Source organism: Andrographis paniculata, unplaced genomic scaffold, assembly GCF_009805555.1.
Source record: "Andrographis paniculata isolate CXL003 unplaced genomic scaffold, ASM980555v1 Contig26END, whole genome shotgun sequence".
NCBI classification, from domain to species: Eukaryota; Viridiplantae; Streptophyta; class Magnoliopsida; order Lamiales; family Acanthaceae; genus Andrographis; species Andrographis paniculata.
In genome coordinates this window covers 882,986-941,881 of record NW_026137557.1, presented here as the reverse complement: position 1 = coordinate 941,881, position 58,896 = coordinate 882,986, and the positions used below count along the sequence as shown (strand labels likewise).

At 35.8% G+C, this 58,896-nt stretch overlaps 9 protein-coding genes and 1 pseudogene across 26 annotated transcripts; 3 read left to right on the top strand and 7 right to left on the bottom strand.

Annotated features, from left to right (window-relative positions):
* The first annotated feature begins 6,158 nt into the window (after positions 1 to 6,158).
* Positions 6,159 to 10,013, top strand: LOC127246020 (protein EDS1L). Its single transcript, XM_051267190.1, has 3 exons — positions 6,159 to 6,711; positions 7,333 to 8,097; positions 8,859 to 10,013. Exons 1-3 carry the CDS (start codon positions 6,391 to 6,393, stop codon positions 9,561 to 9,563), a joined length of 1,791 nt encoding a protein of 596 aa, XP_051123147.1. The 5' UTR covers positions 6,159 to 6,390; the 3' UTR covers positions 9,564 to 10,013.
* A 277-nt stretch (positions 10,014 to 10,290) lies between these two features.
* On the bottom strand, positions 10,291 to 15,236 carry LOC127246021 (uncharacterized). Of its 3 annotated transcripts, XM_051267194.1 has the most exons (6): positions 14,775 to 15,236; positions 14,650 to 14,687; positions 14,473 to 14,544; positions 12,344 to 12,455; positions 11,982 to 12,048; positions 10,291 to 11,640 (listed from the first exon to the last, which is right to left on the bottom strand). In XM_051267194.1, the coding sequence occupies exons 4-6, from the start codon at positions 12,419 to 12,421 to the stop codon at positions 10,727 to 10,729; spliced, it is 1,059 nt and encodes a 352-aa protein (XP_051123151.1). In that variant the 5' UTR covers positions 12,422 to 12,455; positions 14,473 to 14,544; positions 14,650 to 14,687; positions 14,775 to 15,236; the 3' UTR covers positions 10,291 to 10,726. The 3 variants fall into 3 exon arrangements, with proteins under 3 accessions (XP_051123151.1, XP_051123148.1, XP_051123150.1); XM_051267191.1 differs by lacking the exon at positions 14,473 to 14,544; XM_051267193.1 differs by lacking the exon at positions 14,473 to 14,544 and having other exon boundaries at positions 14,650 to 14,684.
* Positions 14,787 to 18,465, bottom strand: LOC127246176 (putative late blight resistance protein homolog R1B-14). Its single transcript, XM_051267426.1, has 4 exons — positions 18,043 to 18,465; positions 15,309 to 17,961; positions 14,850 to 15,215; positions 14,787 to 14,799 (listed from the first exon to the last, which is right to left on the bottom strand). Exons 1-4 carry the CDS (start codon positions 18,266 to 18,268, stop codon positions 14,787 to 14,789), a joined length of 3,258 nt encoding a protein of 1,085 aa, XP_051123383.1. The 5' UTR covers positions 18,269 to 18,465.
* Positions 18,466 to 19,378: 913 nt separating this feature from the next.
* LOC127246175 (putative late blight resistance protein homolog R1B-23) lies at positions 19,379 to 22,496 on the bottom strand. The gene is made up of 4 exons (XM_051267425.1): positions 22,375 to 22,496; positions 21,549 to 22,333; positions 21,330 to 21,488; positions 19,379 to 21,054 (listed from the first exon to the last, which is right to left on the bottom strand). Exons 1-4 carry the CDS (start codon positions 22,494 to 22,496, stop codon positions 19,379 to 19,381), a joined length of 2,742 nt encoding a protein of 913 aa, XP_051123382.1.
* A 1,163-nt stretch (positions 22,497 to 23,659) lies between these two features.
* LOC127246016 (putative late blight resistance protein homolog R1B-17) lies at positions 23,660 to 41,765 on the bottom strand. Of its 11 annotated transcripts, XR_007837583.1 has the most exons (6): positions 38,124 to 41,765; positions 37,964 to 38,001; positions 36,842 to 37,007; positions 31,042 to 34,495; positions 30,728 to 30,919; positions 30,203 to 30,344 (listed from the first exon to the last, which is right to left on the bottom strand). XR_007837583.1 is itself a non-coding variant. In XM_051267184.1 (4 exons), exons 1-3 carry the CDS (start codon positions 41,617 to 41,619, stop codon positions 37,976 to 37,978), a joined length of 2,256 nt encoding a protein of 751 aa, XP_051123141.1. In that variant the 5' UTR covers positions 41,620 to 41,764; the 3' UTR covers positions 35,995 to 37,007; positions 37,964 to 37,975. The 11 variants fall into 11 exon arrangements, 4 of the variants coding, with proteins under 4 accessions (XP_051123141.1, XP_051123137.1, XP_051123139.1 ...); XR_007837585.1 differs by lacking the exons at positions 30,203 to 30,344; positions 30,728 to 30,919; positions 31,042 to 34,495 and adding exons at positions 23,660 to 24,423; positions 24,684 to 24,750; XR_007837584.1 differs by lacking the exon at positions 30,203 to 30,344 and having other exon boundaries at positions 30,671 to 30,922.
* Positions 26,243 to 29,725, bottom strand: LOC127246174 (putative late blight resistance protein homolog R1B-23). Its single transcript, XM_051267424.1, has one exon. It carries the CDS (start codon positions 29,723 to 29,725, stop codon positions 26,243 to 26,245), a length of 3,483 nt encoding a protein of 1,160 aa, XP_051123381.1.
* LOC127246173 (late blight resistance protein R1-A-like) lies at positions 31,840 to 33,955 on the bottom strand. Its single transcript, XM_051267423.1, has 3 exons — positions 32,884 to 33,955; positions 32,486 to 32,691; positions 31,840 to 32,247 (listed from the first exon to the last, which is right to left on the bottom strand). Exons 1-3 carry the CDS (start codon positions 33,953 to 33,955, stop codon positions 31,840 to 31,842), a joined length of 1,686 nt encoding a protein of 561 aa, XP_051123380.1.
* Positions 41,766 to 42,941: 1,176 nt separating the features above from the next.
* LOC127246018 (uncharacterized) lies at positions 42,942 to 50,503 on the top strand. Of its 4 annotated transcripts, none has more exons than XM_051267188.1 (16): positions 42,942 to 43,067; positions 43,860 to 44,116; positions 44,218 to 44,303; positions 45,118 to 45,272; positions 45,541 to 45,608; positions 45,774 to 45,953; positions 46,232 to 46,289; positions 46,739 to 46,870; positions 46,957 to 47,087; positions 47,290 to 47,476; positions 47,576 to 47,635; positions 47,714 to 47,962; positions 48,509 to 48,767; positions 48,843 to 49,048; positions 49,820 to 49,870; positions 49,959 to 50,503. In XM_051267188.1, exons 2-16 carry the CDS (start codon positions 44,046 to 44,048, stop codon positions 50,247 to 50,249), a joined length of 2,184 nt encoding a protein of 727 aa, XP_051123145.1. In that variant the 5' UTR covers positions 42,942 to 43,067; positions 43,860 to 44,045; the 3' UTR covers positions 50,250 to 50,503. The 4 variants fall into 4 exon arrangements, with proteins under 4 accessions (XP_051123145.1, XP_051123143.1, XP_051123144.1 ...); XM_051267186.1 differs by having other exon boundaries at positions 46,736 to 46,870; XM_051267187.1 differs by having other exon boundaries at positions 42,948 to 43,067; positions 43,979 to 44,116; positions 46,736 to 46,870.
* Positions 50,504 to 50,519: 16 nt separating this feature from the next.
* LOC127246172 (tubulin-folding cofactor C-like) lies at positions 50,520 to 52,740 on the bottom strand (annotated as a pseudogene).
* Positions 52,310 to 58,256, top strand: LOC127246017 (pentatricopeptide repeat-containing protein At1g74850, chloroplastic). 3 transcript variants are annotated; one of them, XR_007837589.1, is made up of 6 exons: positions 52,310 to 54,705; positions 55,200 to 55,514; positions 55,609 to 55,716; positions 55,793 to 56,372; positions 57,904 to 57,972; positions 58,173 to 58,256. XR_007837589.1 is itself a non-coding variant. In XM_051267185.1 (4 exons), the coding sequence occupies exons 1-4, from the start codon at positions 52,880 to 52,882 to the stop codon at positions 56,127 to 56,129; spliced, it is 2,586 nt and encodes an 861-aa protein (XP_051123142.1). In that variant the 5' UTR covers positions 52,310 to 52,879; the 3' UTR covers positions 56,130 to 56,485. The 3 variants fall into 3 exon arrangements, 1 of the variants encoding a protein (XP_051123142.1); XR_007837588.1 differs by having other exon boundaries at positions 57,904 to 58,256; XM_051267185.1 differs by lacking the exons at positions 57,904 to 57,972; positions 58,173 to 58,256 and having other exon boundaries at positions 55,793 to 56,485.
* Positions 58,257 to 58,896: the final 640 nt, after the last annotated feature.

Genomic DNA, 58,896 nt, shown 5'->3' with positions numbered 1-58,896 from the left:
AATTTTACTAATACACTTTTTAATTACTTACTAATCATATTTTACCTAAATTATCGTATCTACGGTAATAGACCCATAATACATGGGACAGAGGGAGTATATAATTGACAAATTCTATGTAGTAGTATAATCTAACTTATAAAAATGCGGAGTTACAAATATACCCCTAACTGCGGTAAAAACACTAATGGCAATATGGTCATTTAATATTTTTAATAAAAATATTTATACTGCTATTAATACAAGCCAACAACTACCAGCCATTAACCTCTATTGAAACTGTCAACGGCCAGCAACTCTAATTACAAGCTCTCAGGACCAGAGAACCGGATGTATCTCCACCATTCATTAGTAGTATCCACGATAAAATCCTATCCAGTCTTCAAGTCCCCGGACCTCTCAGGGTCAGTCCCTTGATCCAAGTTTACAACATATGCCATCGAATTCTCCATTCTCTCTCAAGAAAAAACCCTAACAAAGATTTGGGGCACTTTATTATTTTTTTTTTTTCAGATTTAAATAATTATTCAATTTGCACGGTTTAATAATTTTTTTTTTTAATTTATTCATAAAATATTAATTTAAACAAAAACTAAAATTAATATTTTATTTTAAGGGTGTGTTTGTTTGAGAGTTTGGATTTTGAATTGGGATTTGAATAATAAAAATTTTGAATTTGAATTGTCGTATGATGTAATGTTTTGAATATAAAATTGATTTTTAGTATAATATAAAAAATAAAAAATAGGTGTTTGATTTGATATTTTTAGGGAAAAAAAAGAGATGAATAGTGTCCAATCCCCCAAACAAACACACCCTAAATAAATTTTAAACTACATCCAAATAAATCTAATCTCACTCAAAATTAATACTTCATAATTTTTTGAATGTGTGTTTTAGTTGGTGATTTTTTGCAATTTAATTTTAGTGTTTGGTTCGAATAATAGTTTGGTATAGACAAAATGGTTTGAAAAATTTGTACAATTTTCTATCATGAATTTAAATTTATATTTTTGTGTTTAAGAAAATATTGTACGTAATTGCCTAAATATTGCACACGATTTCTTAAAAAATTATGTACAATATTTCTAAAACACAAAAAAGTTTCACGTAATTTTAAAATGCTACACAAAAACTTCGTATCTAATATAAAAAAATGCATTCATTAAAAAATATAAAGTGAACAACACTATTTAGCCTACGTTCCCATAAAAATACAATATGTTTTCCCTAACATAAATCACCGTACTATTTAAATCAAAATTCGAATAAAATATTAACTTAATTTCAAATCCAAATCAATCAAACAAATTAAAGGATAAATGTATGTTTGAGTATTGTATGCAGCACATTTGATTATTTTGGTCATTTGATGAAGTTTGTACAAAAATACACATATCTAATTTGCAATAGTTAAAAATGTCATTCCAACAAAAATATTACCATGTGGTAATTTTAGCACAAAATGTTGATGTATTTTTTTTAGTTACAATTTTTCAAAGTTTACTATTTTGATTTTATGTGTGTGTATGTTTTTTTTTTTTTTTAAAAAAAATTATTTTATAAAATATCATATCATATCAAACATTGTTAAACACAAATTTTTTTATTTAAAAAAAACCCCAAATCCAAACCGACAAAAACAAATATTTTGTTGAAACCTTACTTCGAGCTTACTATAGTATCAACAATCTTGTATTGCATAAGTAAGATTCTTTTAATGTGAAGTTATTTGAAGAATGTCCCTACACCGTCCAAATTTCGTATTTGTTCGTGTGTAAATAGATTCCTAAATTCTATTCTGAAATACAAATCCAAACATATACTCCACTATAAATAACTCAAAATACATGTAATTTAAATTTTTATTCTACTTATCCAACAATCAAATAAAAAATTCACAGAAAACTCAGTATCATTATCAATCTTGTGACTATGATTGTTCGGAATTAACCTTCGAAAAGCACTAAATTTAATGCCGCAACATCAACTTTCATTCACCTTTGATAGGATTTTGAATATATTCTAGAGCATATACCAAAGGCTTTTGATCACTACTTTCACTTAAGAACTTAATTGAACTTCACTTTCTAATTTTAGTGTCACTGAAGGACTTTCTCATTTGATGTAGATATTCGGTAAATTTTGATCTAACTCTAAAATCGATTCGTCATTCTTGTCTAACATATAGATCTAATATCGATATAAAGTTTCAGTTAAAAACAATCTTTTTGAATAATTTAAATAATACACTACAACACGTTCAATTGATCGCAACATCACAACATACACATTTTTTAAATAACTTGATCGCAACATACACATCCGATTCTAACATCACAAGCTAACGAGATTAAGCTGATTTTAACACGTTGCGACGACATATATACATTGAATGGGCTTGTAAGGAAGATGGAAGGGTTTGGGAAGAGTAGGAAGAAGAACTTAATGTAACAAGGGTCGAAGAAACTACAACGAATTTTCAAATAGGAGATTGTTAGGACAAAGACGGGACATGTTCAATTGTTTGCAATAGTTAAGAATTTCTTATTTATGTTAAGTTGATCGAATATGTATAGAAGTTTAAGCGAGGGTGATGAAGATGAGAGTGATGGTGGCGATAACTTGTGGTTCTTCGTCGTTGTTGTCTCCGTTGTTACCTATAGAAAAAATCATTGATTATACTTCGCCCACGGCTATGTTGCTAAATTTTACTCTTTTCGTCCCAAAACTATAATCTGGGTTATGTTTGACACGAGATTTAAGAAATATTGATATTATATTGATAGTGGATAAAAAGTACGAGTAAAAGACTTTTTTGTTTTAGTATAATAAGTAGTAACAATTGTGTAATAGTAATGAAAAAGTAAAGGTAGTTTTATAGCGATATGATATTTTATAGAAACGAGACTATTGTTTTGGGTCAGACAAAAATGGTAAACAAAACTATTGTATTGGGACGGAGGAAGTATAATTTAACATTGTGCTAATAACACGTAATGTAATTGATAAACTATATACTTTCTTTGTTCAAATTTAATATATATATATATTTTTATTTCTCACACTAAAAAATATATTTCATCAGTCCTATATAATTTGTTTTTAATTTATATTTTTGTTCGTCCCACATAATTTGTCAGTTTTTTTTTTCTAAAAATATGATTATACACTTTAATCACACTTTAAATTTTAAATTTTATAATTTTTTTAATTTTAATTAAACTATTTACTTATCTTAATCTTAATTTATAATTAATTCTATGAAATAATAATTATTTTTACTAATATATTTTTTAATTATTTACTAATTATATTTTACCTAAATTTTTATTTATAGTAATAACTAAAAATTATATGAGATGGAGGAAGTAGTATTTTATACTTTAAAAATATATTCAATTTTTTTGGATAAAAAATTATGAAAATTAAAATCACAGATAATAACCACTCACAAATCCTTTTGTATCGATTTAAAAAAAAAAATGATAATTATAATTGGTACGGCCTAACTTATAGTATTCCACAATGACATGACGTGATGGGACCCATTAAGAGGCGATTATTTTGACCGTTTCTCGGAAGATCACTACCGTCCATTCCATTCATTATTGAACGGTAAAGATCAACTCACAACTCCAACTCACCGTCGGAGCCAATTGGATATTGTTTCGATAATATCTCCGTCATAATTCGTTTTAGACTTCCAAAATTTTTTCTCAAATATTTTCTCAAGATATTACTGCCACTGTCCAAGATGCTATGTCCACATTGTCGTTTTTGTCGGTCCTATGTACCATATTACTTTCATTTTAAATTTTTAAATTATATATATTTTTTAAATTTTAATTAAACTAATTAATTATTTTAATTTTAATTTATAATTATTTATATTATAGGATAATTATTTTCACTAATACATTCTTAATTATCTACTAATTACACATCTCCTAAAATACCGTATCTACAGTGTAGCAGACACGTTATCCGGGACGGAGGGAATAATATTTTACTATCTTTTTATTATTTTTTTCAATCAAAATTTTTTATATATATGAACTGTTTTATAAATTATCTTATACTAATATAAATATTATTACTAATTTAAAGTGGTTTTTTTCGAAAAAAATATATTTTTTTCTCTCACAAAACAACCCATCAAACATTATTTTCATACTAAATCTAAATCAATTTTTTTCCAAACTCATCAAAAGAAACACACATTGTACCGACTAATTACTATCTTCTATGTATATTTAAATTTTTTATTTTATGAATTCTTTTGTTTTAAACATACCCATAACATGACGAATCGTGATTAATCAATATAAGAGAAGTACAACAATACATTGGGTAGAGTAACTGAACCCACTCGTCCAAAATAAGGGAATTTTCAATAAAAAATTTAAAATAATATTGTATAACGAAGTTCTTTAATAAATAATATTCTCACTTTCAAATCTATTACTATCTCTTATAATTTATAATATATTAATTTTTTGTAATATTTTTATCTATATTATGTGAACTATTATCGTGTACTATTACACAAAAATATCATTTTTGTAATGAGATTTTTTCGTCTTTAAATTCACTTTTTCCGTTACTAATGATATTAGAGACGGAATTAATGATGGAATTACGTTAGCTACGTGATCTTTAGTGACGGAATTCCGTTACAAATATACTATTTTTTTTTCTGTAGCAATCATATGATATTACTATAGTTTGTATACTATATGTCTATTTGTTACGTATTATCTGTATATGTCACATAGTGAAGTATAATAGAGAAATTTATTTACATTAAATTAGATAAATAATTAGATAAATTTATTTACATTAAATCAAATATTTTTCTTAATTTAAGTCTTCATTATTCCCAATTGCAAACTCAACTTTTATCCTATATGGGACACACCCTTTATTCTCCTTTATTCTTCTATCTTGTAAAGAATACTTTGGATGGATAGAATTGTCATTGTCCCCACTTATATATAATAATATATGGTTCGTTTAATATAATTGATATCGTCGGACTTAGTTTGTAAGTTGTTAGGTTCGATTAAAAATTTATCTAAAATGTATTTAAAAAATAACGACCGTAAATTACCACGTCATAAATAAATAAAATATGTAATAATATATGTCTCTGTAAGAAATGATCGGTATAAAAATAAATTATTTGCATATTTATAATATGTTGACTAAAAAAAGAACTATACTCACTTCTTTTTTATTATTTTAAATCCACACAAATGCTATATATAATATTCCCATATACTAAATAAGTTCCCAAAGAATGATCCAATAATATGGGATAAATTTGTGATAATAAGATCAACCCCCTATGCCTCTAAATTTTGCATTTTTAGGCTTATAGATTCAATCGAGAATTTACTCAAAATTGATTTTCAAGTCATAAAAAATATACTTATAATAATAATAATAATAATAAGTTTAATTAACATCAAAACATTGGACATGCTTTCTCTTTTTCAATTCAAAATCTTTTCTTTTTTTATTGTAATATGTCAACTTAAATCTTCTTATTTTTTATTTTTATTTATTATACTCCCTCCGTTTTATAATAAAATATCCATTTTTTTATTTTAATCCGTCCCATAACAAAGTATCTATTCATTTTTTTAGTAACGGTACTATCTACCTAACATTATATATACCCTTACAACTTACAATATATTACACAAATGCCATTACCTTTGTATCACACATCCTAGTAAGGTTAGTCATTTCTATTTTATTCGTACTATATCCCAATATAATACTAATATTTCTAAAATTACGTGCAAAAAACAAATAAATATTTAGTTTCGGGACGGAGAGAGTATCATTATTACTTGCAAAATTATTTTTTAAATATATTATTTGTACTGTATTTCAATAAAATACTAATATACCAAAATTTAAGTGTCAAAAGTAAATAAAAAAATTATTAATGGACGTAAAGAATATATTAGCACCCCGTCCCATAAAGTTTGTCTATTTTTCTTCTGCAGATACAAAAATTTTAGAGAAATATAATTAGTAAATAATTATAAAATATATTAATAAAATAATTATAAATTATGATTACAAGTATTTTATTTTTTTGAAAAAAGAATAATAAGAGACATTCGAAAATAAAAAATATGAAGATTTTAGGGGGACGAGTAAATAATTTTTGGGGATTAATTTAGGAAGAGGTTTCCAAGAACCTTCCCAATACTAAAAATTTTTCCACAGTCGATGGCTTGGCAAGTCCCCAATTCAATCACCACTTTAATCATTGAATCAAAAAAACTCAAATTCAAATTCAAGTCTCTTACACCTCCAAATTCCACACTTTCTTGAATCATCGTCATCATCATCTTCTTCTTCGTCTTCATCATGAACAGTTGCAGGCTTGGGGATAACCTCGGAATCAACGAAGACCTCATCCACAGAGCCTGCAAACTATCCCTCAAGGCCCACCTAGCCGGAAAACCGTACCTCCGACGCGCCACCGCCGCCGACGCCATCTTCGCCTTTCCGGGCTCCTGGGCCGCCGACGATTGGCGCGCGCAGCCGCCGCCGTTCGGAGAAATTAAGGTTGACTTATCGAAATTCGGATCCATCAAGAGCCTCGGGAACAACGAGGTCGGATTGGTCAACGAAGCTTTTAGCAAGAGATTCGATCAAATTTTGGCCAAAACATCTCTTGCTAATGAGGTGATCATCGTACTGACCAATCTTGAAATAATTTATTTGAATTATATGACAAAATTATTACTCTCTCCGTCTCAAAAACCATGTCCAGCCTTCCCACATACCATGCTATGTCACTTTCTTTTTTTTCTAGAAAATAATTACACACTTTAATCTTTATTTTAAATTTTATTTTTTTTTACTAATTAATTATCTTAATCTACAATGCAGCAGAGAGGGAGTATTATTATTTTTAGAAGTATTTTGCGCAAAATTCTCTAAAATTAGAGAGAATAATACAAACATTTCAAATCATAAATCGGTTACGAGTAATTTTGTCGAATTATTGTATTTTGAATTATTTCATCCGTTCCACATCATTTGTAACTTTTTCATATTTTAAAATTTATAATTTATATTACCTCCTCCTATAGTGGTTGCGTGTTGATTTTGAGTATTATTTTTCTTTTGACTAAAATATTTAATCATCTTAATTTTAATTTATAATTATTTTTATTATATCGTAATTATATTTACTAATATACTTTTAATTATTTACTAATTATATAATATCTAAAAGTCCTAAAAGTGGATAAATTAGCTGAGACAAAAGGAGTATTAATTATGGATGTTTTCTTCTTTCAGATCGAAAAAGCCATGTCGGACCGAAAACGAATCGTCTTCACCGGACACTCATTGGGAGGATCAACGGCGATCCTCACAACGATTTGGTTCTTCGAAAAATTCATTCGACACGGCTTATACCATATTCGTCCAGACTGCATAACATTCGGGGCGCCGCTCGTCGGCAACTACATATTCTCGCACGCCCTCCGGCGCGAGAATTGGTCCCGAAACTTCACCCACTTCATTACAAAGTACGACATCGTCCCTCGCATCGCCCTCGCACCGTTCCCCGCAATTGAGCCATGGCTGCAGCATGTGCTCGATTCGATCAACCCCCGATCGCCCCACCCGCCCGATCCGACGGCAGCGTCGAACTTCTTCGTATCGGTTTTGCGCAACGCCCTCGCCGTGGCGAGCCACACCGCGTGTTACCTCAAGGGGTCCACGAGTTTGCTGCTGGAGAACGTCGCCGGGATTGTCGAGATCAGCCCGTACCGCCCGTTTGGGACCGTCGTAATCTGCGCCGGGAACGGGAAGCTGGTCGTCATCGATAATCCCGACGCGGCGCTGCAGCTACTGTTCTATTGCCTGCAGCTCAGCCCTGAGGAGATGAATGAAGAGTTTGTTAAGGGAATGTACGGAGAGCATTTAGTGTACGAAAGGGAATTGCAAGAGAGCCTTAGTATGCAGGATGTTACCTTTTTATCAAACCTCGCCGACGTCCCGTTGTCTCCCGATGATCCGAGCGGCGGCGACGCCACAGCCCTGAATTATCTCGGATTGGTAATTTTTTCAAACTTCAGTCTAAAAACTACTAAGTTCTAAGTGATAGCTACAATTTGAGCTGTTAAATCAGCCGAGTGAGCTCACGTATCTATTGGTTGAGCTCAACTCGAACATGTTATAGATACAGACTCAAGACTTATTTAGAATTTGAGCTAAAATAATGACTTGAGTTCAGCTCGTTAGGCTTGAATTCAAACTCGAGCTAAGTTTCTAAAGCTCAAGCTTGAGTTCGAGTTCAGCTCGAATTCTATGCATATTATATATTTTAATATATAAATTAAATATATCTAATTTTATTAACAATTTATTATAATAAGATATTCAAAATTCATTAATAAATACAAATTTGATATATATATTATATTAGTATATAAAATAATACAAATATATCATAACTAATAAGCTCAATCGAGCTATCCACGAGCCAAGTTCGAGCTCTGTTCGATTATAAAAATAATAATTTTAGCTCAACTTGTTTATCTCAATAAACAAGTCGAGTTAAACTGTTAACGAGTCGGGTCGAGCTTGGTTTGCGAGCTACTCAATTCGTTTAACAGCTCTACTTATGATTGCGATAGTTCTATACGAGCGAAAATCACGTTAGATAAATGCATTGTGATCATTTTCTTAGACTCGATTCCTAAGAAACTCGATCGGGAAAAAATTGGGTTAGATATATAATGCAGATTACTCTTACCATCTTACCGTGTTTCGCCGTCGAGAATGATTCAACGCTAACGCTTTCCTGAAACTTTCAGACGACAAGGGCGAGGCTGTGTCTCCGAGCCGCAGGCGAGTTCGAGAAGCAGAAGCTGGAAAACCAGAAAAGAATAGATTCAAACAAGGAGACAATAAGAGAAGCAATAAAGAAAATTCAAGAATACAAAACCAGTTGCGAAATCCGCAAGGTCGGCTACTATGACGCCTTCAAGCTAACGAAAAGTCCAACCGACTTCAACGCCAACGTCAAGAGGCTGGAGCTGGCTGGGATATGGGACGAGATCATGGAGATGATCAAACGGCATGAGCTTCCCGATGGATTCGAGGGCAGGAAAGAGTGGATAGAGTTAGGGACTCTGTTCCGGAGGCTTCTGGAGCCGTTGGACATCGCAAACTATTACAGGCACGTAAAGAACGAGGATACCGGTCCGTACATGGTTAAGGGTAGGCCTAAGAGGTACAAATTCACGCAGAGGTGGCTCGAGCATGCGCAGAGGATGGCGGATGGTTTTAGCTCCGAGGCTACATTCTGGGCCGAGGTCGAAGAGCTAAGACTTAAGGACTACAAACATGTTAGGGACAAGGTTTTAAGGTTCGAGCAACAAGTTTCGACATGGGTTGGTTTCGGATGGCTCGGACAAGATGTTTTCTTGGATGAAACTACTTTTACTAGGTGGTGGAAAACGCTCCCTTTCGAACACAAGTCGGGTTCTTGTCTAGCCAGGTTTATGAACACTACCTAAGTTTTCGAACATTGTCGATTCTGACTACAAGCCTCTATGTATTTAGCACTGAATCATAATGATCGAGGCACAAGTCGGGTTCTTGCCTAGCTAGGTAAGAACACTACTTAGGTTTCGAACATTCTCGATTCTGACCACAAGCCTATGTATTTAACACTAAATCATAAAGATCGAGCACAAACCGGGTTCTTGCCTAGCCAAGTAAGAACACTACTCAGATTTCGAACATCGTCAATTCTGACCCAAAGCCTCTATGTATTTAGAACTAAATCATAAAGATCGAACACGAGTCTGGTTCTTGTCTAGCTAGGTAAGAACACTTCGTTCTCGATATTGTCGATTTTGACCCCAAACCTATGTATTTAGTACTAAATTATAAAGATCGAGCACAAGTTGGGCTCTTGGCTAGCCAGGAAAGAACACTACTTAGGTTTCGAACATTGTCGATTTTGACCACAAGCCTATGTATTTAGCACTAAATCATAAAGATCGAACATAAGTTGAGTTCTTGGCTAGCCAGGTAAGAACACTAATTAGGTTTCGAACATTCTCGATTTTGACCACAAGCCTATGTATTTAGCACTAAATCATAAAGATCGAATATAAGTCGGGTTCTTGTGTAGGCGTAGCCAGGTAAGAACACTACTTAGGTTTCGAACATTATCGATTCTGACCACAAGCCTATGTATGTTAGCACTAAATCATAAAGATCGAACATCAAACACAAAGCCAGGTAAGAACACCACTTAGGTATCGAACAAAGCTGATTCTGACCACAAACCTATGATTTCATACTGAATCATACATAACACAAGTAGGGTTCTTACCTAACCAGGCTTATCAACACTACTTAGGTTTTAGTTTCGAAACATCGCCAGTTCCGACCACAAGCCTATATATTGAATACTAAATCATAAAGAAAGCAAGGAGTCGAAGAAAGAGCATGTAATCTGCTTTTCTGTAAATTCTTGCTATTTATGTAAAAAGCATGCCTTGTACATATAGAACATATCAAGTAAATCGAAAGATACCGGGATCAATTCCTGTACGATTAAATGAGTTCGCATTTCTACCACTGCTAGAATCAGTTTGTCAAGAAATCACAAATGCATGCTAGTAAAAGGGAAAGCCAACGTACAAGATCAAGAATCGCAGTCTCTGTTCTAGGCATTGTCATTCATGCTGCGAGATCGAGCCAAATGGTACGTCAGTTTCCTTCCATCCAATTTTGCCTCGCCCTCAACAGGATAACTGACATACGGCTTCCTGCACGAGGGACAGCGCTCGTCTCTGTCGAGGATTTCTTTGTGACAGAAGAGGCAGAGCTTGAACCCACACGAGCACGGATGAAAGCTTGAATCTGTACAATCGAATTCCTCGTAGCATATTGGACATGATGTGGGATTCTCTGTCTTAATTCCCCAAGATGACTCTCCTTCACTTAAATGTTGCCGAGAAAAATTTGGTAAGCTATGCGGCCTGAAAGCATCGTTTTCCGTCCAGGCGAGGGACTGTACTGAAGAATTCCTTATGTTTATTCCTCCATGTTGTTGCGTTTCATTTGAAGTAACATTCCGGGAGAAAGGGTGAGCAGAAGTGCTCGATTCAGGGTCTCGCTGGACAGCCTTTCTACGATTCTCCGAAGAAGGTAGACTGAGTTCGGAGATATGGTCTTCAGGTGTCAATAAGGCATCAGCCATAGCTTCCCAATCATCGAAGCAACCATCTTGATTATCATCCCCTTCATCGCCGATCATGTTACACGGGAAGAACTCGCTGCTGCTGCTGCTACTACTCCACCCGCTGATGCTGCCACAACTCGGAGTGAAATTGGCGACAAATTCATTACTGCCTGAGAGGCTGCTTCTTTGGTTGGTCGGGCTGTTCGACAGCGAGGAATCAGAATCACTGTATCTCTGCGTGGTTAATACGCCTCTGTAATTCTGCCCTTGGACGCTTGATTTCATCTCTTGCTCCCGGATGGATGTGCCTCTCTCATTCGAGAAACTTGCACGATCTCTATGCATCTCCCCAACACCATGCATTTCTTCATAACCACACTCTCCTTCACTTATTGCTGGAACCATATAACATTTCTAATCAATGTTACCATGGAATTGAAAGGAAGATTTAATCAGATTATGCGATCATGTTCCGATTTGAAGCTATTCTATACACGAAATGATTAGCCAATTGTTCTACCTATAAAACCATAGCATCAAACAACTAATAAGTTTTCATAGACTATCAAAAGACAATATATCACAGAACATTCATTTCTTACTTGAACATGATAATCCACATAAACATCACAGTGTTCTTCAAAATTGCAAATATATATATATATATATATACAGAGGCAAGCAGAAGGAATAGGATAAATGCATTGAAGCAGGTACAGAGGAATCTTTAACAGACCTTGAGAAAGCCATTGTTCCCGACACGCATCAAGCTTGCACTGCCTCAACTTCGCCCAGCGATTACCCTAAGTAATTCCAAATACAACAATAGAAACTAATTCACAAACAAAAGGAATATGAGAAGAATTCCAATAAATTTGGAACAATAACAACGGAAAAACAGAACACTTTTTTTTTTGTTTTTCATTAGATCAAACGCGAAACAAATTTTCTCGTAATAAAAACCGCCAATTAAGATCCATCCTTTGAGCGATGATCCAAAAATAAACGAAAAAGTCGGAATTGAATAAAGAATTGCATGCAGCGTACAATGCATGGAGAAATAAATCAATTAAGAAACACAATGGCAAAAAAGCGTACCCGTTTCTTCTTGGCAAAATCTTTAGGGTTGGATGAGGCGGAGGCGATTGAGGTGGCAGGGATTGAATTCGAAACCATTGCTGTGACGAGTCGACGACGAACAGCAGAAATCCTAAATTGACGAAACACGGCGGAGAGAGAGAGAACAGTAAGGGTAGAGAGAGAGAGAGGGTGAGATGTGAAATTGCAGAACAACAGAAATTCCTTTTCGCCTTTCCATTTTATTTCCCTTTCCCGGGTAAATATTCGGATTATCGGTTTGAATTTGACAAAATTTAAACCGAACCAAAAATTTAAAAATTTTTATAAAAAATCAATCGAACTAAACTGAAATAACCAAAATTCGAAAATCCAAAATTTTAAATATTTTTAATTTGTAAATTTCTTTTATATTTTATTATTATTTTATAATATTAAATATATATAATATATAAAAGTAAATATATTAAAATATAATTAATAATTTTGAGTTTTTTTATATTAAAATATAATATTTTCTAATAAAATATTAAATATATATAATAAATAAATATATTAAAATATATTTCGGATTTTAAGTATACCGATCCGATCCGATCCGAAAATTTGAAATTTATCAAAAATTCAATCCGAACTAATCCGAAAACTCAAACCAAATTTTAAATTTCGATTTGGTTTAGATCAAATTTTCAAATTTCAGATATTTTGCTCGCTCTTATTTTTCACTATGCAAACAAAATGTGTGACCACAACTTTAGCAATTTTTTTAATTTTAATTTTTAAATTTAAATTTTAAAATAATACTGACACAAGTATTATAATAATAATGTTATGTAATAATAATAATATAATGGTAAGTATAATATATATATATATAAGTGTATGTAATTATTAGTATGCAATTATTAAGATGCAATGAATGGGCAAAGGAAAGGATTTTTGTGTGTTTTTGTTGCACATCTTGAATGAATACAATGGCCTATTTATAGGCAAAAGGAGGGAATGAATGTGTCGTTAGTAATCATAGTAATCATGCCAACAAAGCAATACATAAAGCATAGACAATAATTGCATGTAGGCAAAATTGTCCGTAACTCATTTGTTGTTTCGAAACTTGGTGTAAATTTTCTCTCTACGCATGATGTCCCTTTATACTTTAAAAAATATTGCATGAAATCATTTCGTGGTTTTGAAACCCAGCATAAATCCCCATTTTACTTTAAAAAATTGCATGACGCTCATTAATACTTTCAAAAATATTGCATAAAACCCCCCAGTCATACAAAATATATAAATAGGAAATCATCTTCTTATCACACGAGGAAAGTTTTATGGTGGTGGGGTTTCATGCAACGTTTTTTAAAGTATAAGGGGGTACTATGCAATTTTTAAAGTACACGGAAATTTTACACTGAATTTCGAAACCACATGATAGAGTTATAAGCAATTTTACCTTTGTTATATAACAAATAAACTTTTTTTAAAAAATTATCAAATTATTCAAATCAACATTTAATTTCTTAAAACCATATGCATCAATAGTTTTTTGTGGTACTTCTGAATATACTCTACAACCACTCAATAGTAGGACAGAAAATTTATTAAAGGATTAATAAAAAATAATAAAACAAATAGTATTATTTTTTAAAAGTAGAAATAGTAAAATTATGAGTAAATAAAATTAACTTTTTTAGAAATAATATTATCATACATAGAAAGTTGGATAGAAAAGTGTTGGGTATGACATAAACACTGGTTTGATACGATGATTTAAATATAAATTATATTATCTCCCTTCCCTAACTAAGTATTCATTTATTTACTTTTAAATATTAATTATTATATTGAAACTTATTATAAATTAAGAAAAATTGACAAAAATTATTTCTTTATCTTATAATAGTAATATAATAATATTTGTAAAAAAAAATAAAATTATACAAATATAAGATATTTTTAATATTAATACAATAAGTAATGAATATAAATTTTCATGTTATTTATAAAAAAACTTACCAGGCCTAATTTGTAGGTTTTTAGGTTTGATTGAATGTTTACTCATAGCGCACTTGAGCAGTTGCATATCCTCACTCTTAACAAAAAAAATAAAAAATAAAAAAAAAGAGGAATGAGATAAAAAAGAATATTACCTTTTTAAAGCATCAATGAGATCAAAGTGTTTCTTTGCATATTACCATGGCTTGTTATGATTTTTTTTTTCTCTAAATAAAATAAATATATATAAGTAGATAAAAAAAATTGTAATCCACATATCATATATTCCAATGCAAAATATTGGTAACAAACAAAAGATATAACACACTCACCATCTTGGTAGATCATATTTCTTCATCCGTTGATTCTTCTGACAAAAAAGATTGTGTCAATAATATGATGAGAAATTAAATATGAATAATTGGAAAAGAAAATTAAGATTGTGAAAAATAAATACCTTGTGAGTGAGTTAGTCTGGGGGTCTTTAATTTCGGGGCTTGCTAACCATGTTTTCTCGAATGATAATTTATACAAAACGTTTTCCACATCCTCAGAGAAGGATAAGATTTCTTCATCAGTTGCATCTTCCAGAGATTGTCGCCCAAGATGCTTCGAATTCAGATGCTCTGCTGCGTTGCCAAGATAATACATGTTCCCATAACGAATAGCTTTGGTGTGCTGGAGTATGATTTGAGGATGAACTTCAACAACATCTTGCAGGAAACTGATGGATTTGTCGACATTTTCCATTAGCTTTGTGTTTAGATGATGACGGCCGAGCTCAGAAGCCTTCCGGAGGACCTCCAATGCGCATGCTAAATCAGACCAGATTAAACTAGCAGCCTCCGTCATTGTTGCCGTGACAGAACCAATTTGATATTCTCTCAGATCTTCATCCCTGTAAGGAAGTATTTTTTGCGTCAGAATTTACAGTGAGTTGATATCATAGGATGTGGCATCATTATCACCATTAATTTGTTCGTTTTCTTGCCCTTCCTCTTCAGCAACCGGCAACGCCTTTCTTATGAAGTCTATCTTTTCCAACAGCCTTTCCACATCTTCACGGGCGCTCTTACCAAGTTTAGGCATCGAAGTTTCCATGCGTAGCAGGCGGACCACAACCTCTGCTTTACGGGTAGCCTGGGTCATTTCCCTTAGCAAACTTTCCATTTCTTGGCTTTTTCTTGGGTGAAAAACTTCAAAGAAGTCCTTGAAAAAATGGATGGCTTCCTCCACAACTTTAATTTGTTTTCCGTTTAAAGAGTGGCGGCCATGTTGAGCAACCATGGCGAGTTTTTCCGGAAGACGTTTTGAATAAGCCAAGGATTCACAAGCAGCCATTGACATTCTTGCAGTGAAAGTATCAATCTTATATCTGACCCTTTGTTCTTTATCATAAACATTAATTCCAATCTCATTTTCGAACTCATGTTGCTCCAACCATAATTCCTTTGCCGAATCAACGACAGACTCACTGCAACTGTCCACATCAATTGATTTCAATGTTAGTATATCTCCAATGCCCGAAGGAATCTCCTCCAACAAACATAATCGATTAAGTTGAAGCCTCTCAAGAATAGGGAAGTGCATCGATTCTGCTCTCCAGCACACTAAATTATAACAGCCAATCACCAATACTTTCAGTCGACGAAATCCCCTTTGAACAGGCTCCCACTCTGACCCCTGCATGCCACCAGATATCTCAAGTGTTTCAAGACTCGGCAGCAAACCAACAACTGACATATCTTTCCATGCTATTCCCATGCAATCGATCAAACGCAATTCCTTGAGGGAATCAGGGAAGGTCATCTTCTCCAAGCAACCTGATATAGATAGAGATTCAAGTTTTTGTAGGTGCTCAAGATTACATAGAGAATAATAGTTCAGCTGTTTCACATCCCCCTCAGATCCATCTTCATAATTAACGCTCAATTTCTTCAAATATGGAATCCGATCAATGACTTGATTGGAACAATTGAAATTATGGATTCCATCTAAGGTGTGAAGGTCCTTGAGGATAATAAAATTTTTCTCCTCAATATCACTGGCTATAGGATCTGGTAGATGAACGTATTCACATCGAATCTCTCTTAGTTGTGGCATCTCCCATATCTCTGGAGGTAACTCTTTAACTGATGAGTATGAAATCATTAAACTTTGAAGATTCCAAAGTAACTTTACTGTTGAATGAGAAAATGATCGCGCCAGCCCTATATAAATACGACGCAATTCTATTGGCAGAAAATGTTTCAAGTCAAAACCACCATCGTAATTCACAATCTCCACCAAATTATGTCTCTTAATATGGGAATACACCATAGTACAAGCATCGCATACAAGAGGATTAACTTGTGACGATAATCCAAATATATGACATGGTTGCACTATATGCATTCCTTCTTTTTCCTCGAGACTTTCTAGACAAAGATTACACTGCACAGTGTCTCTGAACCTTCCAATAACCTCTTGCCTTCTAGGAAATTGGAGAAAACATTCATCCGCAGACTCTTTCAAACAAAGATCCCGTAAAAGATCATGAATGCCGCATGTATATTCATCCCGATCAAATATTAGATTCCTATCAATGAGGCTTTTTACATACTCCTTTGCAATATCTTCTAAAGTTCTATCACGCGTTGACTTAATGAATCCTTCGGATATCCAAGACTCAATTAGCTCTGAGACTACAATTATACTATCTTCAGGAAAAACTCTCAAATACAAAAAACATGGTTTGAGATGAATGGATAAACTCTCGTAACTTAAAGATAGTACTTTCTTACAATGCTCATCATCTTCCAAATTAGCGAGTGAGCTAATATTATTAACAATATTCTCCCAATATTTTACGGTCATATCAGAATTCGCAAGAAATCGACCAACAACAACAATTTCCAAAGGAAGCCCTCTACAACTTTTTGCAATGTCCTTTGCAAAATTATCTAAATGACCGTATGGACAACCATTTTGAGAAAAAGCATTTTGACAAAATAAACTCCAACTTTCATTCTCATCTAAAAATGCTAATCGATAGAGATCATGACAACCCAAAGAAACCACCATATTTGAGAGTCTAGTCGTCAACAAAATACGGCTTCCGTCCTTATTGTCTGGAAAATACCTCCGTAACTCATCCCAAGCTCCAGTTGACCACATGTCGTCCATAACAATCAAATACCTTCTACCGAATAATTTTTGGTAGAATCTAGTTCCCACCTCATCTAAACTTTCGTATTCTCTTGCCTTTCCTTCAAGACCAACTTTAAGGATTTGTTCAGCGCTATATTCTTGAGATATAGTAAGCCAGATGCGCAAATCAAAGTGGTCGACAACAAATGAATCATCATAGAGACTTTTAGCGAGAGTGGTCTTACCAATTCCTCCCATGCCGACAATTGGGAGGATTTCGAGCTTAGATCTACCTCTGACGAGCTTGTCCCTGATCGTGTTCACATGCTCATCCAGTCCAACCACAACATTGCTGACATATGAAGTAGCTGCAGGCGAACCACCAGCAGCAACAGAAGCATAATTGGATTGCTTTTGAGCTGGAGCATCCTCCCCGCCGTCTTCTTCAATCACCGGAAACTCTTCTTCAATGGAACAAAAGTTTTGGATCAGTGTCTCCATTTCTTCGCAGAAATCTGAGAAGCTTGAAGTATCACTCGTTTCTCCTTGAGAATATTTGGCATAGAGTAGATTGGATACATGGAAGTTGATCGCACCTTCTGCTTCGGTTGCAGCCTCGGCCATTTTCCTCCACAAACCTCGAAGCTCAGGGATCTTCCTTTGGGAATGAAGCTCAACAAATTCCAGCAAGGAATTGACATTTTTCTGGAGAGCTTCAACTTGGTTGATGTCAGCACGAGGGATATTAAATCGGGCGCGGTAGTGGAGATTGTCGAGGACATGAGTGAGAGAAACCAAGGATGCATAAGCAGCAACAGCCATGTCTGATTAAAAGCTCTGGAAATTTTTTCTGCAACAGAAATTGTTCAGATCTGATCTGAGTCAAGGTGAAGGTGAAGGTGAAGGTAGTAGTGTGGGGAGATTATATTAATCATCGATCGGGAGTGATATAATCATATAATACAGTGATCATTGACTTCATCCACTTGTCAATTGTTAATTAAAATTCGTGAATCATATCCATACAAGTTGATGAATATTTTCTTTGGTTAGGTACAGATTATTTCTTTATTTATTGCTTAGCCTCAATCATGTGAATAAAAGACTTTTTGTGTTGTAGGAAACGAATGGATTCCTCAACATTTTCCTTCATTAGTACTAACAATAAACCTCTGAAAGTTAAAAAAAAATAAAAAATAAAAAACTCCATAGGTAAGTCAATCAATTGAATTGAGAAGCTTTTCCTTGGACTGTCCTAACTGATTTGGTTTTGAGCACCAGAAAACAGTTTGTGAAAACTAATAATATCTATTGCTTGATTGATGTCTTCTTCAATGAGTATGAATTGTCTCAAAACGAATAATCCCAGAATATATGTTGTCTTAAGAAATATTCATTTCCAAAGAGTAGAAATTATCTCAAAATAAATTTCAAAGAAAATTCGGAGAGATCAAATTGTCTCGATAAATGAGAACTAGATTATCATCGGGGATTGTGGGGCAGATAATTATATCTCTTCACCGGTTGATTCTGCTAACACATAGAGGCAAAAAAGATTGTATCAATGTAGAGAATTAAATAGGAATAAATGGAAAAGGAAAACAAAACTGTGTGTTATTGGGGATGAGTGTTGTTGAGAAAAATAAATTAACACCTTGTGAGTGAGTGAGTCCAGTTGAGTCGTCTTCGATTAATACCTTTCAAACATTCTTTGGTGTCTTTTTAAGTTTTTCGAAAACTCTTTCGTGTTCACTACATAAATAGCTTTGGTGTGCTGGAATATAACTTGAGGATGAACTTCAACAACATCTTGCAGGGCACTGATGGATTTGTCTGACATTTTCCATTAGGTTTGTGTTTAGATGATGACGGCCGAGCTCAGAAACCTTCCTGAGGACCTCCAGGCCGCATGCTAAATCAGACCAGACTAAACTAGCACCCTCCGTCATCGTTGTCGTGACAGAACCCAATTTGATATTCTCTCAGATCTTCATCCCCGTAAGATACAGGAAGTCTTCCTTCCGACAGAATTTGCAGTGAGTTGATGTCATAGGATGTGGCATCATTATCATCATTAATTTGTTCGTTTTCTTGCCCTTCCTCTTCAGCAACTGATGACGCCTTTCTTATGAAGTCTATCTTTTCCAACAGCCTTTCCACATCTTCACGGACGCACTTACCAAGTATAGGCATCAAAGTTTCCGAGCGTAGCCTGCGGATCACAGTATTCGCTTTACAGGTAGCCTGGACCATTTCCCTTAGCAAACTTTCCATTTCTTGGCTTTTTCTTGGGTGAAAAACTTTAAGGAAGTCCTTGGAAAAATGGATGGCTTCCTCCACAACTTCCATTTGTTTTCCGTTTAAAGAGTGGCGGCCATGTTGAGCAACCTTGGCGAGTTTTTCCGGAAGACGTTTTGAATAAGCCAAGGAATGACAATCAGCCCTTGTCATTCTTGCCGTGAAAGTACCAATTTGATATTCGACCTCATGTTCTCTATCAGTAACATGAATTCTAATCTCATTTCCGAACTCGTGTTGCTCCTCCCATATTTCCTTTGCCGAATCAACGACAGACTCACTGCAATCCACCACACCAATTGATTTCAATGTTAGTATATCTCCAATTCCCGAAGGGATCTCCTCCAACAAACTTAATCTATTAAGTTGAAGCCTCTCAAGAATAGGGAAGTGCATTGATTCAGTTCTCCAACACACTAAATCATTACTGCGAATCTCCAATACTTTGAGGCGACGGAATCCCCCTTGAACAGGCTCCCACTCTGACCCATGCACGCCACCATCAGATATCTCAAGTGTTTCAAGACTCGGTAGCAAACCAACAATTGACATATCTTCCCATGCCATTCTGCAATTCTTCAAAGACAAATGTTTGAGGGAATAAGGGAAGGTCATCATCTCCAAGCAACCTGATATAGATAGAGATTCAAGTTTATGTAGCTGCTCAAGATTACATAGAGAATAGTTTAGCTGTAGCTCAGATCCATCATAGTATTCAACGCTCAATTTCTTCAAATATGGAATCCGATCAATGACTTGTTTGGAACAATTGAAATTACGGATTCCATCTAAGGTGTGAAGGTCCTTGAGGATAATAAAATCTTCCCCCTCAATATCACTGGCTATAGGATCTGGGAGATGAAGGTCGTATTCGTATTTACATCGAATCTCTCTTAGTTGTGGCATCTCCCATATCTCTGGAGGCAAATCCTTAATTGATGACAACGAAATGATGAAAGTTTGAAGATTCCAAAGTAACTTTAATGTTGAAAAAGACAATGATCCCGCCAGCCCTATATAAATACGACGCAATTCTATTGGCGGAAAATGTTTCAAGTCAAAACCACCATCGTAATTCACAATCTCCACCAAATTATGTTTTTTAATATGGGAATACACCATAGTACAAGCATCGCATACAAGAGGATTAACTTGTGACGATAATCCAAATATATGACATGGTTGCACTATATGCACTGCTTCTTTTTCCTCGAGACTTTCTAGACAAAGATCACACTGCAGAGTGTCTTTGAACCTTCGAATAACCTCTTGCCTTCTAGGAAATTGGAGAAAACATTCATTGGCAGACGCTTTTAAACAAAGATCCCGTAAAAGATCATGAATGCCGCATCTATTTTCATCCTGTCAAATATTAGATTCCTATCAATGAGGCTTTTTACATACTCTTTTGCAATATCTTCTAAAGTTCTATCACTCGTTCATTTAATGAATCCTTCAGATATCCAAGACTCAATTAGCTTTGAGACTACAATTTTACTATTTTCAGGAAAAACTCTCAAATACAAAAAATATAGTTTGAGATGAATGGATAAACTCTCATAACTTAAAGATAGTATTTTCTTACAGTGCTCTTTATCTTCCAAATTAGCGAGTGAGCTAATATGATTTGCAACATTCTCCAAACATTTCACCGTTATGTGAGAATTGGTAAGCAACCGGCCCACGACAACAATTTCTAAAGGAAGCCCTCTGCAACATTTTGCAATTTTCTTTGCAAGCTTCTCTAAATGACCGTATGGACAACCATTTTGAGAAAAGGCATTTTGACATAATAAACTCTAACTTTCATTCTCATCTAAAAATGTTAATCGATAAGGATCATGAGAACCCAAAGAAGCAGCCATGTTTGAGAGTCTAGTCGTCAACAAAATACGGCTTCCGTCCTCATTGTCTGGAAAATACCTCCGTAACTCATCCCAAGCTCCAGTTGACCACATGTCGTCCATAACAATCAAATACCTTCTACCGAATAATTTTTGGTAGAATCTAGTTCCCACCTCATCTAAACTTTCGTTTTCTCTTGCCTTTCTTTCAAGACCAACTTTAAGGATTTGTTCAGCGCTATATTCTTGAGATATAGTAAGCCAGATGCGCATATCAAAGTGGTCGACAACAAATGAATCATCATAGAGACTTTTAGCGAGAGTGGTCTTACCAATTCCTCCCATGCCGACAATTGGGAGGATTTCGAGCTTAGATCTACCTCTGATGAGCTTGTCCCTGATCGTGTTCACATGCTCATCCAGTCCAACCACAACATTGCTGACATATGAAGTAGCTGCAGACGAACCACCAGCAGCAACAGAAGCATAATTGGATTGCTTTTGAGCTGGAGCATCCTCCCTGCCGTCTTCTTCAATCACCGGAAACTCTTCTTCAATGGAACAAAACTTTTGGATCAGTGTCTCCATTTCATCACAGAAAGCTGAGAAGCTTGAAGTATCACTTGTTTCTCCTTGAGAATATTTGGCATAGAGTAGATTGGATACATGGAAGTTGATCGCACCTTCTGCTTCAGTTGCAGCCTCGGCCATTTTCCTCCACAAACCTCGAAGCTCAGGGATCTTCCTTTCAGAATGAAGCTCGACAAATTCCAGCAAGGAATTAACATTTTTCTGGAGAGCTTCAACTTGGTTGATGTCAGCACGAGGGATATTAAATGGGAACGATAGTGGAGATTGTCGAGGACGTGAGTGAGAGAAACCAAGGATGCATAAGCAGCAACAGCCATGTCTGATTAAAAGCTCTGGAAATTTTTTCTGCAACAGAAATTGTTCAGATCTGATCTGAGTCAAGGTGAAGGTGAAGGTGAAGGTGAAGGTAGTAGTGTGGGGAGTATGATACAATTTTAAAATCTGATGTTTGTATTAATCATCGATAGGGAGTGATATAATCATATAATACAGTGATCATTGACTTCATCCACTTGTCAATTGTTAATTAAAATTCGTGAATCATATCCATACAAGTTGATGAATATTTTCTTTGGTTAGGTACAGATTATTTCTTTATTTATTGCTTAGCCTCACCGGCTGACGTTAATAAAAAGACTTTTTGTGTTGTAGGAAACAAATGGATTCCTCAACATTTTCCTTAATTAGTACTAACAATAAACCTGTGAAGTCCCGTAAGGGAAGGCTTGGTGGCGTCCTCAGGTCACTTGCCACACATGGCTCGTCCAGTGCGCAATTTTAGTTCATGTTTTACGAGCTCGTAATGCACGCCGCAGCTGCTCTGTTTGGCATCTCACTTTTTGACGAGTACAGGATCAAGATCGGCAGGCAAAGCAGTGGTAGATCATAGGATCGGGCACTGTCCGAGGAAAGAACGACGCTGCGACTGCATTGTTCAAATTATCGGCATTTCATGATAATAAGTTCCGGATAGCTCAAGCTCGAGCTGTAAAGCATTTGGCCATTTTTTTGGACCCGGCAGCTGAGATGGTCTATAAAGTGGTGGCGCTTCAATACTATTACAGCTTTGCCTGCATAGTTCGACTTATCATTCAACATTTGTAATCAATATTTTATGCAATCATGTTCCGGTTTGAAGCTATTCTATGCACAAGATTATGAGTCAGTTCTTTTATCTACACAACAACAACATCAAACAATTAATATGTTCTCACGGACTATCAAAAGGCAAAAGAAAATCACAGGACATTACCCGGACGCCTACATGTCCACTTGCCACGCATGGTTCGCCTAGTGTGACTTTCTTTGTTGGACTTAGTTTGCAGGGTATTAGGTTCGACTGAAGGTTTACCCAAGACATTCATCTGATTTCTTAGTGAAATATATACAACAAACATTGTTGGTGTAATAATTCTAGTTTTCAATTAGTATTAATAGTGTGTGTTAATTTTGAACTCGCATTAATGGTAGTTAATGGTTTAAGGAGATAAATTGATTTGTTGTGTGGTTGATTGTAACTGAGATTTGTCTACTAGCATATTGGACATGATGTGGGATTCTCTGTCTTAATGCCCCAAGATGACACTCCTTCACTTAAATGCTGTCGAGACAAGTTTGGTAAGCTACGCGGCCTGAAAGCATCATTTGCCGTCCCGGCGAGGGACTGAACTGAAGAATTCCTTATGTTTATTCCTCCATGTTGTTGCGTTTCATTTGAAGTAACATTCCAGGAGAAAGGGTGAGCAGAAGTGCTCGATTCAGGGTCTCGCTGGGCAGCCTTTCCACGATTCTCCAAAGAAGGTAGACTGAGTTCGGAGCTATGGTCTCCATGTTTGTCTTCAGGGGTCAATAAGGCGTCAGCATAGCTTCCCAATCATCGAAGCAACCATCTTTATTATCATCCCCTTTATCGCCGCTCATGTTACACGGGAAGAACTTGCTGTTGCTGCTGCTGCTGCTACTCCACCCGCTGATGCTGCCACAACTCGGAGTGAAATTGGCGACAAATTCATTACTGCCTGGGAGGCTGCTTCTTTGGTTGCTCGGGCTGTTTGACAGCGAGGAATCAGAATCACTGTATCTCTGTGTGGTTAATACGCATCTGTAATTCTGCCCTTCGACGCTTGATTTCATCTCTTGCTCCCGGATGGACATGCCTCTCTCGTTCCGAGAAACTTGCAGGATCTTTATGCATCTCCCCAACACCATTCATTTCTTCATAACCACACTGTCCTTCACTTTTTGCTGGAACCATTTAACATTTCTAATCAATGTTACCATGGAATTGAAAGGAAGATTTAATCAGATTATGCGATCGAGTTCCGATTTGAAGCTATTCTATACACGAAATGATTAGCCAATTGTTCTACGTATAAAACCATAGCATCAAACAACTAATAAGTTGTCATAGACTATCATAAGACAATATATCACAGAACATTCATTTCTTACTTGAACATGATAATCCACATAAACATCACAGTGTTCTTCAAAACATAACAGACCTTGAGAAAGCCATTGTTCCCGACGCGCATCAAGCTTGCACTGCCTCAACTTCGTCCAGCGGTTACCCTAAGTAATTCCAAATACAATAACAGAAACTAATTCACAAACAAAAGGAATATGAGAAGAATTCCAATAAATTTGGAACAATAACAACGGAAAAACAGAACACTTTTTTTTTTTTTTTCATTAGATCAAATGCGAAACAAATTTTCTAGTAATAAAAACCGCCGATTAACATCCATCCTTTGAGCGACGATCCAAAAATAAACGAACAAGATGGAATTGAATAAAGAATCCCATGCAGCGTAGAATGCATGGAGAAATAAATTAATTAAGAAACACAATGGCAAAAAAGCATACCCGTTTCTTCTTGGCGAAATCTTTAGGGTTGGATGAGGCGGAGGCGATTGAGGTGGCAGGGATTGAATTCGAAACCATTGCTGCGACGAGTCGACGACGAACAGCGGAAATCCTAAATTGACGAAACACAAATTCCTTTTCGCTTTTTCATTTTATTTCCTTTTCACTATGCAAACAAAATGTGTGACCACAACTTTATCAATTTTTTTTTTTTAAATTTTAAAATAATATTAACACAAATATAATAATACTTTTTTTTAAAAAAATTATCAAATTATTCAAATCAACATTTAATTTCTTAAAACCATATGCATTAATAGTTTTTTATGTGCTTCTAAATTTAGATATTCTACTGCCACTCAATAATAGGACATAAAATTTATTAAAAGATTAATAAAAAATAATAAAACAAATAGTCACAAATTGATTATTATTATTTTAAAGTAGAAATAGTAAAATTATGAGTAAATAAAATTAAGTTTTTTAGAAATAATATTACCATACATAGAAAGTTGGATAGAAAAGTGTTGGGTGTGACATAAACACTGGTTTGATACGATGATTTAAATATAAATTATATTATCTCCCTTCCCTAACTAAGTATTCATTTATTTACTTTTGAACATTAATTATTATATTAAACTTATTATAGAAAAATGACAAAAATACTTCTGTACCTTGTAATAGTAATATAATAATATTTGTAAAAAAATATATATATTTTTAATGTTAATACATTAAGTAACTAATGTAAATTTTCATGTTATTTATAAAAAAGACTTACCAGGCCTAATTTTTAGGTTCTTGGATTCGATTGAATGTTTATTCAGAGCACTTGAGCGGCTGCGGATCCTTACATCTTAACAAATAAAAAAAGAAAGAGGAATGAGATAAAAAAGAATATTACTTTTTTAAAGCATCACAATATTTATAATGAGACGGAAAGTGTTCCTTTGATATGTTAACATGACTTGTTATGAATTCTTTTTTTTTTTTTTTTTTTCTCTAAATAAAATAAATATATATAAGTAGATGAAAAAAAATCAATATTGTAATCCACATATCATATGTTCCAATGCAAAATATTGGTAACAAACAAAAGATATATAACAATCACCATCTTAATTGGTAGATCATATTTCTTCATCCCTTGACTCTTCTGACAAATAGAGACAAAAAAGATTGTGAAATAAATACCTTATGAGTGAGTCTTTAATTTCGAGGCTGGTAACCATATTACGTGGTATTTTAATATATTCAAAACGTTTTGCACATCCTCAGAGAAGAATAAGATTTCTTCATCAGTTGCATCTTCCAGAGATTGTCGCCCAAGATACTTTGAATCCAGATGCTCTGCTACTTTGATAAGAATCATCGCGTTCGCTAAATATCTAGCTTTGGCGTGGAGTATAATTTGAGGATGAACTTCAACAACATCTTGCAGGAAACTGATGGATTTGTCGACATTTTCCATTAGCTTTTTGTTTAGATGATGACGGCCGAGCTCAGAAGCTTTTCGGAGGACCTCCAGGATGCATGCTAAGTCCGACCAGATTAAACTAGCAGCCTCCGTCATTGTTGCCGTGACAGAACCAATTTGATATTCTCTCAGATCTTCATCCCTGTAAGGAAGTGTTCCTTTCCACAGAAGTTGCAGTGAGTTGATATCATAGGATGTGGCATCATTATCACCATTAATTTTTTCGTTTTCTTGCCCTTCCTCTTCAGCAACCGACAATGCCTTTCTTATGAAGTCTATCTTTTCCAACAGCCTTTCCACATCATCACGGACGCACTTACCAAGTATGGGCATCACAGTTTCGGAGTGCAGCCTGCGGATCACAGTATTCGCTTTATGGGTAGCCTGGGCAATTTCTCTTGCCAAACTTTCCATTTCTTGGCCTTTTCTTGGAAGAAAAACTTCAAAGAAGTCCTTGAAAAAATGGATGGCTTCCTCCATAGCTTCCATTTGTCTTCCGTTTAAAGAGTGGCAGCCTCGTCGAGCAACCTCTTGGAGTCTTTCACAAAGATGTTTCAAATAAGCCAAGGATTGACAAGCTGCCCCGGTCATTCTTGCAGTGAAAGTACCAATTTGGTATTCGACCCCATGTTCTTCATCAGTAATATCAATTCTAATCTCATTTCCAAGCTCGTGTTGCTCCACCCATATTTCCTTTGCCGAATCAACGACAGACTCACTGCAATTCTCCACATCAATTGATTTCAATGTTAGTATATCTCCAATTCCCCAAGGGATCTCCTCCAATAAATCTAATTCAGTAAGTCGAAGACTCTCAAGAATAGGGAAGTGCATCGATTCAGCTCTCCAACACACTAAATTATTATTGCCAATGTCCAACACTTTGAGGCGACGAAATCCCCCTTGAACAGGCTCCCACTCTGACCCATGCACGCCACCATCAGATATCTCAAGTGTTTCAAGACTCGGCAGCAAACCAACAATTGACATATCTTCCCATGCTATTCCCATGCAATTGATCAAACGCAATTCCTTGAGGGAATTAGGGAAGGTCATCTTCTCCAAGCAACCTGATATAGATAGAGATTCAAGTTTCTGTAGCTGCTCAAGATTACATAGAGAATAATAGTTCAGCTGTATCACGCCCCTCTCAGATCCATTTCCATAACTTATCCTCAATTTCTTCAAATTTGGGATCCGATCAATGACTTCCTTTGTACAATTGAAATTACCGATTCCATTTAAGGTGTGAAGGTCCTTGAGGATAATAAAATCTTCCCCCTCAATATCAGTGGCTATAGGATCTGGGAAATGAGCATCGTATGAACATCGAATCTCTCTTAGTTGTGGCATCTCCCATATCTCTAGAGGTAAATCCTTAATTGATGAGTACGAAATGATGAAAGTTTGAAGATTCCAAAGTAACTTTAATGTTGAAGAAGACAATGATTTCACCTTATTTACATCAACACAACGCAATTCTATTGGCTGAAAACTTTCTATATCAAAACCATCATCGTAGTTTGCCATCTTCACCAAATTATTATGTCTTTTAATTTGAGAGTACATTCTATTACAAGCATCGCATACAAGCGGATTAACTTGTGATGATAATCCAACTACAGAATATGGTTTCACAATATTCATTCCTTCTTTGTCCTCAACTCCTCCTTGACAAATATGACAATACCTAATTACTTTTGTCGACAACATTCTCCCAACAGTTTGCCTTCTAGGAAATTGGAGAAAACATTCATCGGCAGACTCTCTTAAACAAAGATCCCGTAAAAGATCGTGAATGCCGCATCCATTTTCATCCCGATCAAATATTAGATTCCTATCAATGAGGCTTTTTACATACTCCTTTGCAATAGCTTCTAAACTTCTATTACTCGTTGATTTAATGAATCCTTCAGATATCCAAGACTCAATTAGCTCTGAGACTTCAATTTTACTATCTTCAGGAAAAACTCTCAAATACAAAAAACATGGTTTGAGATGAATGGATAAACTCTCGTAACTTAAAGATAGTATTTTTTTACAATGCTCTTTATCTTCCAAATTAGCGAGTGAGCTAATATGATTTGCAACATTCTCCAAATGTTTCACCGTCATGTCAGAATTGGCAAGCAACCGGCCCACAACAACAATTTCTAAAGGAAGCCCTCTGCAACATTTTGCAATTTTCTGTGCAAGCTTCTCTAAATGACCCGGACAACCATTTGGAGAAAATGCATTTTGACATAATAAACTCCAACTTTCATTCTCATCTAAAAATGTTAATCGATAAGGATCATGAGAACACAAAGAAGCAGCCATGTTTGAGAGTCTAGTCGTCAACAAAATACGGCTTCCGTCCTCATTATCTGGAAAATACCTCCGTAACTCATCCCAAGGTCCAGTTGACCACATGTCATCCATAACAATCAAGTACCTTCTACCGAATAATTTTTGGTAAAATCTAGTTCCCAACTCATTTAAATGTTCGTTTTCTCCTGCATTTCCTTCAAGACCAACTTTAAGGATTTGTTCAGCGCTATATTCTTGAGATATAGTAAGCCAGATGCGCAAATCAAAGTGGTCGACAACAAATGAATCATCATAGAGACTTTTAGCGAGAGTGGTCTTACCAATACCTCCCATGCCGACAATTGGGAGGATTTCGAGCTTAGATCTACCTCTGACGAGCTTGTCCCTGATCGTGTTCACATGCTCATCCAGTCCAACCACAACACTGCTGACATATGATGTAGCTGCAGGCGAACCACCAGCAGCAACAGAAGCATAATTGGATTGCTTTTGAGCTGGAGCATCTTCCCCGTCTTCTTCAATCACCGGAAACTCTTTTTCAATGGAACAAAACTTTTGGATCAGTGTCTCCATTTCATCACAGAAAGCTGAGAAGCTTGAAGTATCACTCGTTTCTCCTTGAGATTTGGCATAGAGTAGATTGGCTACATGGAAGTTGATGTCACTTTCTGCTTCAGCGGCAGCCTCAGCCATTTTCCTCCACAAACCTCGAAGCTCAGGGATCTTCCTTTGGGAATGAAGCTCAACAAATTCCAGCAAGGAATTGACATTTTTCTGGAGAGCTTCGACTTGGTTGATGTCAGCACGAGGGATATTAAATCGGGCACGGTAGTGGAGATTGTCGAGGACATGAGTGAGAGAAACCAAGGATGCATAAGCAGCAACAGCCATGTCTGATTAAAACTCTCGATATTACTGTTTCTGCAACAAAAATTGTTCAGATCTGATCTGAGTCCAAGGTGAAGGTGAAGGTGAAGGTAAAGTTAGTAGTGTGGGGAGATGATATAATTATAAAATCTGATGTTTATATTAATGATCGATCGGGAGTGATATAATCATATAATACTGTGATCATTGACTTCATCCACTTGTCATATAATACGAGTTGATGAATATTTTATTTGGTTATTGATTGATTGATTTATTTATTGCTTAGCCTCAATCATTCATGTAACAGACTTTTTTGTTTAGGTATCTTCCATGGATTGTGCTTCGAATTCAAATGCTTTGCTTTTTTTGTTTTTCTTCTTTGAAAAAAGAAGGTTTTGTGTTGTAGGAAACGAATGGATTCCTTAACAATTTTCTTATTTAGATTGCCTAGCGTAAGTAGCTCTTCTTCAATGAGTATAAATTGTCTCAAAATGAATAATCCCACAATATGTGTTGAAAAATATTTTATTAGCAAAATATGTGGTATGATGAAATTAAAAAACACAAAATCAATTATAGATGCGAAATCAAATCCTAGCCTGGCGTGGCAACCGAAGCGAATTCGCCCTCCATCCATCGCCTGAACAAATTATCAACGGAATAAGCAAACACATAAAGTTGAAAGAGGTTGAGAATTGGTTTTCCTTATTCCAAAAAAAAAGGAAAAATAGAATATAGTATATACATATAATTTTCCAGATTATTTTGTATTTAATCGGAGAAAAAAACTGCCTACTTCCGGTGCAACAAACTACTTTATCTCATTACTTAATTTTTCAAAGTCAAAATAAATTAATCAGATAAGATAAAATGTGGGACACATTATTTATTTCTCTTTCACCTTTTTTTAATTAAATACCCAACAATCTCCGCAACAAAGAGGAAAATGATGACGGGACGAAAGAATGATGAATTTTGTATAGGATAAGTAGGATTTCTTTTCCTTTGAACAGTAATCTTTACCAATTGTTTCTTCTTGGAAGCTGCCTCACTTCTCTCACATAAGTGATCTTTTTAAGTTTTCGAAACAATTTTTGCACATAAAATTTTAGCTTTTTCCGGCTTTCAGAATTTTTGCTTTTTGTTTTTTTAGGTCCTTCCGGCACAACAATTGCAGGCTTCCTCAGCCAATTTGCCAGATTCATATATATTTATCTGCTGACACATAGAGGCAAAAAAGATTGTATCAATGTCGAGAAATTAAATAGGAAGAAATGGAAAAGGAAACACAACTGTGTTATTGGGGATGAGTGTTGTTGAGAAAAATAAATTAATACCTTGTGAGTGAGTGAGTCTAGTTGAGTCGTCTTCGATTGCTACCTTTCAAACATGTCTTTTAAGATTTTCAAAAACTCTTGTACATCCTCAGAGAAGGATAAGATTTTTTCATCAGTTGCGTCTTCCAGAGATTGTCGAAAAAGATGCTCCGAATTCAGATGCTGTGCTGCTTAGATAAGAAAATTTGTGTACGCTACATCAATATCATCCGAGTGCTGGAGTATAATTTGAGGATGAACTTCAACATCTTGTAGGAAACTGATGGATTCGTCGACATTTTCCATTAGCTTTGTGGTTAGATGATGACGGCCGAGCTCAGAAGCCTTTCGGAGGACCTCCAGGCCGCATGCTAAATCAGACCAGATTAAACTAGCCGCCTCCGTCATTGTTGCTGTGACAGAACCAATTTGATATTCTCTCAGATCATCATCCCTGTTAGGATGTCCCCCCCAAAATATCATTGAGTTGATATCATAGGATGTGGAATTATTATCAGTTTGTTCGTTTTCTTGCCATTCCTCTTCAGCAACCGACAACGCCTTTCTTATGAAGTCTATCTTTTCCAACAGCCTTTTCACATCTTCACGGACGCACTTACCAAGTATAGGCATCAAAGTTTCCGATCGTAGCCTGCGGACCACAACCTCTGCTTTATGGGTAGCCTGGGCCATTTCTCGTGGCAAACTTTCCATTTCTTGGCTTTTTCTTGGATGAAAAACTTTAAAGAAGTCCTTGAAAAAATGGATGGCTTCCTCCACAGCTTCCATTTGTTTTGAGCTTAGAGAGTGGCGGCCACGTCAAGCAACCTCTTGGAGTCTTTCCCTAAGAGGTTTCGAATAAGCCAAGGATTGACAAGCTGCCCCTGTCATTCTTGCAGTGAAAGTACCAATTTGATATTCGACCCCATGTTCTCCATCAGTAATATCAATTCTAATCTCATTTCCAAGCTCGTGTTGCTCCACCCATATTTCCTTTGCCGAATCAATGATAGACTCACTGCAATACCACACACCAATTGATTTCAATGTTAGTATATCTCCAATGCCCGAAGGGATCTCCTCCAACAAACGTAATTCAGTAAGTTGAAGCCTCTCAAGAATAGGGAAGTGCATCGATTCAGCTCTCCAACACACTAAATCAGTATTGTTAATGTCCAATTCTTTCAGGCGACGAAATCCCCCTTGAACAGGCTCCCACTCTGACCCCTGCACACCACCAGATATCTTGAAGTGTTTCAAGACTCGGCAGCAAACCAATAATTGACATATCTTCCCATGCTATTCTGCAATAGATGAAATGCAATTTCTTGAGGGAATAGGGAAGCTCATCTTCTCCAAGCAATTTATTATAGATAGAGATTCAAGTTTCTGTAGTTGCTCAAAATTACATAGAGAATAGTTCAGCTGTTTTGCACCCCCTCTTAGATCCATCACCATATTTAACGTTCAATCTCTTCAAATTTGGGATCCGATCAATGACTTGTTTGGAACAATTGAAATTACAGATTCCATCTATGGTGTGAAGGTCCTTGAGGATAATAAAATCTTCCCCCTCAATATCAGTGGCTATAGGATCTGCTAGATGAAGGTATTCACATCGAATCTCTCTTAGTTGTGGCATCTCCCATATCTCTGGAGGTAACTCTTCAACTGATGAGTATGAAATCATTAAACTTTGAAGATTCCAAAGTAACTTTAATGTTGAATGGAAAAATGATTTTATCCACCCTATATCAACACAAAGCAATTCTATTGGCTGCAAAGTTTCTGTGTCCAAACCATCATCTTAAGTTGCAATCTTCACCAAATCATGTCTTTTAATATGGGAATTCACCATAGTACAAGCATCGCATGCAAGAGGATTAACTTGTGACGATAATCCAAATATATAAAATGGTTGCACTATATGCATTCCTTCTTTCCCCTTGAGAAATTCTTGACAAAGATTACAGTGCACAACTCTTAACCTTCCTGAAACAATTCGCCTTCTGGGAAATTTGAGAAAACATTCATCGTCAGACTCTCTCAAACAGAAATCCCGTAAAAGATCATGAATGACACATCCATTTTCATTCTGTTCAAACATTAGATTTCTGTCAATGAGACTTTTTGCATACTCCCGTGCAATATCTTCCAAACTTCTATATTTCTTTGATTTAATGAATCCTTCAGCAATCCAAAAGCCTATTAGCTTTGAGAGATTAATCAAGCCATCTTCAGGAAAAACTCTCAAATATAAAAAATATGGTTTGAGATGAATAGGTAAACTCTCATAACTTAAAGATAGTATTTTCCTACAATGCTTGTCATATTCCAAATTAGCAAGTGAGCTAATATGATTTACAACATTCTCCCAATATTTCACCGTCATGTCAGAATTGGCAAGCATTCGACCAACAACAACAATTTCCAAAGGAAGCTCTCTACAACCTTTTGCAATGTCCTTTGCAAACTTCTCTAAATGACCGTATGGACAACCATTTTGAGAAAATGTATTTTGACATAATAACCTCCAACTTTCATTCTCATTTAAAAATGTTAAATGATAGGGATCATGAGAACCCAGAGAAGTAGCCATGCCTGAGAGTCTAGTCATCAACAAAATACGACTTCCATCGTCATTGTCGGGAAAATACCTCCGTAAATCATCCAAAGCTTCAGTTGACCACATGTCATCCATAACAATCAAGTACCTTCTACCGAATAATTTTTGGTAGAATCTAGTTCCCAACTCATCTAAACTTTCGCATATTTCGTTTTCTCCTGCTGTCTTTCCTTCAAGACCAACTTTAAGGATTTGTTCAGCACTATATTGTTCAGATATAGTAAGCCAGATGCGTAAATCAAAGTGGTCGACAACAAATGAATCTTCAAAGAGACTTTTAGCGAGAGTGGTCTTACCAATACCTCCCATGCCGACTATTGGGAGGATTTCGAGCTTCGACCTACCTCTGACTGATCGTCTTCGCACGCTTATCCAGTCCAACAACAACATTACTGGCATACGAAGTAGCTGCAGTCGAACCACCAGCATAATTGGATTGCTTTTGGGCTTGATTATCCTCCCTTTCTTCAATCACCGGCAAGTCTTTTTCGATGGAACAGAACTTTTGGATCAGTGTCTCCATTTCTTCGCAGAAATCTGAGAAGCTTGAAGTATCACTCATTTCTCCTTGAGCTTTGGCATAGAGTAGATTGGATACATGGAAGTTTATGGCGCCTTTTGCTTCAGCTGCAGCCTCATCCATTTTCCTCCACAAACGTCGAAGCTCAGGGATCTTCCTTTCGGAATGAAGCTCGACAAATTCCAGCAAGGAATTGACATTTTCCTGGAGAGCTTCAACTTGGTTGATGTCAGCACGAGGGATACTAAATCGGGCGCGGTAGTGGAGATTGTCGAGGACATGATTGAGAGAGACCAAGGATGCATAAGCAGCAACAGCAACAGCCATGTCTGTAAGGTAAGGTAATGAAGATCGAAATTATAGCAGAGATGAAGATGAGGAATTGAAGATGAAGATGGAGTAGAGAGAGAGGTTCAAGTTGAGAGGGAATCAAAAACGTTATCTTTATTGTGTGGTGCTGAGAATTCCATATGATCTTGTGTAATAAGTTTTAATTGAATTAGCTTTAGGCTCTATTTGTTTGTTTTTTGGGTTTTTATTTTACATTCAATTTTTACATCATTTTAAAGTTACTTATATTATATTAAATAATTATTTTAATTTAAAATTTTTCTATTCAAACTCATACATTCAACTCTAAAACCACAAAAAAACACATGCCTTGAGGAATTGGCCATATGTTTGTTTGACTGGGTTACAAATATTATACTATTAATATAATTTATTTTTGCTAGGATAATATTTGAATAAAAGTTAAAAATAATGTAATATTCAAATTTTTAAATAGACATTGATTTAATAATTGTGCGGAAAGAATAAATAACATAATATTATTTTTTTTATAACGTGGGAACACAATATTCATTTTATAAATGCAAACAAATAGTCTAAGAAAATCCGACACCTCCAAGTCCACTGGCACACATAGTTCGTCACTTGTCTGTCGGATCTAGTTCGCAGGATATTAGATTCGGTCGGGGATTTATCCCGTGCGCTCTTTCGGGTAGTAGCGGCGGATTTCCACGTTATAAAAAAAAAAAACAAATAGTCTAAGAAAATCAATATTTTAACAAGCATTAAAGTATTTTAGAAAATTTATTAGAGTGTGTTTAATTCATAGTTGATGCATGTTGTTAGGATAATGTCGATGTTGTAGTTTTCTATTTAAAGAAAAGGTAAATTCTAAAATATATACAAAGAATACTTGTTATTTATGATATGAATACAATTTTTACGGACAAATTTGCGTAAAATGTGTAAGCATAAATTTGACGAATTGCGGAAGTACAATTTTAATTAATGAGAAAGAGAGAATTGTGTTTGCCACTGTATTTTTATCTTGATTTAATGAACTTGAGCTTGTTGGTGAAAATTGGCTATGAACATTGATAAACATTTGAAAAATATATTAGTATATGATATACTAAAGTAAAATTATGTGCAATATAGTCAAGATCTTCGTTAGTTTGACAAAACTTGTCCAAACGATCACAAAGAATTAAAGAATGGCTCCTCGAATGTACTTATCAATCAACGATCTTCATCTTTGCATTCATTTTTCGACTAATCATCTGCCTTAGTCGAGAAATGAAGTAATTGATCGAGCACTCGCGACAAAAATCTTAAGGGTATCACTCCCTATGCTATGTTGTTTATGCCAAATTGATAGCAGTTTTATTACATCATCGCAATTCAATTATACTTAATGTTGAAATATCTCCAATTTCCGAACGGATTTCTCCCAATGTTGTTAGAAAGGACAGTTAAAGCAATTCAAGAGTAAGAAAATGTTCCTTTTCAGCTCCCCATTACACTATATTCTTACATAAAATTTCAATTTTTTTTTTTTTTTTTTTTTCAATCGAAGAAACCCACCCCTCCCCGAACTAGATTCCATCCAAAGGGACATTCATATTCCTGAGTTGACACTTCCCAGATTTCTTTAAAGAAAAATAATGGACTTTCCGATGAAAATAGGTATAAATTTACAGCACCTAAGTATGATGCACGAATTCTAATTGATCATCACCAATATTAAAACGAAAAATAATGAAAATAAAAATGAATTACACACAAAAAAATACCAATTCGATGATGAACATACGTCTAAGGACAATCAAACCAAGAATTTTCACTAATATGTATTAATAGAATACAATAAGGATTCATAGGCATTAATGCAAAACCTTAACAACTACTTTCCAATATTTTCTAGGTCCGTTACAACTTTCCGAAATCTTCCTTGCAAATTTATCTAATTCTGGATAGAAGGGCACGGTTCGATTATTTGCAAATATACAAGTATTTGATATTCGAACCGAATCGAATCGAACAAATACCCGAAATAACGAACAGTATAGCTTCGCCCAGCGATTACCCTAAGTAATTCCAAATACAACAATAGAAACTAATTCAAAAACAAAAGGAATATGAGAAGAATTTCAATAAATTTGGAACAATAACAGCGGAACAACAGAACACTTTCTTTTTTTGGTTTTCATTAGATCAAACGCAAAACAAATTTTCTCGTAATAAAAAACCGCCGATTAACATCCATCCTTTTAGCGACGATCCAAAAATAAACGAACAAGACGGAATTGAATGAAGAATCCCGTGCAGCGTAGAATGCATGGAGAAATAAATTAATTAAGAAACACAATGGCAAAAAAGCATACCCGTTTCTTCTTGGCGAAATCTTTAGGGTTGGATGAGGCGGAGGCGATTGAGGTGGCAGGGATTGAATTCGAAACCATTGCTCTGACGAGTCGACGACGAACAGCAGAAATCCTAAATTGACGAAACACAAATTCCTTTTCGCCTTTTCATTTTATTTCCTTTTCACTATGCAAACAAAATGTGTGACCACAACTTTATCAAATTTTTTTATTATTTTTTTTTAAATTTAAATTTAAATTTTAAAATAATATTGACACAAATATAACAATAATTTTTTTAAAAAAAGTTATCAAATTATTTAAATCAACATCTAATTTCTTAAAACCATATGCATCAATAATATTTTGTAGCACTTCTGAATTTAGATACTCAATAGTAGCACAGAAAATTTATTAAAGGATTAACAAAAAAATAATAAAACAAATAATCACAAATTGATTATTATTTTTTTAAAAATAGAAATAGTAAAATTATGAGTAAATAAAATTAATTTTTTTAGAAATAATATTGCCAAATTTGCCATACATAGAAAATTGGATAGAAAAGTGTTGGGTGTGACATAAACACTGGTTTGATACGATGATTTAAATATAAATTATATTCTCTCCCTTCCCTAACTAAGTATTTATTTATTTTTTTTTAATATTAATTATTATATTGAAACGTATTATAAATTAAAAAAAATGACAAAAATACTTTTGTATTTTATAATAGTAATATAATAATATTTGTAAAAAAAAAATTATACAAATATAAGATATTTTTAATGTTAATACAATAAGTAACTAATGTAAATTTTCATGTTATATATAAAAAAAACTAACTAAGCCTAATTTGTAGTTTCTTGCACTTGAGTAGCTGTGGATCCTCATGTCTTAAAAAAAAAAAAGAAAAAAAGAGAAATGAGATAAAAAAGAATATTACCTTTTCAAAGCATCACAATATTTATAATGAGACGGAAAGTATTCACTTAGTATGTTAACATAACTTGTTATGAATTTTTTTTTCTCTAAATAAAATAAATATATATATAAGTAGATAAAAAAGCCAATCATGTAATCCTCATATCATATGTTCCAACTGCAAAATATGATAACAAACAAAAGATGTAACACACTCACCATCTTGGTAGATCATATTTCTTCATCGGTCGATTCTTCTGACAAATAGAGACAAAAAAAATTGTGTCAATAATATGATGAGAAATTAAATATGAATAATTGGAAAAGAAAATTAAGACTGTGTGTTAGTGTGAAAGTGTTGTTTGAGAAAAATAAATACCTTGTGAGTGGGTCTTTAATTTCGAGGCCTTAGTGAACCATATTCTGTGGTTTATTAATTTATTCAAAACGTTTTCCACATGTTCAGAAAAGGATAAGATTTCTTCATCAGTTGCATCTTCCAGAGATTGTCGCCCAAGATGCTTGGAATTCAGATCCTCTACTGCCATGACAAGATAATAATACATGTACCCATAACCAATAGCTTTGGTGTACTGGAGTATGATTTGAGGATGAACTTTAACAACATCTTGCAGGAAACTGATGGATTTGTCGACATTTTCCATTAGCTTTGTGTTTAGATGATGACGGCCGAGCTCAGAAGCCTTCCGGAGGACCTCCAATGCGCATGCTAAATCAGACCAGATTAAACTAGCATCCTCCGTCAGTGCTGCCGTGACGGAACCAATTTGATATTCTCTCAGATCTTCATCCCTGTAACGAAGTAAATCTGCACGCATAATTTTCAGTGAGTTGATATCATAGGATGTGGCATCATTATCACCATTAATTTGTTCGTTTTCTTGCCCTTCCTCTTCAGCAACTGACAATGCCTTTCTTATGAAGTCTATCTTTTCCAACAGCCTTTCCACATCTTCACGGACGCACTTACCAAGTATAGGCATCAAAGTTTCCGAGCGTAGCCTGCGGACCACAATCTCTGCTTTATGGGTAGCCTGGGCCATTTCCCTTAGCAAACTTTCCATTTCTTGGCTTTTTCTTGGGTGAAAAACTTTAAAGAAGTCCTTGAAAAAATGGATGGCTTCCTCCACAGCTTCCATTTGTTTTCCATTTAAAGAGTCGCGGCCATGTTGAGCAACCTTGGAGAGTTTTTCCGGAAGATGTTTCAAATAAGCCAAGGATTCACAAGCTGCCCCGGTCATTCTTGCAGTGAAAGTACCAATTTGATATTCGATCCCTTGTTCTTCATCAGTAATATCAATTCTAATCTCATTTCCAAGCTCGTGTTGCTCCACCCATATTTCCTTTGCCGAATCAACGACAGACTCACTGCATCTTATCACATCAATTGATTTCAGTGTTAGTATATCTCCAATTCCCCAAGGGATCTCCTCCAATGAACGTAATCCAATAAGTTTGAGCTTCTCCAGAATAGGGAAGTGCACCGATTCAGCTCTCCAACACACTAAATCAGTATTGTTAATGTCCAATTCTTTCAGGCGACGAAATTCCCCTTGAACAGGCTCCCACTCTGACCCATGCACGCCACCATCAGATATCTCAAGTGTTTCAAGACTCGGCAGCAAACCAACAATTGACATATCTTCCCATGCTATTCCCATACAATTGATCAAACGCAATTCCTTGAGGGAATTAGGGAAGGTCATCTCCTCCAAGCAACCTGATATAGATAGAGATTCAAGTTTCTGTAGCTGCTCAAGATTACATAGAGAATAATCGTACAGCTGTATCACGCCCGTCTCAGATCCATTTCCATAACTTATCCTCAATTTCTTCAAATTTGGGATCCGATCAATGACTTCCTTTGTACAATTGAAATTACCGATTCCATTTAAGGTGTGAAGGTCCTTGAGGATAATAAAATCTTCCCCCTCAATATCAGTGGCTATAGGATCTGGGAAATGAGCATCGTATGAACATCGAATCTCTCTTAGTTGTGGCATCTCCCATATCTCTGGAGGCAAATCCTTAATTGATGAGAACGAAATGATGAAAGTTTGAAGATTCCAAAGTAACTTTAATGTTGAAGAAGACAATGATTTCACCATACTTACAGCAACACAACGCAATTCTATTGGCTGAAAACTTTCTATATCAAAACCATCATCGTAGTTTGCCATCTTCACCAAATTATTATGTCTTTTAATTTGCGAATACACCATAGTACAACCATCGCATACAAGAGGATTAACTTGTGACGATAATCCAAATATATAACATGGTTGCACTATATGCATTCCTTCTTTTTCCTCGAGACTTTCTAGACAAAGATGACACTGCACAGTGTCTCTTAACCTTCTTCTATTAACCTCTTGCCTTCTAGGAAATTGGAGAAAACATTCATTGGCAGACTCTTTTAAACAAAGATCCCGTAAAAGATCATGAATGCCGCATGTATATTCATCCCGATCAAATATTAGATTCCTATCAATGAGGCTTTTTACATACTCCTTTGCAATATCTTCTAAAGTTCTATCACTCGTTGACTTAATGAATCCTTCAGATATCCAAGACTCAATTAGCTCTGAGACTACAATTTTACTGTCTTCAGGAAAAACTCTCAAATACAAAAAACATGGTTTGAGATGAATGGATAAACTCTCGTAACTTAAAGATAGTACTTTCTTACAATGCTCATCATCTTCCAAATTAGCGAGTGAGCTAATATTATTTACAATATTCTCCCAATATTTTACGGTCATGTCAGAATTCGCAAGAAATCGACCAACAACAACAATTTCCAAAGGAAGCCCTCTACAACTTTTTGTAATGTCCTTTGCAAACTTATCTAAATGACCGTATGGACAACCATTTTGAGAAAAAGCATTTTGACAAAATAAACTCCAACTTTCATTCTGATCTAAAAATGCCAATCGATAGAGATCATGACAACCCAAAGAAACCACCATATTTGAGAGTCTAGTTGTCAGCAAAATACGACTTCCATTCTCATCGTCACGAAAATAGTTCTTTAACTCATCCCAAGCTCCAGTTGACCACATGTCGTCCATAACAATCAAGTACCTTCTACCGAATAATTTTTGGTAGAATTTAGTTCCCAACTCATCTAAATTTTCGTCTTCTCCTGCCTTTCCTTCAAGACCAACTTTAAGGATTTGTTCATAACTATATTCTTGAGATATAGTAAGCCAGATGAGCAAATCAAAGTGGTCGACAACAAATGAATCTTCAAAGAGTCTTTTAGCAAGAGTGGTCTTACCAATTCCTCCCATGCCGACAATTGGGAGGATTTCGAGCTTAGATCTACCTCTGACGAGCTTGTCCCTTATCGTGTTCACATGCTCATCCAGTCCAACCACAACATTGCTGACATATGAAGTAGCTGCAGGCGAACCACCAGCAGCAACAGAAGCATAATTGGATTGCTTTTGAGCTGGAGCATCCTCCCCGCCGTCTTCTTCAATCACCGGAAACTCTTTTTCAATGGAACAAAACTTTTGGATCAGTGTCTCCATTTCATCACAGAAAGCTGAGAAGCTTGAAGTATCACTCGTTTCTCCTTGAGATTTGGCATAGAGTAGATTGGCTACATGGAAGTTGATATCACTTTCTGCTTCAGCGGCAGCCTCAGCCATTTTCCTCCACAAACCTCGAAGCTCAGGGATCTTCCTTTCGGAATGAAGCTCAACAAATTCCAGCAAGGAATTGACATTTTTCTGGAGAGCTTCGACTTGGTTGATGTCAGCACGAGGGATATTAAATCGGGCACGATAGTGGAGATTGTCGAGGACATGAGTGAGAGAAACCAAGGATGCATAAGCAGCAACCGCCATGTCTGTAAGGTGATGAAGATCGAAATTACAACAGAGATGAAGATGAAGAATTGAAGATGAAGATGGAGCAGAGAGAGAGAGAGAGAGGTTGAAGTTGAGAGGGAATCGAAAACGTTATCTTTATTGTGTGGTGCTGAGAATTTCATATGATCAGTGCAATGAGTAATAAGTTTTAATTGAATTAATTTCAGGCTCTATTGTTTGTTTTTGGATTTTTATCTTACATTCAATTATTACATCATTTAAAAATGTGGGGTAAACGATTTACCTCACAAAAGAACAAATCTTAACAAATCATGAATATCATAAGTTTCCAATTTACCACTTATTACTAGTGAGTGAGAACAGAAGTTGGATTTTTTAAAAAAATGAAATTTTTTATGTTAACCATAGCAATTAGAGTTGGTAAATAAATCGAGTCGTTCGTGAACTCGACTCGATTCGGTTCGATTAAAGCTCGTTCGCAAACGTTAACAAGCTGAGCTGAACAATATAAACATGCTTGTTTGATTAACGAAGGAGTCTGAACTTTGTTAAGTTCGTTTAAATAATATATTTATTATAAATATTATATATAAAATTATAATTTATAAATAAATAAAATATTAATTTTAAATATATAAATAAAATAATTTTCTTTTTTTTTTAAATTTATATATAAATTAAAAAAAAAAAGACAAACGAGCTCGAACAAGCTTAATCAAGTCGAAACGAGACGAACACGAACACGAGCTCAAACAACAAAAATTCTTAACGAGCCGAGCTCGAACACTACGAACGAGCTCAAAAGCTTAACAAACGAACACGAGCCTTGTTTGCAAATATTAACGAACACTTAAAATTTGACTCGACTCGACTCGTTAACAGTATAGCAATAATCTCCAAACTTTTCTTACCCACAACTCTTATTAATCCATAAGCATCCTCCTATCTTTATGATAAAAGCTCATAAAGAAGAATCGGCTTGAGGTGGATTCGCAAATTATCGTAAGTCAAATTGGGATAAATTATATATCACCATTCTGTGTATTTAGTGAAAATGTGTTTTATATATTGAGTTAAATATCTTTGTATTAATGTAAAATTTGTATACAATATTTTTAAAAAAATTAATATTTAGTTATAAATATGAATTTAATTATATAAATTTTATATAAATAAAAGAGGTAAATATATAATAAAGGGATATAAATTGTTATGCTACGTAAAAAGAAATAATCGATCAATTATTTATTTATTTATTTTATTAAAAAAAACCTACGAAAATTATAAATGGTCCGCGTGTATACAGTTCTATATATATTTTTTATTTATTATTTTTTAAAATTCCTTTCTCCTCAATCTCTGCTTTTCCGGCCGATAATCGGCGTTTCATTCTCCCGGCGCCGCCGCGATCGGGCCGTGCCTCACAACACCGTGAACGTTGCGCGGCCGATTTTGCCGCAAAAGTAAGCGCCTTTTCGAGCTTTTTTTTTTTTTTTTCCTTAACTGATTCATTGATTGTTGGAAACCTCTGGATTGGGTAAGTGGATTTCAATGTAACGCTTTGCGGTATGCGTCTTCATCATCTACGACTCTCCAATCATCTGATTTAATCGACTGTTGAGTTTATTTACGCAAATGCAATTAGGAACCTTTTTGTGTGAATCCAGAATTGTTTAATCAGGTTTAGAGAATTTCTTTTTTAAAATATTGGAATTTTGGTAGCGTTTCTTCTCTGTTAATTGCTCAGAACTATTGAATGCATACGAGATGTCAATGTGATGTTAAGAAGTTACAGTGTTTAAGGAAGCTGGAACAGAGATTATCATTTGGAGTTGCTTCACAATTTTAGAACTTGTCTAATTAGTTTCCCGAACTACTCCCAAACTATGAGTAAGAGTATCAAGAATGTAGATTGTTGTTATCTGACTCATTTCAAACTTGAGTTACTTTTTTTTTTTTTTCAATTTAAGATCATCAAGATTCTTCTGATTCCTGAGGCTAAATTGGATTATCAGCAGGAAAAATCTCCTTTATGTCATAAATAATCTCTATAGGTAAAGATAAAACCTTTTCATTAATGTGCTTCCAAAATAACAAAAAGAATATGATCAGTAGTCGTTCAGGAGTTCCTATGGTTGCTTTGATGAAATGTTTCTCTCTCGGGAAAGATAATAACCTTTTTCTTAATTGCAAATTAGATTCATGACAGTATAGTTGGGAGTTAGTTTGATAAATCTGTGATTTGGATGATGCAGAAACTCTTTGGTGGAAGAATATTTCCTTGCGCTTACTTCTCTGAATCAGTAGCACCTTCCTTCATGGAAGCTCTTAGATCTTTCCCTTCATTCTGAGCCTGGCTTTATTCATAATGAAGTTAGGTTCTAAGGAATAGGAAGAGTTCAAATTTTCAGATTCTCTGATTGGTGAAAATTTAACAGCAAATGTTGGAAGCTACACATGAGATTGCTATTTACATTCATCGCTTCCACAACCTCGACTTGTTTCAGCAAGGGTAAGTTAATATTGTTTAATTTAGTTTTTCCTTATATTTACTTTGATAAAATGAAGCATTCTCATCATATTTTTTATTTTGCACATATTGTTTTCATTTAGATGGTATCAAATTAAAATCACAATGAGGTGGGAGGATGGAGATTGTGATTCTTGGGGTGCTCCCGCAAGAGTTGCACAGTATGAAGGTAACTATTCTAATACATGTTTTGTTGTTTGGCGTTGTTTATGTTGAAGTATCTCCGGAAGCTTTAATCTCTTTCCTGCAAACCTTCCTCATGTTATTTCTTTCAAAATGTGTACAAGCATATATGAGAAGAATAAAACCTAGATATTGCATTTCCGTAAAAGGTTTTATTTTTTTGGTACAAACGTTACTCATGATACAATAAGAAAGAAGAAACTAACCATGTTATATGCAGATGCTTGACTAGTTTATGGTTATCCCTTTTTTGGAAGTGCTGCAGCAAGAAGTGACCTTGTTGATGCATGAATGCAGGTTTTATGTAAACAATCAAAATAAATATCAATAGTAAATTTTCAATAAAATTATTGACACAGTTATATAAATATTTTGTCCCAAGATTACTTGCTACAATGATTTTCTAGTTCTAATTATTAAGAGCATTATTAAAGAAATTAGCCCGCTAATATAAGAAGAAGCAACTTAAAGAATGTCGAAGACAAGCAATTACCTTGCCAAAATGACGTGGTAGAACAAAAATGGTTGAAATAATAATTAAACACGAAATGTGGAGATAAAAAGGCTCTAGGAAGAAAGATATTACAGTATGAAAATGAAAGAGGGAAAGGAAAAGAAGCTAAAAGAAAAACTAAAAATAGTAATTATCTTGGATGTGTGGATGATCAGCATTGGAATTGGATAGAAGGAAACAATAATACAGCCTGTTGGAAAGAATATCAATCTCCCTTACGGCCTTATCCCTACCCTATTTAAGACCTATGACAATACCAATAACAGTAATTATTTTATTTGAGCAGCTCCAGATCTGGGTTCTGATGACGTGTATGGAGTTTGGAAAATTGATGACATAGACCACAGCTTTTCAACTCAACCTTTTCGTATCAGATATGCGAAGCAGGATATTCTTTTGTCTATGATGGTCTCATTCAACTTTCCTTATCGTAAATTTGAGGTATTATTTTCCTGCTTTCCTTAGGTATATAGATAATGCATGTATCATATATAAAACTTTTATGGTATAACCATTGAGAGGCTGAAAATTATTGTAGATAGGAATGTCCAAATAAGATTCCCATGGCAGACGTGTCTGACAAATTGAAGAATACTTGCGAAAGCATTATTTAATGTATTTATCATTTCAACATATTTGAGTTCACATAGATACCATAAATTTTATGTCGGTTATGCTGTTAAGATTATTCATTTGGCCGTTCAATTAGCGAGGCGTACCTGCATCTGCTATCATTCTGAAGTGTGAGTTGCTGCACACTCCTGTGTTGGGGAACAGGTTAGCCTACTTAAATTTTTTTTTCTTATGCTTTCCTTTTATTGCATGTTTGCTAATATTCACTTCATTTGTGCTTTACTAAATTTAATTAAAGAATATGTTCATTGAATTCAATGGATGCTTCTTAGGTATTTGAATTAAATGTTTGCTTTGGTTTTTTTTTAGGTCTGCTGTTATGGACTCTTTGGTGAGTGCCGCTGTCCATGAATTCCGGCTTCCCTCAAAGGCTCTTCTTGGATTGCATGCCTATTGCCCTGTTCTTTTCGACATGTTTCACTCAGTGTTGGTTGATGTAACTGTGCACGTGTGCCTGCTTAAAAGTGTTCACACAAAGAAGGTACCCAGGTTTGTTACAGCATCCATTTTCTTCGATATAGGCAGGTTGCTACATTTAATAGTTCCATTACTTTTTCTCCAGAAATGTTGGTCTGAATTCATATCATACATCTTGGAAAGGTCATGGATATGGCCTTCGATAACTGGCTTCGAGCCTATATGCTTGATTTGTTATTCATAAATATGCGAATGGAAAAGCATTATGTTATGTGCTTGCAGTGTCAGGCTAACCCTTAATTCTTACTCGACATTATTGTGTACTAAAAGTGTTCATTGTCTTATTTCAGTAATCATAAAGCTGTGAATGAGGATTGTGCTATGAAGGGCTATGATAAATCACAGCAAGTGCGTGTTGCCCTTACTAGCTATATTATTTTGTCATTTATTCAACAATTAATTTTCTTAATCCTCATACTTTCATATGGAGGCTGAATATTCTTATGTGGCACCTCGTGCATGCTCAAGATGGCAATCATGATGGTTTTATTATTTGTTAGATTATCGTACCAATAAATTTCTGAAAGAAAAAAGTAACTGGATCAAACACAGTTAATAAAAATCTAACATTAATAATTTTCAGTCCTTTGTATACACTTTCAGATTATTCTCTTAATTTGGTGTATGAAAGTAACATTTTTATAAGAACTTGTTTCAACACTAAACAGAACTTATCATCTCTTCTAACTATGCAAGCCATTGAAAATCAGCAGGAGGCATAAAATATCCTGGTAATCTTTCCTGTGGTGGCGTTTCATTTACATTGAGTTATGACATTCACTTTTGTCTTTTAGCAGGATATACTCATCCAACCATTAACAACTTCCAGAGACATACTCATTGAAGAGCTACGCAAACTCAGCGAAGCCATCAATCAACAAATAGATATTAGTTCACACAAACTGTTTTCTGGTGATCAAACTAAATCAGTTACGACACTCTTCCTTCTGTCTGTTCTGACTATTTCATGCGGTTTCCTCTTATCCTTATAACACTTATTTGGTTTATGGAACAGAAAATGAATGGAGAAGCTGATTTTCTTAATGATGTTCCTCGATCACAGTCCGAGGATAAGCTGCTCAATTCAATTGATTTGATTGACAACCAATTGACTTACCTATGGAGTTTATTTTTCAACTTTCACAGGTTTGTATTTACCCTTACAATTATTATGTTTGACAATATTGCTCGAGGGACATATTTGCTGAACAAAATTTTGGTCAAGTAATTTATAAATGTAATATAGATTTTACAGACGTAAATGTTTGTTTATGGCATCAAGCAACAGCTTATTATTCAATAAGTCGTTTGTTGCAGTTCGGAACTGATATGCCCTTTACCTGTTCAGGGTTAATGCGAAGAAAGTTCTTAGGTATCTCTACCACCAGTGGCGTGTGGAGCGGAAAGCCGAATGGTCAATCTGGATGGTGTATACGAAGGTTGAGATGCCTCACCAATACATAAGTAGTTCGGTGCACACATCTTACCAGGGATTGCATGGTAAGCTGCCCATTCCACAGAAGATAGATGGCGACGTAAGTTGCTAACATTTGTTTTGTTTATCCAACTGAGAATTTCTACAATTTTAGCTAAGGTAATTGGTTTTAGTTTTATTTTGATTCTGCGGTCTACAGCCCGCACAAGCAGCTGCCATGAGAGCTGAGCGTCACAGGCAAAGCATAGCACAAATGATGGTGAGTCATTGTAAAGAATGGTAAATTTGTATCCTCGCATTATTGTTTGGAGATTGAGCTGGTACTTATTCAGTGCAGATCAACACTCGTTCGATTCAAGACATGCTTATATTTGGAGATCCATCGCGCATACCCATTGTAATTGTGGAAAGGGTTGTCACTGCTCCTTTGCGCTCGACCAGCAGTCAATCTTTCTTCAGCCAAGTGGACCAGAATGACACAAATAGTTCGATTTCAAAATTTGGCCCTACCCCCACAAATGAAGTATATACCTCCCATTCACATGATCGTGATCTGCAGATTGTTGTTTTTGTCCATGGATTTCAGGTATGCTACCTATATGAAAAACCTGGCTTAATTTCTTACAATTGCTGAGGTTTCGCTTTATCCTATGAAGATAACAATAATGTCTGATTGGCCCCTTTTTTGTGATATTTGAGGATATGTTGCTGTCGAATAAAACGAATCTAATGTTAGAGTTAGTTTCAATCATTCAAGCCTACATAACAATTAAATCTCCCTCAGAAATTAGTAGATATTAGTTATCTTGTGATCAATATGATATTAAGATAATGATTGGAATTTTATGTTGCTACATGTTGATAAATATTTAACAAGCGAAGTTTAGAAAAAGGAACAATAATTTACAAAGTGAAAAATTGCATGTCTTGCATTATTATTTTCTTAGTTATTTTCTAGCACGATCGAAGAATGAGGTTTGTTTGGTTTTGGATCGAAATTGGGGTTTTGATTTGGATTTTGTTTGAATAATATTTTGATGTAATATTTTGTGAAAATGAAATAGTGTACTTTTATTGGAAATGTGCAGTCTAAGTGATTTAAGTTTAAAACCCAAACCAAACAAACCTGCAGGGACATCACCTAGACCTACGGCTCATCCGTAATCAATGGCTTTTAATAGACCCGAAGATTGAATTCCTCATGTCCGAGATCAATGAAGAGAAAACATCAGGCGATTTTAGAGAAATGGGACAGAGACTAGCGCAAGAAGTAGTATCATTCGTGAAAAAGAAAATGGATAAGGTGTCTAGATCCGGTGCCTTGACAACAATTCGACTTAGCTTTGTTGGCCATTCGATTGGAAATATAATTTTGAGAACTGCTCTGACAGGTTTTCAACTTTAATTATCGCAAACATTTGCTCCTATTTATCTCGCACATCTCTAATCGTAATTTCCTCTCGCAGATAGCATCATGACGCCATACCTCGGGTACCTCCATACATATCTTTCGGTCTCTGGTCCTCATCTCGGCTACCTTTACAGCTCGAATTCGTTATTCAACGGAGGTATGTGGCTCTTGAAAAAGCTCAAAGGCACTCAGTGCATTCATCAGCTAACTTTCACCGATGATCCTGATCTTCGAAACACATTCTTGTACAAACTGTCCAAGGTACACTACTGATCAAATTTTTCGCTTTTACGATCAGGTTTGGTTTAAATATTTTTGGGGTGATTTTGGTGTGTTTGTTTTGTCTTTTCTGTTTGAATTATTTTTTTATTTGAGATATAAAAAAAAATATATCGATAATATAAAAAATAGTATATTGTGTTGAATTGTTAATTCTTTTAGTAGATAAAGTCTATATATTACTTCGCCGTCCACGAAGTCTATGCTCACACGAGATTTAATAAATATAGTATTATATTGGTTTATTGTATTATAAAATAAGAGTATTTTGATAAATACATGCGCGAGTTAACGAGGTGAGAAAATTTTTGATATTTAAGTGTTAAATAGTTGTGGTATATTTGTAAATAAGTGTAATATTGATGGGTATAAAATGAAATTTGTGTATAAGTTATTTGTTATGAAAAAGATAAGAGTATATATTTTGTGTGAATATATGTATATCCTCTCCGTTCCAAAATAATAGAGACATTTGAGATGGCGTAAAAGTGTTTATAAAAGATCAAAATATTTTTACTTAATGTAATTATTGTTAAAAATTTGGAATAATTTTGTAAAAAGATGGAGAGATAGTTATCAAAATAAAAATGGGACGAACGAAAATGACAAAAGGGGACTATTGTTTTAGGACGAAGGAAGTACTATATAATTATAAAATATTAATCGGAAATTGTGTCGAACAATTTTTGGCGGGTGAACAAACCCGTCTCGTTGTCTCGATTTCTCAAGTTTTTGTCGGTTTTTTCGTTTCAGCACAGGACATTGGAGCACTTCAAGAATGTTATTCTTCTATCATCTCCCCAGGTAATTTATAATCTCTTATTTCACTATCCGTAATTCGATTTTGTCACAATATTTGTTGGAAACTGTTCGATTCATGTTTCGTCGTCAGGATGGCTACGTTCCGTACCATTCTGCTAGAATTGAGATGTGCCCGGCAGCTACCGGAGACCACTCGAAACGGGGTCAGGTCTTCCTCGAGATGCTGAACTATTGCCTCGACCAGCTGCGCGCACGTCCCTCAGAGCAGCGCGTGCTCATGCGCTGCGACGTCAATTTCGACGTCACCCTCCAAGGGAAAAACCTGAACACCATGATCGGGCGCGCCGCGCACATCGAGTTCCTGGAATCCGACATCTACATCAAATTCATCATGTGGTCCTTCACGGAACTATTCCAGTGATCATCGCCCCCTGGATCAACTTTCCATCGCTGATCGAGCGAGGTTCATTCTCCCGGAATTTTTATATCGATCAGCCGGTCGATGCTGTTCTTCCGATTCAACTCGTTCATCCGCTGGCCAGGTATCGGTTTTTCGACTTTTTTGTGTCTGTTGTAGACGACAACAGGTTCTAGCGATTGTTGTAGAGCTCCATTGAAGAGTTGCTGAAGTTTTTTTAAGTAATGAGTTGTGCAAAAAGTGAAATGGTTTTAAAAGTTGTGTTTTGTCGACAAAAATTGATTAGATTTTACTATTTGAAATTTGCATTTTGGAAAAAATATACTATGTTCGTCCGATTCTAAAGGACGAAGGTAATATACATGCAAAAAGTAAATAAATAAATTGGCGGTAGACGAATGTAAATAATAGAATCTTGTCAACTCAAGATATAGCATGCCACCACTTGATCATCCTGAAGGTGGTATAGGGATATATTTATGACCGTAAAATCATGGATTTAAACTTGATGCCTCCAGATCTATCTGCAAACCTTTGCAGAATATTAGATTTGGTTGCGGATTGCTACGTCATAAAGATCCACGAACTTTTTTGAACCACATCATAAGAACTTATAAATTCGACCGAAACGAAACAAACCAATACTGAATTACCATCTTCCTTCATCACAGGAGACAATCCAAAATTCTCAGTCAGAACCTCCCTCATATATCCACCATCCCTATTCGACAATCCTCTGGAAAGACCGACCAATTCGGGGACTGCACGCTCCTTAACCATCTAAAATCATCAACATTGCGCCAATCCCCGGTCTCCTCCACAAGACATGCTTCGCCAAGATCCTTTTCAATCCGTTCATACCTCAGACAAATGGAGCAAAGCTAATGCCGTTACTATCCTCAATTATCGGCCTACATCTAACCTGAAGACAGAAATCGCAATCCTTCGCATTATGGATCCTGATTTGATGCGAAGCTCCATCAAAACTGACCCCGTCACTGCCCCATCATAAACTCTAGAAGTTTTCAAATTGTCGATAAACAGTGCCCTTAAGCATCCCTTCAATTTTACCTCACAATCTTTCAGTTCTGACAGCATGAACTCACCGCCGCTGAATTCCTTCGCCAACGCCTCATTCTCTCTGTTTCGGAATCCAGTGATGCAGGCTCCCCCAATTCCAGATTGGTTTCGACACGACGCTGTTTTGTTGATCTAGAGCTGCATGTCACAGATTGACATTCCTGTCCAGGTTCTCGACCATAGTTCGTCCCATATATGCGAGCCCCTATTCTGTACAGCTAATTGTGGGCATATGTCTCGGTGCAGGTACGTGTTCAGCATGATGCTCCCATATTGTATGGTATATCCTGGGCGTATTGCGCACAGGGGACGGCTGGTCTGAGCCTCAGCGCGGGCGTAGCCTAGGCGCCAAGCATGTCAGCTTCCGGACACGTTACATGTGGCTTTGGTTGTGGCCTTTTTTGGAGGTTTTGTTTTTTAAGGAGAATTTCTTCTTAGGCACAATCTAGGGAGTGTTTAAGGTGCGCGACTGTGTTGAGACAGGTTCAGACTTCGTAGGGCGGCAGAATGTAGGAATTCTCGGCGACGAGCTTCTCCAGAGCTGATATTTCGAGAGAAATGGATTCCAATTGAGGCTTAGCACTCGGGGCGATGATAGAGCGGATACCTGAGATCTGAGATTCGATTGACTGCTTGGATTCGGCGAATCGAGCTAGAAATTGTCAGATATCAACACAAGCTTACTATCGAAGGAAGACGAAGACAGCCGATGCAATGTAAAAGTTGTAAACTGCAACATAGAAAAGGAGGGTAAGGATGAAGAAAATTATGAATTAGCTACTCATCAAATTGGAAGTAGGATCAAACAAATCAAATGCTTGCCTAGCAACAACAATCAGAATATAATCAAAGAGCAGAAAAGGCCTAATGTTCAACACATTGAATTCAATTTCAATCCAAACTATCAATTGCATTAATCCATCCAGCAATATATCCCAAAGGTGAATCGAAGAAATCAGAACTAACATGCCAACAGCACTATCACTGCGAGGAAAAATCGACACCAAATTCACAGCAATTTCTAGTAATTGGAGTTCACAAATTGGCAATTCCAAATCAGCAATCGCAGTATCTCAACATATTATCCCAAAAATCGAAAGTATTAAAAATAGACGGACGAAGGATACTACCGAACACCGGAGAGGGGTGAAAATCTAGTTGCTCGCGGCGGCTTTGGAAGAAGACGCCGGTGAAGATCGGCTGGGCGGCGGATCGAAATCGGCGGTGGTTGATTGCTATGGAAGACGGCGGTTGCGGCGGCGATTCGGTCGAAGAGGGAAAGGAGAGCGGCGGAGAGGCGCGGCTGTCGTCGGCGAGGTGGGAGATGGGGACGCCGGCGGTTCCTGGGTGGTAGTCGGAGTCGGAGCGGCGGTGGTGAAGTCGCCGGAGAGGAGAGGGCCGGCGGGTAATTCATTTTTACGAAATTAAAAACTATTTTCTAAAAATTGAATTACGTTCAATTTATTGTCCAATAGTAACACTCCACCTGGCATTTAGTCTTTTTTTATTTCCGTTACTTAAACCCTAGGCTCAGCTTCTCCTACCTCTGCAAAATGACGAAACTAGCCCTGCCCTATCACCATTCTCTCTCCCCTATCCTCCCGCCGGCGACCGCCCACCGCCGCTGCGTTCCCGTCTTCCACCGCCGCGGCGGCGGCGGCCCCTCCATCACCCGGCGCAGCCTATCCATAGTCTGTAAAGTAAAATCGAAGGAACTCATCCTCGGCAACCCCAGCGTCACCGTCGAGAAGGGAAAGTACAGCTACGACGTCGAAACCCTAATCAACAAGCTCTCGAGCCTACCTCCGCGCGGCAGCATCGCGCGGTGCCTCGACGCCTTCAAGAACAAGCTCTCCCTCTCCGATTTCGCTCAAATATTCAAGGAATTCGCGCACCGCGGCGATTGGCAGCGGTCGCTCCGCCTCTTCAAGTATATGCAGCGCCAGATATGGTGCAAGCCGAACGAGCACATATATGCCCTCGTAATTGGAATTCTGAGCCGGGAAGGCCTTCTGGATAAGTCCGCCGAGATTTTCGACGAAATGGTAACGCATTCGATTCCTAGAACTGTTCTCTCCTACACCGCCATTATCAATGCTTATGGTAGGAACGGCCATTACGAAATGGCGTTGGAATTGCTTGAAAGAATGAAGGAGGAGAGAGTTTTGCCTAACATATTGACTTACAATACTGTGATCAATTCCTGTGCTAGAGGAGGGTATCCATGGGAGGGATTGTTGAGCTTGTTTGGGGAGATGAGGCATGAAGGTGTGCAGCCTGATTTGGTGACCTACAACACATTGTTGAGTGCTTGTTCAAGTCGAGGTTTAGGGGATGAAGCAGAGAAGCTGTTTAGAACTATGAATGAGAGTGGGATTTTACCCGACATTAAGACGTATAGTTATTTGGTCGATACGTTTGGGAAGTTAGGGAAGCTGGAGAAGGTGTCGGAGTTGCTTGGGGAGATGGAGATTGAAGGGAATTTGCCGGAGACTATGAGTTACAATGTGTTGTTGGAGGCTTACGCGCGGTCGGGGAAGATCAAGGAGGCTATGGGGGTTTTCCGGCAGATGCAGAGCGCGGGGTGCGTGCCAAACGCCGCCACGTATAGTGTTTTGTTGAATTTGTTTGGGAAGCACGGGAGGTACGATGAGGTGAGGGATCTTTTTATAGAGATGAAGGTGAGTAACACGGAGCCAAATGCGGATACGTATAATATACTCATAGAGGTTTTTGGCGAAGGAGGTTATTTTAAGGAAGTAGTGTCATTGTTCGATGATATGGTGGAGGAGAATGTGGAGCCGAATATGGAGACATATGAGGGATTGATTTACGCTTGTGGGAAAGGGGGGCTTCACGAGGATGCGAAAAGGGTGTTGCTTCGTATGAGTGAGAAAGGATTGGTGCCGAGTTCGAAGGTGTATACTGGTGTAATCGAGGCGTATGGTCAGGCGGGGTTGTATGAGGAGACTCTTGTTGCTTTTAATACGATGAATGAGGTAGGGAGCGCGCCAACGATCGAGACATTTAATTCTCTGATTCACACGTTTGCGAAAGGGGGGCTTTATAAAGAGAATGAAGCTATTTTATCAAGAATGGCTGAGCTAGGCGTTCCGAGAAATAGGGATTTGTTGAATGGGGTTATTGAAGGGTATAGGCAAGGCGGGCAACTTGAGGATGCGTTAAAGGCGTATGTGGATATGGAGAAGGTGAGGTGTGATCCCGATGAACACACTCTTGAGGCTGTCTTGAGTGTGTATTGTTTTGCAGGCCTTGTTGAGGAGAGTGAACAGCAGTTTAGGGAAATTAAAGAGTTGGGTATACAACCGAGTGTTATGTGCTATTGTATGATGCTGGCCGTGTATGCGAAAACCGACAGGTAAGGCGCTGTCACATTCTCTAGTGATCGTTCATTTATCTGTTCCAAGAAGCATCCTTGCAATTATGCTGTCTTTATTACCTATGTTGATGTGCTCGATTGTTCTGGTAACAAGTATGTAGTTTTCTTGAAGAAGATAGTTTGTTCTATTGTTCGATAAGGAAATTAGATTTGATATTTATGATTAATGTAGATAGCCGTGTAAAATTCTCTAAACGAGTTAGTTCATATAATGTTTTTGTGCAAATTCACCACTTTGATATGTGCTTCGGGTTTAAGGATCACTTCTAATTACATTGTAATTTAAAATCTAAGTAAATTAATTTTTGTATCATCGACTTATGTAATTCCATTTGCATATGAAAGCTAGCCATGCTTTATGTAGTCTATCTACTTACTATGGTTTTCGCATTTTTTCTACGGAAAAATGTCTTAAAAGCTGTACTTTTTCTCTGTTATAAACTTGTTTAAATCGGTGAATTCATTATTTTCAGATGGGACAAGGCGAATGAATTGCTAGATGAGATGCACACGAACAGGGTGTCCAATATTCACCAAGTTATGGGGCAAATGATCAAAGGAGACTTTGATGATTCCAGTAATTGGCAAATGGTAGAGTATGTGTTCGATAAACTGAGTTCTGAGGGATGCGGTTTGGGAATCAGGTTCTACAATACTATTATAGAAGCACTTTGGCGTTTGGGCCAGAAGGAAAGGGCTGCAAGAGTTCTAGAAGAAGCAACAAAGAGGGGACTCTTTCCGGAACTGTATCGGAACAATAAACTCATATGGTCCGTGGACGTACACAGGTACCACAAGCATTCCTTGTCATTTTAATTTCTTGACACAGTGAGTCAGCGTGACGTTTATACCGATTTATTGTACGCCATTGTTATTTTTCAGGATGTGGCCCGGCTGTGCTTGTACTGCAATATCCGTCTGGCTGAACAATTTGCAAGAATCGATGACGAAGGGGAAAGAACTTCCTCAGCTGGGGACGGTTGTGGTCGTGTAAGTGTTTCCCCCTTTATTTGAGATGAGATCATTTTCACCATACTTCAAAGCTGTTTTCGCACTTTAAATGCAGCCGAGGACAGATGGAAAAGAGCTCAATAACACGAGATTTTCCAGTTGCAAAGGCTGCCTATTCTTTGCTAAAAGATGTATCATCAGCCTTCGTCTTTCCTGGTTGGAATAAGGGTCGAATCATCTGCCAAAAATCTCAGCTCAAGCGTATCATTTCTAAGAATGAATCTTCTTCAGGAGACTCCGAAGTTAACCGCTTAATCAGTTTACATAACACTCCCTTCCCACTCACGGGATCGAAGACCTCCACAAGCAACACGAAGCAAAGCAGCATTTCTGATCCCGACCAGATTGGCTTTAGGAGATCCACGGAACTTATGACAAGTGGACATAAATGATGAACAGTAACAACTCTCCGAATTTGGGTTCATTGGATCACTTCTTCCTCACTGAGTCGAGAAATCTAACTGGGAAAAACAGTACCCTGTATATTAATTGTTCGACTATCCCAGATTGTTGGAGACTGACCTCATCGACTAAAAACTGAACTAACCAAAGTTTCCAGTGCCGGGGAACTTTTCTAGCGCGAGGGTCGACATTACTGTTTGGATCCTCCAGTTGTATTTTCTAGCTGGTGACAGGTAATACTTAACTTTAAAATGTCGATATCTGACTGTCAATACCGTAGGTTTCGACCACTGTTTGGTATAAATATGTGAATTAGATTTGCTCAATGGAATGACTATTTCTTGCATTTGATACTTGTTTCTTCCCTTTATTCTCTTTGGTGCATATGATATTAATCCTTGAATACTTTGATAGTTAAATATTTTCTTTGATGAAGAACATGATAAAAATTATGGCTTGTTTACTACTTAGGGTGTGTTTATTTGCTTGCCTCTTTTAGTTATTTTGAATGTTTTGAAATAATTTATATTTCATTGAATCAAACATGGCCATAGGTGATGGATACCTTTATTATCCGTAGAAAGATCGATCCATCTATCAATAACTGTCTTTGTGAAATAAGAAGTTTTAATATAGTGTAGGTTTTGGGCGTAATGTTTTTAGTAGAAAATAGAAGTTGGGTATGATTTTATAGTGAGAAAATGATTTTACTGTAGAATGAATAGTACATAGGAGATGGATATCTTTACTATCCGTAGAAAGATCGATCCATCTATCAATGACCGTGTCCATATCTGAAATAAGAAGTTTTAGTATAGCATAGGATTTTTTATGTAATGTTCTTAGTAGAAAATAGATGTCGGATATGATGTTTTTGTAGGAAAAGAATTACACCGTAGAATAAATAGTACAAAAATGAAAACTCAAACCAACACACCCTTAATATTCATCGTGTTATAATATACATAATCACAAATGATTATTAGCTCTAGAGATATGTTTTCACAACAAGATTAGCTAGACTATACAATAGATCATTCTTCCAATTTACTGATTAAGGGTAATCTATTTTGACAAATTGTTAGGGTGTGTTTACTTTGTAATTGTCTTTGAGTTTCGATTTCGATTTTTGTTTGAATAGTAGGTTGAATGGGATATTTTGCAAAAAAAACTGAATAATATCTTAGAATAAATAGAACCTCTATAGGTATAGCAATATTCAACTTGAAGCCATTAATCTACATTTATAATAATGCAATCAATTTAGAAAAGGCTAATGGAGCCTAACAAACAATCATGTGATAATGACAGCTAATCTTTAGGATCTGATTTCAGAAAAAATAAATAAATTTAATTTAATTCTTAGGCACTAAACATAGAGTGGCAAATAGTAAACTATGTTGATTCTATGATGACCATGATAAGTTTTTATAATTCTTGATTTGAGATTGATTGATTGATGTATCTATCCCCTTTTCTTGTTTACTTTCAACTAGTCATTATTTTATTCCAGTGGTTGAGATTGGAACTTTCAGATGGGAATATATATATATATACATATCTGGTCAAGAAAACATTTATATATATATATATATGTATGTATATGTGTTATTTAATTTATAGTGCAAGTTGAAGCATACAAGTGTGATGGCAGACAAACCTCTCAAGTGTAAAATTAAAAATGTATGGTGTGTTTTTTTTTTTAAATTTTGTTAGTTTACTTATCAATTATTTTGTGGGGTTTTGTTGACAACTTTGGTGCAGGTGTTTTTGAGGTTCTAAACTTTCTGCTCACACAAAACTATGAGATGGAAGAGAGAAGAGCATGGGTGGGTGGGTACACTTTCTTGAAAATGTTCTTACATTCTAATCCTATCTTCTTCATGGATATTATATATATATATATATTTATATTTATATTTATGTGTGTTTGATGTCTATGTTTACTTGATTGGATCTTAAAGTCAAAAGGGATTCTACATTGGCAATGGTGGGCTTCTTTTGGATGATGTGAATTTTTTTATTGTTTATAGGTACCAAAGGTCTTTGGTGTTTTGATGAAGGACTCATTTTTATTTTCAATTTTGTTATATATGCAATTTTATTTTTTTTTTTGATTTTGTTTTGAAAGAATGGGATTACATCACATTTTCTTTTCCACCGTCTCTAAATCTTACTTGTCACACATAGCTTGCCTAATGCGACTTGTCTTATCGAGTCTGGCTTACACCGTATTAGGTTCGATTTAAAATGCGTATCTAAAAAATAGCGACTGCGAGTTTCTATGTTATATTAAAATAAAAAAAATCCAATTAGTCAAATATACAATGGTAATTGTAGTAAGACACATACTACATCTTTGGAAAAATCGATTATGAGTTCAAATTTTGCCAGTGTTTCTCTGATCGAACATGTCACACGTAGTTTTTCTAGTGTGACTTATAGGTTATTGTGTTTGCCTTAGAAATTTATCTATTGCATATTCGAAGAGTACGATTACAAATTTATGTTTTCGAAATAAAATAAATAAATAAATAAATAAATAAACCAATCACTTTATTTGAACATTACCTTAACTTAGCATGTTTAAGTAACAACATAACTTAAAAAGCCAATCCAATCCACTCCATTATTGTATTTTTGGTCCACAAATGGACCCTTTTTGACACTACATTTTTCCTTCAATACTAAGGAATCACTTTTCCATATAATTCTATTTTCCCTTTATTGCAATAATATGTTAAAAATAAAAATTAA

What these genes read in the sequence shown, in the direction of transcription:
- LOC127246020 (XM_051267190.1), top strand. Translation starts at nt 6,391, where the DNA reads ATGAACAGTTGCAGGCTTGGGGATAACCTCGGAATCAACGAAGACCTC. An exon ending in AAACATCTCTTGCTAATGAG is followed by an intron (nt 6,712 to 7,332) that starts GTGATCATCGTA and finishes TTCTTCTTTCAG; the next exon opens with ATCGAAAAAGCCATGTCGGA. An exon ending in CCCTGAATTATCTCGGATTG is followed by an intron (nt 8,098 to 8,858) that starts GTAATTTTTTCA and finishes TGAAACTTTCAG; the next exon opens with ACGACAAGGGCGAGGCTGTG.
- LOC127246021 (XM_051267191.1), bottom strand. Translation starts at nt 14,675, where the DNA reads ATGAAGAAATATGATCTACCAAGATG. An exon ending in ATTTTGCCAAGAAGAAACGG is followed by an intron (nt 12,049 to 12,343) that starts GTACGCTTTTTT and finishes GGAATTACTTAG; the next exon opens with GGTAATCGCTGGGCGAAGTT. An exon ending in GGAACAATGGCTTTCTCAAG is followed by an intron (nt 11,641 to 11,981) that starts GTCTGTTAAAGA and finishes ATATGGTTCCAG; the next exon opens with CAATAAGTGAAGGAGAGTGT.
- LOC127246176 (XM_051267426.1), bottom strand. Translation starts at nt 18,268, where the DNA reads ATGGCTGTTGCTGCTTATGCATCCTTGGTTTCTCTCACTCATGTCCTC. An exon ending in GGCTGCAACCGAAGCAGAAG is followed by an intron (nt 17,962 to 18,042) that starts GTGCGATCAACT and finishes CAAGCTTCTCAG; the next exon opens with ATTTCTGCGAAGAAATGGAG. An exon ending in CCGGTTGCTGAAGAGGAAGG is followed by an intron (nt 15,216 to 15,308) that starts GCAAGAAAACGA and finishes ACTTCCTTACAG; the next exon opens with GGATGAAGATCTGAGAGAAT.
- LOC127246175 (XM_051267425.1), bottom strand. Translation starts at nt 22,496, where the DNA reads ATGGCTGTTGCTGCTTATGCATCCTTGGTTTCTCTCACTCACGTCCTC. An exon ending in TTGAAGCTCTCCAGAAAAAT is followed by an intron (nt 22,334 to 22,374) that starts GTTAATTCCTTG and finishes TCATTCTGAAAG; the next exon opens with GAAGATCCCTGAGCTTCGAG. An exon ending in ATTTTTAGATGAGAATGAAA is followed by an intron (nt 21,489 to 21,548) that starts GTTAGAGTTTAT and finishes ACGGTCATTTAG; the next exon opens with AGAAGCTTGCAAAGAAAATT.
- LOC127246174 (XM_051267424.1), bottom strand. Translation starts at nt 29,725, where the DNA reads ATGGCTGTTGCTGCTTATGCATCCTTGGTTTCTCTCACTCATGTCCTC.
- LOC127246173 (XM_051267423.1), bottom strand. Translation starts at nt 33,955, where the DNA reads ATGGGAGGTATTGGTAAGACCACTCTCGCTAAAAGTCTCTTTGAAGAT. An exon ending in TCCTCTTGCATGCGATGCTT is followed by an intron (nt 32,692 to 32,883) that starts GTACTATGGTGA and finishes CATACTCATCAG; the next exon opens with TTGAAGAGTTACCTCCAGAG. An exon ending in CAAATTTGAAGAGATTGAAC is followed by an intron (nt 32,248 to 32,485) that starts GTTAAATATGGT and finishes GGTGGTGTGCAG; the next exon opens with GGGTCAGAGTGGGAGCCTGT.
- LOC127246016 (XM_051267180.1), bottom strand. Translation starts at nt 41,619, where the DNA reads ATGGCGGTTGCTGCTTATGCATCCTTGGTTTCTCTCACTCATGTCCTC. An exon ending in ATTAAAGACCCACTCACAAG is followed by an intron (nt 38,002 to 38,123) that starts GTATTTATTTTT and finishes TCTATTTGTCAG; the next exon opens with AAGAATCGACCGATGAAGAA.
- LOC127246018 (XM_051267186.1), top strand. Translation starts at nt 44,046, where the DNA reads ATGTTGGAAGCTACACATGAGATTGCTATTTACATTCATCGCTTCCAC. An exon ending in TTCCTTATCGTAAATTTGAG is followed by an intron (nt 45,273 to 45,540) that starts GTATTATTTTCC and finishes CCGTTCAATTAG; the next exon opens with CGAGGCGTACCTGCATCTGC. An exon ending in CACACAAAGAAGGTACCCAG is followed by an intron (nt 45,954 to 46,231) that starts GTTTGTTACAGC and finishes GTCTTATTTCAG; the next exon opens with TAATCATAAAGCTGTGAATG.
- LOC127246017 (XM_051267185.1), top strand. Translation starts at nt 52,880, where the DNA reads ATGACGAAACTAGCCCTGCCCTATCACCATTCTCTCTCCCCTATCCTC. An exon ending in TGGTCCGTGGACGTACACAG is followed by an intron (nt 55,515 to 55,608) that starts GTACCACAAGCA and finishes GTTATTTTTCAG; the next exon opens with GATGTGGCCCGGCTGTGCTT. An exon ending in CTGGGGACGGTTGTGGTCGT is followed by an intron (nt 55,717 to 55,792) that starts GTAAGTGTTTCC and finishes CTTTAAATGCAG; the next exon opens with CCGAGGACAGATGGAAAAGA.